Source organism: Pleurodeles waltl, chromosome 4_2 (genome assembly GCF_031143425.1).
Source record: "Pleurodeles waltl isolate 20211129_DDA chromosome 4_2, aPleWal1.hap1.20221129, whole genome shotgun sequence".
Taxonomy (NCBI): Eukaryota; Metazoa; Chordata; class Amphibia; order Caudata; family Salamandridae; genus Pleurodeles; species Pleurodeles waltl.
In genome coordinates this window covers 32,954,738-33,026,826 of record NC_090443.1, presented here as the reverse complement: position 1 = coordinate 33,026,826, position 72,089 = coordinate 32,954,738, and the positions used below count along the sequence as shown (strand labels likewise).

The 72,089-nt window shown below is 46.1% G+C and overlaps 1 protein-coding gene across 1 annotated transcript; it reads right to left on the bottom strand.

Moving 5' to 3' along the window:
* Positions 1-16,839: 16,839 nt before the first annotated feature.
* Positions 16,840-55,094, bottom strand: RND1 (Rho family GTPase 1). Its single transcript, XM_069230499.1, has 5 exons — positions 54,509-55,094; positions 39,181-39,268; positions 29,167-29,276; positions 19,649-19,783; positions 16,840-17,822 (listed from the first exon to the last, which is right to left on the bottom strand). The coding sequence occupies exons 1-5, from the start codon at positions 54,629-54,631 to the stop codon at positions 17,577-17,579; spliced, it is 702 nt and encodes a 233-aa protein (XP_069086600.1). The 5' UTR covers positions 54,632-55,094; the 3' UTR covers positions 16,840-17,576.
* Positions 55,095-72,089: the final 16,995 nt, after the last annotated feature.

The window sequence follows — 72,089 nt, the reverse complement described above, 5'->3', positions numbered from 1 at the left end:
AGCTGGGGAACTCATATGGACCAGTGCCCAGCACATGCATTTAAAATGGCTTCCCTGGTCCCTTACTATGTCTGAGAATTGACAAAGACATAGCAGGAGCATATCTGCTCTGGCAGATATGCCCTCACATGTACTATGATGCACCCTGCCTTTAGGCTGTAAGGCCTGCTATTGGGGTGACTTACATATATTGCATGCAGAGATGAAGGACATGGCACAGAGCCAGTGTTCCATGTCGTGTTTTCACTTTTATCTTCACCAAGACACGCAGCCTGCAATGGGAGCCTGGCATGTGCTTACTGAGGGGTCCCTTGCGATGGCACAATTTCTGCTGCAGCCCTTAGGGACCCTCTTTAGCACCTCAGGCCCTAGGTACCAGGCGTACCATTTACCAGGGACTTAAAGTAGGGTGCTAAAGTGTTTGCCAATTGGGGAAACAATTTACAGTTTAGGGAGAAAGAGCACTGGTACTGGAGACCTGACTGGCAGGTACCCAGTGCACTTCAGTCAGGGTTGCATCAAATACCAGGCAAAAAGTGTGTGTGGGGGTGGTACTGCAACGAAACCCCAGCTCCCTACAGGATGTTAAAGTAGGCATAGTTGAGGTCAAGGGTTGTAAAATAATCATACCTTGCACAGTGGCTATCTTGAAATTATTGAATATAATATAGCTGTTGAACAGTCAGATGTTGAGGATCACTGCAATGTTGTGTCTTTTTTGTGGATGAATAAATACAATGAAATTGATTCGTTGATCCTTTTTTGGCTTTGGGACAAATTGTATTGCTCCATTGAAAAGGAAAGCTTCCATCTCCTCTATCAAAAGTTTGCAATGCTGCTTGATAATAAGATGAGGGATGTTGAGTGGAGAGGTGTGAAATCATAAGCAATAAATGTGGGCAATGGTGCGAATCACCCACTGATTTCAGGATACATCCTGCCAATAAGAAAGTATAACCTCAGATATCCCCAACAGGTGTCAGATGGTAGGGGAGAACGGTTACGGGTTGTTTCCCAACTGCAGAGGCACCTCTACCTTGTACATGTCTACCCTCGGCATGGCCATTGGCTCTAAAAGCACCTCTTGTACATTATTCTTGTTTGGTGTTTTGCTATCCCTCTTGAAAAGGCTGCTGCTGTGGTATTATTGCCAGGGAATAGTGGGTGCTGTTCTGGCTGCTGCCCACGTTTGTGGTCTACAAAAAAACTTTTTTTGCTGCTGATGTTGCATGCTACCCCTGACCTTAGCAGAGTCAATGTCCTTTATTTGATCCTTTCTAGCATTTCTGCAACCTGTGGGCCAAACAGGTATACTTATAAGATGATGTTGAACCATCAGATGAAAACTGGAGATCCTAACCCAAGTACGGTGAAGCAGCAGAAAGCTAGGGTTTACTTGCTTTGAAGCAGTATCTGCTGCATCAAGGGCACATCAGATAATGGCATTGAAGATAATTTCCTTTTCTTGTACAATATCCTTCTCTTTTTTTCAAGTGTCTCTCTGAAGTATTGTAGCAGCTTCTCTATTTCCTCCCATTATATCTGATCACAGAGCCGTTGAATTGACAATTCATCACAGTGTTGCTGCTCCTAAAGCCATGCATTTTCCAGCTCTGCCAGTTTTCTTTCCCTCTCCGTCTGATGATGAATAGTCAGCTTTCCTTTGCATAACAGTTCGCTTGCAAATTGTGCGCACCCCAATAGTCTGGGATACTTAGCCTGGTATGAAGAAGTGGGCCCTGTGATAAAAGTTTAAATTTCTTTTCAGTCCTTGTGTAACTTCCCTGGATTTTGCTAGATGTTTAAGGTTGAGAGCACTTAAACATTGTTTTGAGCATATGTAGTGTCATACCACATTTAAGAGGTCACAGGACAGACAGGGGCTATTTGACCCCAAACATGACGGTGGTTTATCACTGGCGCCTGTGGCACATCCTATTATGGCTCTGCAAACTAGGACAAGGACAAACCTTTCTGCACTCTCCGGGTATCAATGGCATGCAGTCACAGGCTTTTCAGGGAGGTAGCAGGGGTGGTGGACTAGAGATGAAAACTCAGCCGTCATCAACAGACACAATGACTTAATGTCCAGACCAGTGCTTAACTTTTATGGAAAAAGAGAGTACTTTAACAGCACTACTGTACCTAATACTACACACTCTAATGGGCAATAGATACAGGGTTGTCCCAAGTTGCATTCTAACATAGAGGTGCTTCGCCTTCTCCTGCCTTCAGTTAATCGATCTCTCCTTTTAATTTTGGTCAGGATCCCACTTGTACCATCCCCAAACACTCTTCAGGCCCAGGCAACACTAGGCTCAGGTGCAGATGGTTCAAAACTTCTAACTGGTTTGATGAGCAACTCAATGCAATGCTTTATTGTTTCTTTAGCAAATAGTTTCAGGTGGGCATGTCAGACTCACCCCCACATCTCAGTCTCTTGTCCCCTGGCCCAGGCTTAGCCCAGCGGTTTATGTGCTGACTGCTTGCTGTAGTCCCAGCTGTGAGGCAGATGTGGATTGTACTCTCACCCTCATGGTTTGACTCTTCTTTCATGCAGAAACTACACTGGTGGCCTCGCTCAGGAAAATATTTGGGGGATAGTCTCAGGGAGGGAGATCTGCAGCAGTCCTTGACTTCAGTAATGGCGACCCTTCTGGTTAGCTGGGGTCAGGCAATCAATGGTGGCATTTGCAGCCACTAGGCCAAGTTCCTCACAGTGATGTCTTCGGGGATAGTTGCAGCTTCCAGACCACCTAGGGTTCTCAGCCTTGGCAGCAATGCAGGTTTAATTTATCTTTTATGGGGCCCTCTCAGAATTTCTAAAGGGAAACTATCAAAACCCCTTTCAGAAGGCCATTGGGCAAGCTGGCGCTACTGGGCCCAACCGTGAGAGTTCAGGTCTTTAACTCCTGATTTCCAGAGGCCTGACTCACTATGGGCCCTGAGCAATTGGGCCAAGTACCCCTTCACACTGGCCCCTGCTGGCATATGGGGTTGCCAACTTCATTCCTCACACAGGCTATGGCCCGAACAGCAGTGATTTTCATGGCAGCCCCTCTGGCATACAGAGTTGTCGGCTTCCCCCTCCATGTGAGCAAAGACCAGATCAGATCGGTGCAGCAAGGGTTAGCTTCACGGCAATCCCTTCTGGCATATGGGCTCACTGGCTTCACCCCTGGGTAATGGCCCAATCGGTGAAGCAGCCACTTCCTCAGACCTCACGATGGGCATCCACTCACCATAATTCCCTGCTGAACCTTGCTTCCTCCAAGCGCTCTCCTCTTCCTCACAAGGCACACTGCTCTTAGCAGGCTGATGCTGGTACTCTAGGGGATTTGGTATTGAATGTCCCTGTGTGATGTCCTCTAACCCACCTGGGAGACTGGCAGGCCTTAGCCACCAGTCCTGGTCAGAGGCTAAAGTCTTGCAGAGCTTCTCCTCCTTGCACATCCGGACTGGCTGCTTGACAGCTGACAATTTTGGGGGCCTTGAACCCCCCATCTGATAGTCGGGCCACTGGCATTATGCAGCAGGGTAGGGGCAAATTATGCGGCAGGGCTGAACAAATTATGCGGCAAGAGAAGCAAATTATGCAGCATAGTGTGGCACATTTTGTAATAGAATGACTTCATTATTTTGTAATTTGTAAACTTGGCAACATTGTTACCTCATTAGTACCAGTTTAACACCCAAATATAGCACTAAGCAACAGAAAGGTGACCAGTCAAGCTTTGCAAGGGGCCTTCCACCGTGTGGGAACTGGGACCACTTCATTTTTTGTAACTTTTCAACTGTTTGACCTAGAAACATTTTTTGGGGGGTTGAAATCTGCCACAGATTGATTATGTGGCAAGTGCGACATTTCTATAATGATGCGAAAATCATTGTGGCAACACATTCACATAATTCCAGTGGCCTTGCCTATAGTCCATTTCAAGACACCAAATGTGATTTAGGCCCTCTGTAATGACCTTATTGCTATATTATACCTCTTCAGTCGTGGGAGATGTCTGGGGGGATGGGTCCTGACGGTCTTCTCTCTCCACCACCACCACGCCAGCAGGACACCACCGAGCCATATTATGCCTCGTAATACGGAGGGCGGAGACATGCTGCCAAGGGAACAGCCTTTGCACTGCCGACCGCCAGAATGAATGATGGCTGCTCTCCGCCTCAACAATGGCGGAGAGCAGCCTCCCCTCGTAATATGGCGGTCTGCTGACCGCCAGCACTGGCAGTCGAATGGAGGGTTCGGCTTTGGTGGTCAATGGAATTGACTGCCAAAGTCGTAATGAGGGCCTCAGAGTCTGAATTTTTGCCCTTCTTCCAGAAAGCAGTCTGTCAGAGCAGCAGTGACTTGAAATCAGATAGCTCCACAACACAGGACTGGGAGTGACTAGAGGTTCACAGATGTATGTCAGTCATAGTGATATGTGCAGCCAAAGGTTTACCGCAGGGTCTCAACCCTGCTCTTTATCTTTTGTACTATCAGCCTGAGACGCGCCCAGGCCCCTTTCCAGTGACTCTTTCTGAGTCAAAGAGCACTCTTTGAAGTATACCAAGGAGCCTGGCTCTTCTTCCTTCTGTCTGTGTCCCACCCAATTCACAGGAATGGACCAATCCAGAATCTGTCTTGGGGTATTCCTTTACCCATAAGCAAGACTCTCACGATTATGAACTATTTTGCTATGTACACTAGCTGCTTTTATTACTCACATTGAAAACCCATACATTTAGTCAGCGCAGATCAGGGCTTGCTTTTCTTCAGCTATTGCAAGACCCGGCAGTATGTGACACGGTGGGATCTATCTTAAAATGTGCTGGCCATTGTCAAACCCTTATGCAGTTTTAATGGCAAACACATTTTATTGTGTTTCAATTGTGCATTTTTGTGATTAATTATACTCAATCGAATAAAATACTTTTTGTTGTATGAACTGACTCAGTTCAAGGCTGTGTGGATTTATGCCCGGTCTTCAGTGTCTGCCCTTGTACCCAAAGTGTTGCCCTAGGTCGAAGTGCAGGTTTCTCTCGGCCCAGAGATTGTTCATCCCCCCACCAGAGTCGAACTCATACATGGTACTTCTTTCCAGTTTGTCTTCTGGGCTACCAGATGGATCTGCACTTTCGTCATCAAAATAGAGTATTTTGAGATCTTTGGTGACCATAGCAGATGGAGACTCAGGATAATCCTGGCACTGTACCGTGGAGTAATGTGCTCACAGTATATCCATTTGGTGTCAAATGGTCTTGTTAGCTCATAAGGGGTTACATGCTGAAGGGGCACTTTCCTAGATAAGCAGAGGTTATAGACCGAATGCTGGCCTAACCACAGAAATGTGCTGTTGCATGAGGGTCAAATTTTAAATGGTGAATTTCCCACACCCTCCGCCCCTGCCAACAAATCATTCTTTTGTGACCTGCATCCAGTTCTGAATCAGTCGAACAGCGATCAATGCTCAATGTCTTCTGTGGATTGGTCTCCTGATTGTCTGGATCCTAGATTTTTTTTGTGACACAGCAGTAGCAGACCTGTGGAAACGTGTCCAAACCAGATGATAGAAAAAAAACTGTCTAAAGTAAGGTGAGCGTCCTGGTGCATTTTGGATTTCGAGGGAAATATAAGCCACCTAAAATCAAACTCCTTGGAAGAAAAACAACTTGCCGTGTCCAAGCCCAATGTGATCTACAGCATCACATGCTGCAAACATGAATTACCCAGTTAGAGAGGGCTCAAAATTGCTTTCGACAAGAAGTTCTATCCTTACTAATATCGGTAGAAATAAATCTGGAAGATTAAAGATGATGTCCACTGTTCAGCGTTAGGATTGCCAGTGCAGATCATTAATGCTTAGGCTTGTAATATATTGCACACTATATAAAAGGGCCACTCACACTACAACATCCAGGGCACATTTTGTGCATCAAGGAAGTCAAAAGACAAAATATGAATAATAATAATAAGTTGTACAGAGAAATTGGAATATTTACTTACATGTAGGAGGGTTTTGCAGCTTAAAAATGTTATTGATTCACATGCTGTGCATTATTCCGTCATGTGGTGGCGGGTCCGGAATTGTGTCTCTTTTGGCTCTTTTTAATATATATAGTGGTCGACCACCGTTTGGTGGCATATTCATCTCCGTGCGACAGGTGTCCACAGAAGTTCTTGTGAGCAGTTGCACACCTTCAGGTTCTTCCTCCCTCTTACGACTTAAGAGATTTTTACATCTTCCTTCTCTATGTGTTGCCTGTTCCTCTTTTGCCATTTTTTTGTTTATTTGCGAACACATGTTTTAGCACTTTTTGTTCAACTAGAGCTTCCTTGTTTACTTGAATGCCTACACAATAATGTGGAGAGAAGGTTTGTTAGCAAGACCAGGTGGCCATTCTGCAGTTATTGTTGATGGAAACATTTGCCAGGGAGACAAGGGTTGCTCCCCTTTTCCTCATAAAGTGTGCCTTTTGTTTTTTTCTCTAGCGTCATGCCAGCCTTCTTGTAGCATGTTTGAAATGTTTGCACTATCCGTTGAGCAGTGGTCCCCTTGGATGCTGGTGTCCCAATGCCTGCTGGTGCTTTCATTTCTTGCATGCCTAGTTTGCTGGAGTAATACATGACCTCTTGCCATACATCTAGTGTGTGCAAGGCTTTCAGTGTGTATCCTTGGGTGTTGGAAGAGCGATGGTAGCTGTAAGGTTTGGTTGACATGGAACTGTGACACCACGTTAGGAAGAAAATGTGGGTGTGTGATTAGGACTATGTTGTCCCTTATGTACTTGCACCTATGATTCCTGAACAGCAAGCACTAGTGGCTAATTGACTGTGTGCAATGATGTGATGGTTACTAGAAAGGCAGTCGTTGGAGTTCGAAATTTTACCTCTACATATTGCATAGGTTTGAATGGTGCTTTCATTAGCTGAGTGAGTACTATATTTAGGTTCTGCATGGGTGCAACCTTGGGGGTTTTGGATGGAGCCGGGGGGGGGAGTGGGGGCCACCCTTTTTGTTCTTTCTAGGAATAGTTTTATGACTGGGGTGGTAAAGTAGCTTTTCACTGTGCTACGAAGGTGAGCAGTGCATGGGTTACGCTTTTATATAGAGAGTTAGGTTATGTAATCACTAGGATGTCCCCAGTTCTACTGATGACGAGACCTCTTTCTCACACAAATGGATATAGCTCTCGCTCTACATCAATTTTATGGAAGGTCGCTATCTGTCTCATTGCAATTTGGCGTCATTTTAGGCAAGGAAACGATTGTACAATGCACTTTGTTATTCCATATTTTTTGTATCTGTATGAATTTTTTAAGTTTTTTCTCCTTTATCTTTCTGCCTTTCATTTTTTTCTCATGTAAGAAAGTGCGTTGGCAGTACAGTGCTAAATTATAAAAGCATTGTATTTTTGTGTGTTGTTGGGGGGTAAATTTTGCTTAGAACATTTGCAGAAAAATAAAAAAATTATAACAGGGTATAGCTCTTGCACTTTGCAGATTAGCACATCCACATACTTCTCTCCTAGATTCCCGGAGGATCTCCATAGTTCTTTGTGGGAGGTCGAGGTGTCCAAATTCTAAGCCAAGTTGAGGCTGGTCAATTCTGGGCGTCAAATTTGTCCATCCTGTAGCCTGAATAGGAGATGAGCCACTGATAGTCTTGTAATTTCTCCTGGAGAGATCTCCACCGAGTTCTAAAACTACATCAGCCTCACCCAGTGCATAGCTATTAGGATTAGAGTCATGGTTGAGCGTGTGCTTTTACCGTTGGAATCAATAACTTTCTGGGGGACTTATTTTAGCCTAGGGCTGTCCCTAACAATGCAAGCTTCAGGACCTGTTCTGTGGCCTGAAGGTGCATGTAAAACAGGCCCTCATACCAGGCAGTGAACGCTGGGTGTATCACCTAAGCAGTGGTGGCTGCATGCCATTCTTTGAGTCACTGGTGTGAGCAGAGTGCAGTCTAGCGACTCCACTCATGTAACATTTCATTGCGATGTGTAACCCAGAACTTTGCACTGACATCCTGTGTTCTTGTTGATTGCATATGTGCACTACACATGTGTAACAGTAGGAGTCTGTATGTTGCCTGAGTACTGGGGCCAGTGGTATCCATTGTGGATGTCCCTGCTTTAGCACAGCACATGAGGGAGGATGAGTCCACCTGCACCTCCCAACCCACCCCCAGATGATGGAAGTGTTCTGCCTGCATTCCTGGGACTGGAGGGTGGAGATTTATACATTGAGAAGAGGAGGATGCAGATAGGGCTATTGGGATGGAAAAGTCCATCTCATAGTGAAAGACATGTACCCTTGCCATGAGTGCCCCAGATGTAATGATATCCAGAATCCCTGGTGATTTTGCTGTCAAGGTCAAACATGGATCATGTGTGTGCCATTACATAGGCCTGTCTCATGGACTACAGTCTTGATCGACAGGAGGGGTGCCCAAAACACTAACCTCATAGTGGTGAAAAGCTGCTGCATTTGCCAGGAGTTAAATATCACAAGCCCGGTTGTGGCAGCATGCCATGCAGTGATCAGTAAAAATGGACCACCCTTTATACCTTTGTCACTGGAATGAGGCCTACAGGCTTGCTCATGTAAAGTTCTGCTACTGTGTTCTCGACTCACCTTTGGCCTACATTAATTTAGTATGTAGTGCTGTCTTGAGGCGGTAGAGGAAAGGTGGAAGGGAAAACCCATACTTGGTGGTGTGGGTACTTGACACAAAGCCTTGCCATTTTGCATCTATTGGTGTTTTGAACAGGTCTGTGTGCCCCATTTGAAATAGACAAAATGGTTACTTATCAGTAGGAGTAGTTTTGCAGTCTGAAGGGTTTTCAGGATTCACATGCCATGCATCTTTTCCACCATCTACTTGTAGGGTCCCGAATCATGTTTTTTTTGTGTGTGGGAGTCATCGATTTGGTGGTAGGTCCACCATCCCGTTTGTGATGTCTGAAGGCATCCCAGACGTTCTTTCCAGTGGTCACAATCTTCAGATTCTTTTTTTTTTTCTCCTGGCATCTGTTCTCTTTGAATCTTACCTTGTTTTGAAGTGTTGGTCACCTTGCCCATTTGCTTATACCCCATTTCCAGGGCGGCAAGTGAACCCAGAAAACTCTCCAGGCTCCAAAACTACCGCTGCCAATTGGTAAAATTTTGTTTTGTAGCATGAATCATTTCTGGATTCACATGTTGTGCTTCTGATAACATAGCGGTGACTGGTTTGGTAGGAAGGATGGGTTGAAATTTGGACAAGTTGGCAAACAGGTGCTATAGCACTGTCCCACCTATGCTTCCTTGTTTATCTGGATGTCCAAACAGTGTTTCGTAAAGGTGTATGGAGATGACCAATTACAGCCACGTAGATGTCTGCAGTGGGCACATTTGCTAGGAACACTAGGGTTTGCGTCCTTTTTCCAGGTTGAATGTGCCCTGGGACATGTGGGTAAAGTTTTTCCTGCCTTTGTGAAGCATGTATGGATAGTTTTCACTCTCGATCATGCGATCTTTCCCTTAGTTACTGGCATACCTTTGCTTACCCTGGAAAAAGAAACGAGGAGTTGGTTCCCTTTCTGAATTTCTTTTGACTCTTGTAGGCAGTACTTAAGCCTCTCTGCGCATCCATAGTGTGTAGCACCCTTTCGATCTGCAATTTTAGATCCTAAAAGCAGGCCAGTAGTCAGATGCTTTGTTTGATGAGGGATTGTGATACTGCCTTTGGTAGGAACTGTGGGTTTGTTCATAGGAGAAGCTTGTTGTTGTTGTTATCTGATAGTATAGTTCCTGCATTGTGAGTATTTGTGGCTCACGGACTCAGCAGAGCGACGTGATCGCTATTAGGAAATGCTGTATTTAATGTTAAAAACTTAAACTCTATTTAGTGCAATGGTTCAAATGTTTCTGTCATCAGTTGTGCGAGTACTGTGTTCATGTTCCACATTGGCATTGGTGCTGCCATTGGTAGCACCACTTTATTCGATCCTTCCGGGAACCTTTTGACTAACAGAGTGTGGAGAGGCTATCCATTGTCGGCCCTTTAGTGATGCATAGGAGAAGTCACTGTCCAGTAGGTGGGTGAGGTATGTTAGCACGTTATCGTGCTCTGTACTGGTCTCGAATATATATTTTTTTATGGTTCCTGCACAAGTAGATGTAGCTAATCCATTTGGCTGTATACCATTTCCTAGTGCTCGGCTTTCTAGCTTCTTTCAGGATGTCCAGGGTCCTAGAGAGCAGCTGTAGTTGTCCAAATTGTAGGTATTCAGGAGCCACACTGCTAGATTAGTGTGGATTGTTCTGGCAGGCAGTCCTCCATTTTGCACAGTTAACAGGGCCTGTGTTGCTTTGAATGGTATGGTATGACTTGCCTTCTGGCACCTCTATTAGGTCCCAATACCATGTCTGTCGGGCCTGCTGCGGGGCGATGAGTATGAACGATGTCCGTGGCTGTCTGGCCTTGTCCAATACCCTTAGAATCAATGGAAAGGCAAATCTCCCTGACTAGTCTAGCGACAAATCAGTTCCCTTGGACTGGTAGTGTGGAAACCTGGTCGCAAAGTCTTAGCATTATTTGTTTTCTGGACGTGCAAATAGATCTATGCTTGGTATGCCATAGTGCCTGAACATGTTGCCCAGTAACTTCCTGCTTTATCTCCCATTTGTGGGAGGTGTTTTCTTGTCTGCCTCTGTTTCCCCAGGAGGTGTATTGTTACAAGGGTCATGCCCATTGGATCACCCATTTCCATATCTCCTGCGCTATTCTCAACAGTGGGCATGACTTTGTTCCGCCCTCGTCCTTGAGGTAAAACATAGCTGTGCTGTCCATTTAAATAAGCACAGTCTGTCCCCTCACATGTGCCTGGAAGGCTTTCAGCGCTAGGAAGGCAGTTTTTAGTTTCAGGTAGTTTATGTGTTTCATGGCATCCGTAGGACTCCAGAATCCTTTGACCTTCAGATTGTCCGTTTGTGCTCCCTAGCCCTTACAGGATATGTCAGTCATTAGGGTGACCATAGGATCTGGTAGCTTGAAAGTTTTCTCTATCTCAAGTTTGTTGGGTTCCATCATTCGGTCTTCTAAACCTTTGATGTGACAACCACTAGATCCTCTCAGTTCCCCATAGCATGTGACCATCAGTTGCTTTTCTGTATGGGTTGCATATGCAGTCTTGCATGTTGTATGAGGGGACTGGCATCATGCCCATCAATTTCATGAGTCTTACTGTTAGAGACTGCCCCTTCTGGTAGAGACTAGTTTGCTCTGCTATTGCTGTCACCCTCTTGGGGGCTGAATACACATGTGCTGTTCTAATGTCCAGTGTTGCCCAGAAACACCTTCAGCTGCTCCGGGAGTGGTAATTTCTCATGGTTTATGGCGAGACTGAGGTGCTGCAGCATGGTGATGACTCTTTAGATGGCCTTGTGGCATTGGTTTAGAGTTTACCTTTACCAACCATCCACCCATGTGTGGGTAGACCTGTATAACCTGACCTCTCAAGTGTGCTGCCATCACAGATAGGCATTTCATAAACGGCCTTGGTGCAGCTTTCATGCCAAAAGGTAGCACTGAACTGGTAGTGTACCTCATCCAGGGCAGATCTGAGGTACTTATGTCTCTGGTTCATTGGTATGCTTAGGTAGACAGTGTTTAAGTCTAGGGTGGCAATTGTAATCTCCCTTACTTAGAAGTGGGATTACTTCTTGTAGGGTCATCATTTTGATCTGTTGAGTTTGAATGAACTTGATTCGGCATCCGAAGTCCATAATCTGTCTCAGTGTCAAGTTTTTTTGTTTTGGCACTAGGAAGTACACTGTGTAGATGCCACTGCCTGCCTCCCTTGGAGGGACTTGCTCCACAACTTGTGTTTTGAAGAGTTCCTTGACTTACCTCCCAAAAACTGTGCAAGTCTGTGTTCCTTTAAAGTTCTTGTTTTGGGAGAAATAGGGGACAGTGGTTTGAGTTATATGCAATAACCTGGACTTAATATGTTTCATATCCAATTGTCTGAGGTGACTGACCTGCACTTGTGAAGGAATCTCCCTATCTCTCCAATACCCACCAATCTTCCACCTCCCTAACACAGTCCCCCCCCCTTCTCTATTTCTCCACCACCCACCCATAAACCCCCCCCCCTATCTTTTGCTGTCCTTCTCCAGTGGTGGGCAGGATGAGGTGGGAGAGGTATTCCTCTTCCAGCATATCCCTGCTATGATGGCATCTGCTGTTATGTTCCCTTGGATGTATTGGGGTCTTTGGTGGTACACATACATCTTTTCTCCACTCAAGGAGTAACTTTTCTGGCAGGGTCCTTCAAAGCTTCCTTACCCTGGTCCAGTATGCAGAGAAGCATGGATAGGTACAGGTTCACCTTCGGTGATGGCATTATGGTTTTGAGGAGGAAGCATGATTCCTCCCTCTCTTCTTTGAGCTGTACCCCACAGGTGTCTCCCAGTGTCTTGATTAGTTCATTGTGCATGGACAAGTCTGGGGCTTTGAAGGACAGCCATCAATACCCTTCTCAGTGGATGTGGCATAGAGATCAAGTCCATTCATCGTCAAACTGGCCCAATGTCTCTCCAACGTGGAGGTTTCATCCTCTTTTTAGACAAGAGGAAACAAAACAAATAGTCTTCCTGCTCCTCTTCGTGTGGCTCCATCAGAGAGCTCCTGAATGTCCAGGAGATCATCACCTAAATCTCACAACTACAAGGGATTTGTGGGCATGCAGAATGCCTTCAGAAAGTCAAGCTCCTTTTTACGTTGCAGGAGCACCACCATTTTGCCCTCGAGTCAGTATCTTTTCCTCTTGACCTCAAGAGAGCCTTCAGCTTTGATGGGATGCTCTCAGTTCGAGACCTAGTTGATGTGGGGGATTTTCCTCTTTTCCTAGCTGTGGTGCCCAAGATTGAGTCTGCAGCGGTTTTCACCTTGATTAAGATGTGACCCTGTGAGAAGGACCTGTATTTTTTTTTTTCAGCTCAAGGAGTCACCACTTTCAAATTGGCTAGTTCTCAAAAAGCCTCCCTGCTTTTATTGCAAATGCTTGGGAGCATCATCAGGTAGAGGGGGTTCTTCTTCTGAGATAGGTTGAGTGTTTTGAGGAGGAAACACAATTTAGCTTGTTCTTTCTTGAGGTGCATCCCAATGGTTTACAAGCTCTCTTCATGAATGCTTTGGACACCACCAACCCGGCAGCAAAAGCCTTGAAGGATATATGTCCACACCTTCCTCTGCCAAGTCATGTCAAAATCTTGCCAGTCTTCATCCTGTGGCTCCTGGCCCTCAAGGATGGTAGTGCCCCTCCTCATCAAAGAACCCCTTGATTCTTCTTGGGGGTCTGACATGGTGGGAGGATTTTGAACCCCAATGGCCTTCTGAGAGGGATGATCCTTCTTAATATTGCTTGTTTCCCCAGTCTTTTCTCTGTATCCTTTATACAAACATTCCCAGGATAACCATGTTTATCTAGTTTAGCAAAGTATAACCGAGATCAAGGAACGGTCTGTTGAATTACATGGATAAGGAAAGGCTTCAACTGCAGAATCTTTTTCTCTCTTAAGTCTTGTGAACTGTCACCAGTGCCCGAGAATTGGTAAAGAAGCAGATGCTACACAGATGTTCTCATAAGATTAGTTATAAATGCTACAAACTCCCCATTCTGTTGTCAATGTTAATGAATAATGGTTTATTTAAAGTGTAACCAGACGTTGTGAGATAGGAAGGAAACCAATCAAATACTGAATGATAAATGGCAAGCCGTGTGAAGTCTTTCTGCTAGAGCCCAACTTCAAGGACCGTGGTGCTTTATGATAATTTTCTGTTGAGATCACGGTTTTCACTATTTCCTGTGTGACTATAAATGTATATAAGTTGGGTAGTTTGTAAGCTGAAGCAGACTGACGAATGCTCAGAGACTCCCTACTGCAGCAGAATGCATTTTGGAGATGCCCTATGACTGACTCTTCAGTTATTTGAAGATCTTGTCATTTCAGCGTTAACCCTTTGCTCGGGTCTAAAACCCCTTCAGTGCTTCCTCAAAATCAGTCTTTTGAAGGAGTGCCACCATTTTGGCTTTGAGCTATGGCTTCTTCCATTCAACCTCCCACATTTGCTGTTAGGCTTTGGGTGACAGCTGAGTTTTTTAGGAGTAGGTGCCTCGTTGGTCATCCACCCTTTCCCCGGTTGCCTCTTGGTGGGTCTCAAAGGTTTACCTCCATCGATGACCACATCAAGTTTGAGCCCTTTGGTCAGGCAGTTAAATTATGTTGCTTAGTGTCTGCTTCTCTCACCGCCTTCCTCTCAGCCTTTTGACACTGATGACCCTGTCTTTGATGTCAGTTTCCCTTCTAGAGCCAGCTTGGTGTTTTCCTCTTAATTGCTGATCAGGTTGAGGTCTTCATGGAAGGGCTGCTTGTTTTCTGTCTCCACCGTGGTGTAATGCACCCAGGGTTTTTCCTCACACCTTCTGAGTTTTTGGTTTCAAGTCCATACAGGCCTCACAGCATTCCGTGCCGCGTTCCTTCAGAAAGCAGAGGTTGGAGACCCCCCCCCCCATCATGATCTTTCTGGGCGAATGTTTTGGTGGAACTTGGGGCAGAACTTAAAGGGGGTATTTTCCATTGCAATTTGCAACCCCACTTCTCCATTCACGTGTTCTCCTACTGGTCATGGTTTTTGGTGGAAACCAATTACGGTATCACCTCGCACAGGATGTTCCAAGACGCATGTTTAATATCACAGGTAGATGGACATACCAACAAATGGTATTGGATGGAGAGGGAGGGGGGGTGAGGGGAAGGAGAGTTTGGGGTGGGAGAAAGGTAGACAAGACAATTTTGGATCCTACCACTAGATGGTGGAGTAATGCACAGCATGGGAATACAGAAAAGATTCTGACTTCAAAACCTACCTTAGCTCCTTTGTTGTTCCACATTAATTTTCGAATGGCTTTCTTACTAGATTAACTAGATATTGATACCTACTCACCCATGGCTCAAAATGGTTTGAGCAAACCCTGATGAAAGCCTTTATGAATAAAGTTGGTGCCTGAAACAGTGTTGACAACTGTTCAGCTAAGAGTCTGACAATGACGTTACCAATGTATGTGCATGTTATGTAATACCACACTTTATACAAAGAGATCACCAAACAAGGCAACACCTGTGTAACTAAGCATTTCACTGATAAACATGCTAAGTAATTACCATGCACCATTTCACTACACTAATTTGCTAGCCAGTGACTACATTTGCTCTAGAAAGATTGATTTTTCCACAGCACGCAGGTATTAGGCTCTCAAAAATTTGAAACCAACACCCCTTCTAAATTGTTGGGCAGTATATGTTGCCTAGTTATCAAGGCCATTCAGGAGCGCCACTAGACTGCTTTAAAGGGCACATTTGGTGCCCTCCTTGCATAATCTGGTTTGCACCAGTTCAGGTTTCCACCAACTTGCAGAAACTTCACCTCCGGGAGGGTGGGCATTGCCACCTGGGCACCTCCAAGGGTACTGGACTTTGTCCCCTTGCTTTGCAGGTCCTCCGCGTCTGGAATCCATCCATCTGTTCCACCTGCCTCGGCCATGCGTCATGACAGCAGCTGGACAACCTGAGGCATCCACTGACTTCACAGAGTCCCTTCTCCGCTCTGCATTTGGGTCCCTGGTGTAGGTACTCCTGCCTTCTGGGTATCCTCAGGTGAAGGCACTCTCCAACCTTCCTCTTGTCTAATGGCTTCCTCAGGGTCCACTGGGAAGGATCCTGAATCCCACGATCACCAACCACAACTCTCTGTGTTAGCCTATGGGACGACTAGGTGGGTATTTACCTTGCACCTGCCTGCTGGGGACACTTACAGTATTTACCTCTGATGTTTCTATCTATCCCCAGTCCCTAGCTAACTGCTTCACTTACCTTGGTTGGGTTCATAATTTCACATTCCACATTTTTAGTATATGGTTTGGCCCTCTCACAGGGTCCTGTATATTTTTATACTAGATCTGTTGGTTATTGTGTGTGTGTGTGTGTGTGTGTGTGTGTGTGTGTGTATATATATATATATATGAGATATACCAATGCTAGTCTAGTAGTAGTGCTATAGTAAAGTATCCTTTATTTTTGCAACACTTGTGTGGTTCTGTAAGTGGTCTACATCCCTCATGGATAAGCTTCAGCTGCTTGCCTCAGCTACCCCTAGAGAGCTTTTGCTATCTGGACACCTACTCACTATCACTAAGTGTTGCCTGGACTCAGTATAGGGCGTTACACCATAGGTGCACATCAGAAACTGAGCCAGTCTCTTACGGGGGAGGGGGGTGTCAAACAAGGGAAAACGCACACACTAGACTGGCAAATAGCAGCAAAAAAGGGTTGCTTTCTCTATGGAGTGCATGTTAGAGATAAGGAATGTAATGTGTGATGACGCAGTGTATTTGTAGATGTAAAATAGCCCCTCCTGCATTTCAAGGCAGCACACCCTAAGAGAGAGAAAGATGCACCAAACATCATATAGCGCAAGGTGAAATAGGAATACTGTTATGGGAAGAACCACAGCCTGCTCCATGTACAAAATTTAAAGATTTGTGAACTGTAAATCATGCAGGCAGCTGCGCCATCAAAAAATACCTTAAAAGAGGCATGAAAATAAAGGCTTAACATATATAATGAGTCATCAGGCATTTAGGAAGAGGAAATACAAAGTGTTTCGATGATTATGGAAGCAAAATTCCACGACTGGGCAGTTCAGAGACAGTCATCATAATGGAGTACCTAAAGCAACCTTTCAAGCTGAAAAAAGTAACACACACGCTTGTGTTAGGACAGCATTCGGACATGAATTTATCCTTTCAATAAATACAATTTTATTAGTTCTGGGACATTGAGCAAACACTTAACAGATGTAACCTTAAAAAACAAATTATAACTTACACCAGTCCCCTCCCACTGGCCTTCCGCGAAAGAGAATTTTTTTCACAGCTTTGAGCTGAACTTACAACTGAGCTCCCAAAACCCCTGCTTAGCCCCAGATCCACCTTGGAGGAGAGATATTGGCTACGAATATATTTTTTTGTTTTACACTGCTCCCTTTTGTTTCTGGAAAGCTACTTTTGCAGCTGCCACTGGTGGTTTTAACTACTTGGCGCTGTCAGCAGATGCCCGTTTTTAGGATGCTGGGCCAGCACTGGAAGGAAAAGATAGAGGGCTCAGAGAGGGGGTAAAAGAATTTGATTCTTCATATTTTTACCCAGCTCTCAGACCTCCCCCTAAATGTGCATTGAAAGTCTTTGTGCAAATGTATTGCTGGCACGGAGAGGGGAACGGTTCACCATTCGTCGCTTCCCCCAGCCCACTCTCCTTAGTCTGTTGTTTTCTTTGGGTACCATCTGGGTGTCCCCCTGGGTAGCCCCTATGTATGAGGGTCTGGTCCAGCACAGCCCTCAACAGCAGGCCCAGCCTGTCCAATCCCCTCCCTCTGCCCCCTCCCACCAAGCGGTGACCTTGAAAAACGCAAAATAATGTCCAATGTCAATGAGTGAGTCCCCCGCCCGCCCAGCTGCGGGAGGAGCTGTAGGTCTTACATGATACAGCAGCTTCTGGTTTTCTCCTTTTTGAAAGTGGAGGAGATGATCTCAGAGCGGCTGGGGAGATGAAGCAGCCGCTTGGACAAGCTGCGCACAGGGGTCTTGCGCACTGGGGGTGGGGCCTTGTTCATGCAGAGTGTGGAAGCGCTCCGGAAGATACTATGCACGCTCTTCTCAGAGGTGAAGGCCGAGCTCTCCAGGTACAGTTCAGCACCTAACTGCTTGGATGCAGCACAACCCTGTGGGAGGAAGAAAAAGAAACGCACAATAAGTCAAGAAACTTCAGTGAAGTGGCAGCAGTGGTTATATTTGAGTGAAGGAAAATCAGGGACGACGGACGTTGATTATCCAAAACGTGAGTTTAACAGAAATCACATCAAACATTTGCCCAGAAATTACATTGTGGAGTGGACCCCCTCACCCTTCCATTAGCCCCTAACAGCCCCAAATGTGTTTGTTGTGGAGGGGCTTATGAAGGAGGAGCACAAACTACAGAAATAAACGTATGGTGATGGAGCCCAGGTTACCGTCTGTTCCCACAGCTTCTTTCATTACATCAGAGACCAGCGATAGGTAGCAAAGAGCAAGCCAGAGAAGAAGCTACCCATTTCACAACTAACTCACATATTGAGGTACCTGCCCAAATTTCAAGAGTATTATTCAACAACAGAACTCTCAGGAGCACTTTGTGCACTGTGTAGGGGAATAGAGATTTTTGCCCAATGCCAACATGGAAAGACTGACTCTTGGATACATACGCCTTTGGGCACTCAAATATGCAACTGACTCACCTTGAGTGCAGGCGTTGCATATCTCCAAGATCAACCACAAGTGCAGAACCAGGCACAAGAAAAAGATAGCATGCACCCAAAAGGATGTAGCTACAGAAGGTAATTTTGAACTTAAGCAGCAGTCAGCAAGCATCAACCAGCAATCACCTGCTGTCAGCAGGCCCTCATGTCCACACCATGGGTCTTATTGCCAGCTAGCCACCTCTGCCCCAGTCTTTAAATCGATAACAACCATAACTGTGGAGGAGAACTTTTGTCAGCAGGTGGAATGCCTTGACTCATCAATAGACAGCCCATTATCTGGTTTGCTGAGACACCTGCAATTGGCTTTTGTAGGAGTCCTTCTCCGGTCTGCTAGTGGGATTCCGTAGCTGTCTGTGGGATACAGGAGTCCCAGAGGTCAGCCCTGGTATTTGGCTAGGTTGTTCTGCACCTGGTTGTCATTAGAATCCCACTCCCTGACCTCATGCTGTCAACTAGACCACATTACCTCCCGGGTGGCCTGACCTTGTGATTCACTACTGCTGTCCGCTGGTAATCTATCCCTTTTTCACCTTCCTCGGCTGCCAGCAGAGGCTTCTGTCGCTTCCCAAGTGCTTCATAGAAACATCAACTTGTTCCTCTTAGTCAAACGGTCTCCTTATGGACACTTTTGTAATCTCCCCCAATGCCCTGTTCATAGTAGAAACCCCACCACTGACTCATGTGTACGCCCTACCATTGTCCCCGGGACAATCTCTACCAGATTCTCAGAGCGCAACCCCTCCTTTGCTACTTGTGAGACTCCCATGCATCCTGGTTTTACTTGCCAAAGGGACCCTATGCTCGTGGCTGTCGCTTAGAAATACTGGTCAAGAGCTCACAGTGAAGTGTCCCCGGGTCTTAATTGTTATATAAATTAAGAGCAGTAGCCCAGTATTTTTCTGTAGTGTCCAATGCTGCGGCATGCCTAATAGCAAGACTGCCTAGTTTTGACTCTACCACCACCATACACTTGACGCCTAGGTCTCACACTTGTGAGTTCGTTTTCATTCTTTCTCCATTTATCACCTTTTAAAAAAAAAATATATATATATATATATATCTTTGCCCTCCTTCTCTTTGCTGACTTGCTCTGGGTCATAGTTTAATAATGTCAAATCCCCAAAGATTAATGCCGGTGTGCTCCACCTGCAATCACCGGCACAAATTAAGCACTGGATCTCCCGCCTCAGCTCTTGCCTCCTTTGGGAATCCCCAGCTCCTGGCTTTGGCAAACACCACGGGACACCCACCTGCTCGTAGGACACTGGAACCAGCTTCTGGTGGGAAAGCTCCATGAGCGTGCTCAGGTCAGTGCGAAGATCAGACTTGCAGCCAATCAGCAGCATCCTGGTGCTGGGGCAGAAATCCAGCACCTCTGTTTTCCACTGCATAAGAGAAAAGACACCAAACGTTACAAATAAGAATTGGCGTGCTGTGAAATCAGAAAAACGCACATCACCCACCTTGACTGGTATGTTCATAGTCTCAATGCAAGATATTAAACTGACATCAACAAACGGGAGTGTTTGTCTGGTCTTACCGAATCCTAGGACAGATCTACAGCCACCTTTTCTAAATAAATCCTACATAAAAAGGAAATAATCCTCTTTGTATTAAAGAGAGTAAAAGGTACCTTTACTCTATATTTTGTGACAGAGGGAAAAGGTCCTCCCCCAGCGGTCACAATAAAAAAACAAGCATGTGCCAGGCAATCTAATTCAAACAGAAAGAAATGGAGAATAAAAAGAATGCAAGCATGACAGTAAGATAAACCTCATCTGAAAGGTACAGTAATTATTTGAGTTTAAAATAACCCCAGGTAGGTTGAAGGGAAGAAAAATGTAACATATGTTTAAAAAAAAAAAAAAAAAAAAAGCCATTCGCTTGTGAACCTCCCAACTACACATCAATCATAAAGGCCTAATATTTCAAAGGGGGCATTTGAAAAATTCTGCGGAGAGAAAGCCTCAGATCAAGCGACGGTGGTCCAGGAGAGCACTGGGCAAATTCATGGAGTGGGCGCTCTCAGTCAAGACATATACATTAGACTGAGGTCTTCATTAGCATGGGTGCTAATGGTGCACTGGACGGGGTTTCTGCTCGCACATCTATGCACCAGAATACTGTGTATTCAGAGTGCATCTTCCGCGTCACACATCTTTGAGTGGGTTAAAACGTGCAATTAGCACGTCATTCTTCACTTGGAGGTCTAAAACTCAGAATAAGGTATAATTTGCGCTCCTAAAATTTCAGTACGCACCAGGTGCCCATCTGTACCAGGAACTGCACATTGGTTAGAATGACTACTAAGTTTCTGAAGTAACTTGAACAAAAAGTGACAAGTGGAAATTTCCAAGCAACAAAGAACAGCCACCACACTCCAGTTTAGCTATTTGAACAACGTATTTCAAGTCATATCCGAGCAAAAAGCACATATATTTTCAAACAAGCAACTGATTATGTGCTGCCAAAGGTAACGGAAAACTCAATAAATATAAATAAAATATGCACGAATTCAGTATTTTTGTTACATCACCCTTCTCAAAAGACAATGTTCTTCAGAATAGGTCGAAGATTTACCCAGCTGTGCGTGAAGAACGCTTCAAAGACAATCACCACAACAAAGACTTCCACTCCAAGGTGGGCTGCTGGGGGGCGTAGACCGGGAGCGTTTATACACTTCGAGGACCTATTTCCGTCTTGACAGAAGTTCACCACTATCAAGCCACGAGTTTCTTGTATAGGAGGTCCTTAAAGGTTTTCTCTGCCAGGAAATTTATAATTCGCATTTGTAATTCTTGGATGTAACAAGAGCTTAAAAAAAATGTCGGCCCTCAAAAGTCGGGCTCGTGGTGCTTACCGAGCTACATGCACACTTAAATTTGGACAGGACATGCCACCAGGACTGGTCTGGGCACCAGGAAACACCGGCACAAATTAGGCCACCAGTTGTATACCCGACTGGGGTCCTAATTTGTGCCGGCGTTTCCTGGTGCCCAGAGCAGCCCTGGAACTCATTTTTTAGCACTGAGACTGTCGAGGCTTTACAGTTTGCGGACAGGAAATAAGATGAGTAATGATTGTCTTAACAAGAAAACAACTAGGAGGCCAGAGGCTCACAGGGAAGAGACTGATGCAGCCCGAAGTGGTGGCCCACCCACGCCCTCCTGCTACTGGACGACTTAGCTCGGGCAAGGCATGGGCAGGTAAGTGTCTCTGCCTCCCCTTGTGCCACGATTCTGCCTGGTTTCTCTGGGTGCCCCTACAGCCACGAACAGGTGAGTTTTTGTGCTCACTCCTTGAAAACTGAGGCAGGCACTAACTGGTTGAGGCATGCGGTCTCATGCCCCCACTATAGGCACCAAAAACTGGGGACCCGGGGCAGATGTATTGGATGCTGCGGGCACCTGTCGGCGGAACCAGCAGGCCCTATTTGCGTGGCATTGCTGCTCAGATCAAGCCCAGTGGAGAGACTGCCCGTGTTGTATCATGCACCCTGTGTCCCTTGAGGAACCAGCCACGGGTGCGTGGATTAGGGACGGGCATGTTCCACTCCTTTCTGGTTGTGGCCCATCTGCCGAACTCCCTGAAATTGCCAAACTTCTTACATACAACACTGCCTCATCGTCGTGCCGGCTTGCTGGTCAGTGGACCTTTCTGGACACCTCAACTGGCACCCAGCACAGTGACGCATTCTCAGATGGGGCCGGACCAGTGAGGCAGGCCAGCAGAAGATAATGAAGAAAAAAAATCCTCTTGAATGCTGTGTGCGCGCGTGGTAGGCCTGCTTGTAACTGCATATGTACAAGTGCATTTGTGAGTATATCTTCTGGTGCGTGGCTTGGCATATTGATGGCATTTCTTGGCTTGCTGGAGTGTCCATGGCATGATGTTACCCAGGAGCTCGCCCCTGGCAAAACACGTACTTGCCCCAAGTATGTTGGTGGTAACTCTTTGCATACTGGTTGAAGACACTGCCCAACTCTGCCAGAATACTTGCCCTAGTATAGTGGTGGAAATTTCTGGCACACTATGGGCAGCTATGGCATGATTGTGCCCCCACTTGGTTTTACCACTATTTTGTCAGGGCAGACAATACAGACATCAAGTAGGCATCCATGCCCACTTCCTTTCTTTGGTAGAATGGGGATGCTGGCATAGTGATATGCCTTTAGTGAGTATCCATGGCATGACGATGCCCACCACTGGTATAATATTTACTCAGGCACAATGGTGACGATTCCTAGCATACAATGGGCATTTATGACCCGATTCTCCTAACCATGCCCTGGCCATACCATGATGGTGGCAATCAGTTGCGTTGTAGTTAGTTATCCATGGCTTGAGTGAGAGAGATGCCAGCACGCAAGACACAGCCTAGCTTTGTGTCGCAGTAGTACATGTACATGTTAGTACTTGACATAAATGGTAAACCGATATTTGGGCAAGAGACATTTACCTATGAAAAAAGGTTATATTTCAAGATAAATACTCGTTTTTGTCATGAAAAATACCAGTTATTTGGGGAGATTTCGTGTTCTTTTTCCACAATATAAACTGTCTATTGTAATCCAAAGTGTTAATATTTTAATAAACTGACAAGCTGATGTTTGAGACAAAATTATTGGTTTTCCAAATATATATATATATTTAAAAAAATTGAGTGATCGCTACTGCTGTTTGAATATTAGGGTCACTAGTCTGCTGTCTGGACCTGCAAGGTCTCTGTAATTAGAATGACAGCCCTGCTGTATATGAATATTAAACCTCTGCAACTATGGTGTACCTCCTAATATTAGAGTATTTGGGTATTTTTCTGTTATTTTACCACCCTACCGCTTCCAAGGAGATGCTCACATGTATCAATGGGAATCTGCCTGAGCGGACAGAATGGAAAAATGAAAAGAAATAAAATGTCGAAGTGTATATGGATGCTATGGTAAACGCATGACCTTGAGTAACTGCATTTCTGTACTTTCTACATTACTTACAGCTTTACAGACATCTTTTAGGGAAACTGCTGTAAAATGCGACATTTTCCCCACAATTTTTGCAGAATGATACTAGGGTTGGCAAACTTGGGTTGCTCCTGAGAAGGACCAGGCTTGCCGGTACATGATTAAAAGTACTGGAATATTTAAGAGCCCCTGTGTTTCCGGGCATATTTTTATTACAATAATGCTGCAAAATAAACTATTTGATACCATTTAAATGTTTTGCGGAATGCGTGCTCACTTGCTTGAACACTGTGTGCAATTCAGTGTTATTACTAAGGACCACTGCTTTGAAAGATCACTAGCCACACTGGTCTAGTGTGCCATATATTGCTCCCTTTACAGGACTAGTGATTTATGCTGCAATAATGTTCATTTTATTTACATATTTAGGTGGAACGTGAATTAACAACAGTATATTCAAGAATCCTAAAATACAAAGGAAAGAACCCATTTACACACCCTGGATTGCTACCCAACCAGATGGCAAGAGAACACTGAAGGCTTTGGGTGGTGCCAAGGTGGAAGCTTGCAGTGGCCTTTAAGAAACATGTTGTGCTCTGTAACATGTTTAAGCCGCCAACCCTACAACCACGGACTACAGTCCAACACACAAGCTTGACTTGACTGCGATGCCTTCTCTTGGTCGTCTTCCTCCTCCCGCTCACCACCATAGACTGGCGGGAAGATTTGTGATTGTTGAGGAATTCAGTGCAAACCCGGATTTTTCGCTATATTAGCCGCACCCTGTGGTTGCATGTCCGCCCCCCCGCCTCCACCTCGTTAGGGTGACCACCTGGCATTGAGGCAAATTCTGGACAGGACTGTAAAAAATTCAGGACAAAGGGTCAAAATTCAGGACAAAATTTCAGGAAAAGGGTCAAAATTCAGGACAAAAACTCAAGAACAAACGTCAGTTTTTACAGACACAGGCAAGAGAGGCCATGTTCACTATGTTGTCCGTGCATTTATTTACTCTTTTTTAACATAGCACTTTTTATTCACTGTGGACCTTTTGTGATTGCCTCCTGGCATGCTACATTCATGTGTCACATTACGTCCTTGTTCAGTAGTAAATTAATGCCCTTCAGTACTGCGGCAAGGCCATCACCCCTACCCAAATCTACCCGTTCTTTCATGAAGAGAAAGTAACAGCAACATTTTGATTATGTTTCTGAACATTTTAAAACCCCTGGCAAACAGTTTGGGACACATTAAGGTAATTAACCTTATGCTAGTTTAAACAAATTGAACAAAAACATCTGGCTTACCCCAACCGCCCATGGACTTTCAATTTTTTTTTTTTTTTTTTTTTTTAAAGAGGCAGGGCAGATGGTGTGGGCGACAGTCTCACACCTAATGTCAGGATGTGATGTACCCATAACTTGTCTGTAGTCTCACTGCACTAGAGTGTATGAATGGGACTCTACATTTATCTCAGAAATGGGAGCCCCGAATACCAATCAAAGATAATAAAAGAGGAGAATGAAATCAAGATCAAATGGGAGATCCACGGTAAGTAATTCAAAGGGTTGTTGCTAAAAACTGGATAAATAAAGGAGAAGAACAAGATGGAACAATTCCTAAAATCAGACAAGATGGGTCCACCAAGACTATTCGAAGGTATTGGGTACCTGGGGAGTTGTCTCTGGACACAGGAGTGAAACAGAAGGGGCACTGTCAAGTGGTTGAACAAGCATCACCCATCCACCTTGGCAAACTCTTCTGGTGCAATGGTCCGCTGTTAGTGCTTTTGAAGGGTGAGCAGGGGCCAGACCCCTTACAAGATTGTGCAAGGCAATTGCCCCCTTTGTCCAGGTCTTTATATGGTTTTGAAATTGAGCAAAAGCCAAAACTAGAGATCTGGGTTATCCCTAAGTGTCAATTACACATAGAATCTTCAAAATACTTGGGATGTAAATTGCACAAACAAAATTTACACATTTTAAAATGTTATTAGTGTTTCTTTAACATATGGCACTGTTTTCGCCTTCATATACAATTAGATCTCAGATTGAACTGGGAACCAGTTACCTTTTGATACTTAGTGATTAATATCTACCATTCTTACACTGATTTCCAGGATGAAAATCTCGGCAGAGCGAACGGTCCCTCCAAGCCCAGTTGGCTTTTTGATCTTCTCTTCTGCTTTCTGTAAAGGCCATGTGGCACTAGTGAAGATGGTGTGCTACCCCAATGATAGTATTATTTTGCAAACCTTCCCCTGCTCGTCCTTCATTCCTTCTTCAGACAGGCCACACATCTGATTTGGTCACTGCAGCACCATCTGGAGCTCTTTCCACTCTAAAGCTGTGACTGCGGGTGGATTAGGTCTTCTGGACTTCGAATGCTATTATTCAGCTGCACAGGTCCAATGAGTGTCTCGCTGGCTTTCTGCCCACCTCACTGCATGAGATGGGATTTACCAGTAAAGACTTAAGGAAAGCTTATTGTTTCCTACTGACCATTCTACGGATCACCGTCCAGGGTTATCATACACGGCTTTCTCTTGCCTTGCCAGAACCTGTAAACTCACTGACACGAAGAAACCCTATGCTCCTGCACTACCTTTACTAAGCCTTCCCACTCACACAGGATGGTTGTGCTTAGAGCAACTCCATCAGTGGCATGTTGCAGGTGTCTTAAAATTGGGGACTTTGTTTCTGAACAGTGAGCTACTAAATTTCCAAACCCTTGTGGCAGACTACCATCTTCACCCCGGTCAACTCCTTACTTACAACCACCTTAAATAATCATTAAATGCCCTATTTTATGCCTGCCACCTAGCACTAACCCTACAAGAGGTGTGCCAGAAGCTCTACACCATAGGAACTGGTGGCAAACTGATAGAATGGGTGTACAGACCTTTCCTGCAACATGGAAACCACTCCAGGTCTTCTCGTCATACTACCTGGGTGATTGATGTAGCCAAACCTCTGCAAGATATGGAATAAAATACTGGACTTTCCCCACAAAGTATCCCACAGCTGTCACTTTAAGTACATTCATAGTGCTTCCTTGTGAATGCATTCTGCCCGTTGCTTGCCATTGACCTTGTGGTTTGTAACTCAGAATTTGTTGCTTTCAATTTGCTGGCTTTATTTGTTTTAGGCTATGCAGCTTGAATTTGTCCCTTCCCTTGCCAAAGCCTTATTTACAGTATCCTGCTGAGTGCTCTCTTTCTGTAAACAGGCCTGTAAATCTTGTTCTTATCTTATCATATTTGCTGTGCATTCAAAGAACAAAGTCAAATGTCAGACTCTGTCTTCGGTGGGAACTTAGTGTTTACTTTCCTTTCTCTGACTTCAAAGTGAGAGGATTTATGCGACAATCTTGCTGGATACTGGGGTTAGGAAAGAGTTTTTTCTATCACATGACAACATTTAAATAAACTTCAGAATATATCAGAATTAGAAGTACAAATCAAGCACATTTTTGTTAATTCTGAACTGTGCTGGAAACAAATACCATTACATGATTAAAACAAATCATTGCATTAGGTGATGCAATTTCCACACATCGTCATCTGTGCACGGTATAGTTTGATTTAATAAACTGTATCTCTGTGCAAATGTAATGGTCATTTCAATCAAAAATGTGTTCTCTGTAATGGCAGTGTGTTAGCATATCATCCATACTGCACTCCACTCTGCTCCACTACACGCCACTGCACCCTACTCTGTATCACTCTACTTTACTCCACTCCATGCCACTGCACTCTTCTCCATTCTGACCCACTCCACATTATGCCACTGCACTCTATGCTACTTCACACTATGCCTCTCTACTCTCCTCTGTACGACTCTACGCCACTGCACTTTACGCCTCTCTACACCACTGCGCTCTGCTCGTCTGCACGCCATACTACTCCAGTCTATGCAACACCAATCTAATCCGCACAACTCCACTCTCTGCAACACTGCACTGTATCCCACTGCACTCTAAGCTAATACACTCTATGCTAATGCACTTTACTCTGTAACACTTAACTCTATGCCCCTGCACTCTACATCAATACACTGTACATCACTCTAATCTACTCTGCACTCTATAATACTTTACTCTATGCCATCACACTCTATGCCACTTTATGCAACTCCACCATAACCTGCACCTCTCCATTCTAAGCCACCTCACTCTACTGTGAAATAATCTACTTTATGCCACTGCATTCTATTCCACTGCACTCTACCCTGCACCTCTCCACTCTATGCAACTGTACTCTACTCTGAAACAATCTATTCTAAGCCACTGTACTCTATACCACTCTGGCCACTACACTCTAGTTCAATGCACTCTACACCACTGCAAGCTGACACTCTGCAACACTGCACTGGCCGCCACTAGACTCTACACCACTCTGCTCTGTACTACTGCATTCTGCACGAATATACTCTATTCCACTGCATTCTATGCCACTCTACTCTGCCCAATGCCACTCTATGCAACTGCACTCTACACCAGTGCACTCTAAACAACTGCACTGTATGCCACTGCCCTTTACTCTGCACCACTGTACTCTATGCCACTGATTTCTGTGCCACTTTACACCACTGCACTGACACTCTACTCTGCAACTCTGCACTCTACACCACTCTACTCTATGCCACTGCACTCTAGGCACTATACTCTACAGCACTATACAATACTCCACTCTGCACCACTCTGCACCACTGCACTCTATGCCACTGCACTCTATGCCACTGCACTCTATGCCACTGCACTCTTCTCTACTCTGCACCACTCTACACTACGCCACTGCACTCCCTGCAACGTGAGTCTACTCTGCAACCTATGCCACCGCACCACTCTACACTACTGCTCTCTGCCACGCTAATGTATGCCACTCTACTCCACTGCACTCTATGCCACTCTACTCTGTCCCACGCCACTCCATGCCACTGCACTCTAAACAACTGCACTGTACCCCACTGCATTGTACTTTGCACCACTAGGCTCTACGCCACTGCTCCTTTGCTACTCTACTCCACACCACTATGCCACTAACTTTAAGCCATGCTGAACACCAGCTACTCTGGTGTATAACATGCTTAATGGCTAAAACACATTAGCAAAGCCAATAACTCTTTCGTAGATGAGACCTATTGCTTTGCCAATGTTTGTTAGTACTATGAGGTACCGAAGTACCTGAAAGAACTGTGAAAAATACAATTACATCATAATAAAGGCTGCTACAAAATGCGCAAATACATTTCGGTTAAATAAAAAAAAAAAGTGCTTCTCAAATACAGATTTGAATAATATACAGTTTATACCTAGTACTAAAAAATGTTATAACACTCCATTAAAACCACACACTCCACAGCTCACCTTGGAACACCATTACAATACCTCTCTAAAAGAAATATCTTTGCCACCAGAAAACTTCAAGTGACTCATTTTAGTAAAGTCAATGCAGGTTTTCAAGCCCCTTTGCATTTGCAGATTTACCAGTTGGGCACATTTGCATGTCTTTAGGGAAGGAGACTCCCTGGCAAGAAAGTCTGATTCTTATCTGTCTGCCCCTCCCTCAGAGCACAGGACACCCCCTGCCTTCCAATCCAGCTGGGGAAACCGATCTGCCCGTAATTTCACCCTGCCTCCTTGTCCTTTAGGTGAAAGGCTAAAATTACGGACAAATGCCATCCGTTAAAGCTTTCATCACGGACAACGGACAGCAGGGCGAAATTACGGACAGTCCGTGACATTTACAGACGGGTGGTCACCCTACACCGCGTCCCCACACCCTCCATCGATTTGTAGCACCCGCTCACCTTCTTCAGTGCACTGTCCAGGGTGTCCGGCCGGCTGATGTCGAAGCACAAGAGGACGGCGTCAGAGTCGCTGTAACAGAGGGGCCGCACGTTGTCGTAGTACGGAGAGCCTGAAAGAAACAAGGGCATTACTTGAGGTAGCTGGTACACACCACTGGCGCTACCCTACCGCTTGACAGTATCATGTCTGTGACACTGGTGTTGACCAAAGTATAGCTCTGCTGTCCAGTAACGTACCAAGGACACTATCGACCCTGGCGCAGGTTTGGAAAATGCCCCCCTTGACTGCTGTTAGGGTACAACGAAAGCAGTTATTAGGGGTCAACTGCCCCCGCCCGCCCTCAGGGCCCCGGTGCCACTGCACCTGCTGCACCAATGATTTCTACGCCCCTAATGCTGTACAAGCCCTGCCCGGTCAAATCTGTGCAACTGAGGCATAGGTTTGCTTTGCAGTCCCATGAGGTATAGGCTCGGGTGACAAGAGAACTAACTGCTCTGAACCTAGGCCGAAAAAGACACTCTAGGACAGTGGTTCCCAACCTTTTAACTTCTGTGGACCCCCACTTTATCATTACAGGAACCCGGGGACCCCCACTGAGACATTACTGAAAGCTGGGAACCTAATCTGTTAATATTATTTAATTTTCTAAGCAGCTGCGGACCCCCAGGGGATCCCGGACCACAGGTTGGGAACCACTGCTCTATGAGACAGCTATGTCTTGACCTGCAGCCAGTAAGATCGGTGTAGCCAGAAGTATCCCTTCCGCCTGAGACAAGGGCCATCAGAACTATGTTGCCTGACCAACAGCCCTGCTGTCGGACTCTTTAGCCTGTAAAATCTGTAACCCCGGGGCATCACTGCTGCCTAGGCACACAGCAGCGAAATATGAGGGGCAGGACTGCTGCCGGAAGTCTGTGTAATCCGTTTTCTGTCCACGTCTTACAATCCACAAACAGAGATGGCTCTGCTAAGCATGTACATTAATTTGGCTGTCCTTAGGCAAAAAGGTGCCCCTGTGGCAGTACATCCAGACCATCTGCAGTGCTGCGAGTGAGGCGATTAAGAAAAGGCGCCAAAAACATCAGGCAATATTTTTCTCAGGCCTTCTGTTTGTACCAAGTGGGGTGTGAACACGATGAATAGACACATGTGAGAAGATGCAGTGGCGTCCCCCTTTCTTCTCGCACCTGACAGAGTCTCTAGGGCATACCTTCTCAATAAATAGGCCGATAGTCATTTTTAGTCTAAAACATGACGTTTCAAGAGGAAGGTGTAAAACGCAATTGTAGCGCAAGGTTTCAGATGGAAAAAAATAAGGCAAACAAAGATAAATATAGATTACTGGGAGTACAACGAACCAACACCCACCCTATAACAGACAGAGCAGGGGGCAGCCCTCTTCTGTGGCAACTACATCTCCGCATGCCAAATCTCTCCAGCCCCCGTTTCCCTAATTTGGTGGCACCCCCTTCATCTCGATCTTTCATATCCGTAGCAATGTAACAGAACCTTAAGAGTTATATTTTTTGGCATGGGGTGCAGCTGTGGAAGGTTTGGTCCTGGCACTGCCTGGGCCAAGCGAGCGACCCCACCTCGCGTTCATCTTCTTCACTACAGCGCCCCCCTCCCCCCCCCCATCCAGGCTCTCATCCCAGACAGTCTGTGCTCTGAATGACAAACATCCCTAGAGCGTTACCATGGAAACTGGAAGGAGGAAAGAGGGTACCACTGAGATGGAGAGGAGCGCAGAAGATACCAACACACACACACCCCCGTCGCAACAGGCGTGTTTAGACCAGTCATGCATGACCCACCACCCAGCATTAACCCCAGGATGTGACCCCACTACAAATCCCCCACCCGACCCTTTACAGCAAGGCCTCAGTTTTACATTCTCAGTGAGAGGAATGTCATAAAGAGGCGCGAGGGTGGTGGTGGTACCAGGAGCACTGTGACAAGCTCGTTCTTTTGTAGAGGGTTTTAGCTCCTAGTTATCTCATTCTGGCATCAAACCCACAAATACTTCCTAAAGGCCAAAAGACGAGTCAGACACCGTTGCTGGGGTACTGACTCAATCAATCAATGCCTTACCGAGGCACTCGCTTACCTATCCATTCCCTTATCTATTTGCCAGCCCCCAGTGCAGTCACTCACTCACCCACTGCCCCACCTAGACAGTTGCCCCCAAATTCACTCCCTCACTCAAAACATTAAAACACAAACCAACTCAAAACACTCCCTCGCCCACTCACTTCCTCAAGCATTAAACCACTCACTCACAAACTCTCTCAAACAAACCTTACAAACATCTATGTACACTATCGACCCCCTGACTCAATCGCTAACTGAAGTATTCACTGATCAGTCAAAACCTGACCCCTCCAACTTTGACTAAAAGGCTCAGCCACATAACCATTCTCTCAGCCACTGGCTAGCACTCTCAACTATGACTAGTCAGTCCCTCAAACCAGTTACTCATTAAACCATTCTCTCCATCTCTCATTTTGTCACTCGCCTCCCTACTTGTTCGGTCACTCACCTTCTCGCCCATCTATCGCCCACTCACTCCCTCACCCACATGCCGGGTCATTAAATCCCTCAACAAATTACATATCACAATCCCATACACCCCCATCACCCACTAACTGCAAGGAACATGTTTGCCACCCTCTTCAAGACACACACACACACACACACGTCACTGTCGTCCAATTGCTGCCACTAGGGTAGACCTCCCCCCAACTGTACAGGACTGTTATCCTAACACCTAGGATCTGGTCCCTACTATCGGACCCCTTCCCACAATCCCACAGCGCAAAGCTCTCCAAGGCAGTGAAATTCTGCCTGTTAGGTTGGGCTTTCAATGGTGTGCCCTGCCCATACGAGTACAGACTAGAGGATGTGTGCTTTAGTCAAGGAACGACATTCAGTAATTCTGTCTCCTACCCGAGGTGAGGGGCGTCTAGTGAAGAAACGTCCCTAGATGCCAGGAGTCTGCCTCAGTCCATAGCATCTCAAGCCACTAGTTCCCCAGACACCACCATGGAAGCCATGTGAACAATGAGGTTTTGGTTTAGTAAATGTACTAAGCAAATCACTCACCAAAAAGTTTTCTTAGTGCCATTGGTAAGGTTGAATAAGGGGCTGCGTAACCAGTATTACTTTAAAAAAAAAAAAAAAAAAAAAAATAGGAGAGGATTGTTTTTGTTACTGAACGGGTAGGGCGCTTCACAGTTTGGCTTGACTGCCGAACGTAGAAGACGAACTGTAGGACTTTTCAGAAGAAACTTCCCTTTAGAGTGAAGAGATCCGGAAGTGTCAACAGGAACACTTCTGGGCCATAAAAGCAGAGTTAGTAGTTCAAACATCTTTATCTATGTAAAGAAATGGCTCCCTGTTGCAGTTACCCCCCACTTTTTGCCTGATACTGATGCTGACTTGACTGAGAAGTGTGCTGGGACCCTGCTAACCAGGCCCCAGCACCAGTGTTCCTTCACCTAAAATGTACCATTGTATCCACAATTGGCACACCCTGGCATTCAGATAAGTCCCTTGTAACTGGTACTTCTAGTACCAAGGGCCCTGATGCCAAGGAAGGTCTCTAAGGGCTGCAGCATGTCTATGCCACCCTGGAGACCTCTCACTCAGCACAGACACCCTGCTTGCCAGCTTGTGTGTGCTAGTGAGGACAAAAACGAGTAAGTCGACATGGCACTCCCCTCAGGGTGCCATGCCAGCCTCTCACTGCCTATGCAGTATAGGTAAGACACCCCTCTAGCAGGCCTTACAGCCCTAAGGCAGGGTGCACTATACCATAGGTGAGGGTACCAGTGCATGAGCCTGGTACCCCTACAGTGTCTAAACAAAACCTTAGACATTGTAAGTGCAGGGTAGCCATAAGAGTATATGGTCTGGGAGTTTGTCAAACACGAACTCCACAGCACCATAATGGCTACACTGAAAACTGGGAAGTTTGGTATCAAACTTCTCAGCACAATAAATGCACACTGATGCCAGTGTACATTTTATTGTAAAATACACCCCAGAGGGCACCTTAGAGGTGCCCCCTGAAACTTAACCGACTATCTGTGTAGGCTGACTAGTTTTAGCAGCCTGCCACAAACCGAGACATGTTGCTGGCCCCATGGGGAGAGTGCCTTTGTCACTCTGAGGCCAGTAACAAAGCCTGCACTGGGTGGAGATGCTAACACCTCCCCCAGGCAGGAATTGTCACACCTGGCGGTGAGCCTCAAAGGCTCACCTCCTTTGTGCCAACCCAGCAGGACACTCCAGCTAGTGGAGTTGCCCGCCCCCTCCGGCCAGGCCCCACTTTTGGCGGCAAGGCCGGAGAAAATAATGAGAAAAACAAGGAGGAGTCACTGGCCAGTCAGGACAGCCCCTAAGGTGTCCTGAGCTGAAGTGACTCTAACTTTTAGAAATCCTCCATCTTGCAGATGGAGGATTCCCCAATAGGATTAGGGATGTGACCCCCTCCCTCTGGGAGGAGGCACAAAGAGGGTGTACCCACCCTCAGGGCTAGTAGCCATTGGCTACTAACCCCCCAGACCTAAACACGCCCTTACATTTAGTATTTAAGGGCTACCCTGAACCCTAGAAAATTAGATTCCTGCAACTACAAGAAGAAGGACTGCCTAGCTGAAAACCCCTGCAGAGGAAGACCAGAAGACGACAACTGCCTTGGCTCCAGAAACTCACCGGCCTGTCTCCTGCCTTCCAAAGATCCTGCTCCAGCGACGCCTTCCAAAGGGACCAGCGACCTCGACATCCTCTGAGGACTGCCCCTGCTTCGAAAAGACAAGAAACTCCCGAGGACAGCGGACCTGCTCCAAGAAAAGCTGCAACTTTGTTTCCAGCAGCTTTAAAGAACCCTGCAAGCTCCCCGCAAGAAGCGTGAAACTTGCAACACTGCACCCGGCGACCCCGACTCGGCTGGTGGCGATCCAACACCTCAGGAGGGACCCCAGGACTACTCTAAGACTGTGAGTACAAAAACCTGTCCCCCCTGAGCCCCCACAGCGCCGCCTGCAGAGGGAATCCCGAGGCTTCCCCTGACCGCGACTCTTTGAATCCTAAGTCCCGACACCTGGGAGAGACCCTGCACCCGCAGCCCCCGGGACCTGAAGGACCGGACTTTCACTGGAGGAGTGACCCCCAGGAGTCCCTCTCCCTTGACCAAGTGGAGGTTTCCCCGAGGAACCCCCCCCTTGCCTGCCTGCAGCGCTGAAGAGATCCCTAGATCTCCCATTGACTTCCATTACAAACCCGACGCTTGTTTCTACACTGCACCCGGCCGCCCCCGCGCTGCTGAGGGTGAAATTTCTGTGTGGACTTGTGTCCCCCCCGGTGCCCTACAAAACCCCCCTGGTCTGCCCTCCGAAGACGCGGGTACTTACCTGCAAGCAGACCGGAACCGGGGCACCCCCTTCTCTCCATTCTAGCCTATGTGTTTTGGGCACCACTTTGAACTCTGCACCTGACCGGCCCTGAGCTGCTGGTGTGGTAACTTTGGGGTTGCTCTGAACCCCCAACGGTGGGCTACCTTGGACCAAGAACTAAGCCCTGTAAGTGTCTTACTTACCTGGTTAACCTAACAAATACTTACCTCCCCTAGGAACTGTGAAAATTGCACTAAGTGTCCACTTTTAAAACAGCTATTTGTGAATAACTTGAAAAGTATACATGCAATTTTGATGATTTGAAGTTCCTAAAGTACTTACCTGCAATACCTTTCGAATGAGATATTACATGTAGAATTTGAACCTGTGGTTCTTAAAATAAACTAAGAAAAGATATTTTTCTATATAAAAACCTATTGGCTGGATTTGTCTCTGAGTGTGTGTACCTCATTTATTGTCTATGTGTATGTGCAACAAATGCTTAACACTACTCCTTGGATAAGCCTACTGCTCGACCACACTACCACAAAATAGAGCATTAGTATTATCTATTTTTACCACTATTTTACCTCTAAGGGGAACCCTTGGACTCTGTGCATGCTATTCCTTACTTTGAAATAGCACATACAGAGCCAACTTCCTACAATCTACAATAGTTAAAGCTTTAAAAATAAGATTCTGTCTTGCACAGTTAGTTGATGTAGTTCGTTTCTGGCTGAGGCAACTTGATAAAGATTTTTCAAATCACAAAGTAACCGAATTGCTAAATTTTGAAACAACTGAAGTCGCACATGAGTTTTTTTATGCCACTCAACAAGACCAGGTTACAATAGTTTTTTCTTGATTGGTTTACAGCATTAATCGTGGGTATTCTTAATTTCTTATTTAAAAGCCACAAGATAAATTGAAGCAATTTACGATGGATAAAAACAGTACTTTTTCGAATTAGTTTGCAGATTAGAAAGGATAAGAGCATAGTCAAGATGGATCCCTAAATTAATACTGAAGAGGGTGGTGCCACATTGTAACTGGGTAGTTCAAGTCCCTGGTGCTGATTTTAGGTGATATAGTAAGTATTTTGGTTTTGTCGTGGATTAATTTTAGGTAGTTTGTAGACATCCACTATACGATTGAATCCAAGCTCATAGTTAAAAGGTAAAGGTGTATTTGTGTCCAGAGATAGTTCAGATACCAACCATGTCGCCTGCGCACACAAAAACACACCTTTGTACCGGATGATGCAGTAACAATGCGACTGGGTGAATATTAGCAATGAGAAGCACCAGGAATAAGATTTATCCCAGTGTCATGCCATAACAAATTTTGTTAACTAAAGATTAAAAAAACAAGCAGAGACAGACAGTTCTATTCAGTAGGAATTATGTAAACCAGGACAAGACAAGACCTTGGAGCCTATAGATTTCAGTCCATGGCCCAGTAAGAAACCTGCTTGTTGAGTACCCAATGGTCTGTTTTGAACAACAAATTCATAGTGTTGTAAAAACAACAGTTTCTCCAACAACTTAAAAGAGGGAATCTGGCCAGTAATTGCAGGGCTCTGTGTGGGTTAGAGAAGTTTTTCACAGCAATGGTTAAATAACAATTGTTTTCTAAATTCTGGGTAATATGCCAGGTTTAAGTGATCAGAGAAAATAAGACTGATTTCCTCTACCATACCTATGGCTAGTTCATTCATAAATGTTCCACAGCAAATGACAAGAGGGGAACACGAAGCAGGACTGTGCTGGTACCCATTTGGATGGATTCTGAAATTGGGGAATGTAAATACAAAATTTAAAAAAATTAAATAAACACGTCAGAAATCACGTATGTTTATCCTGCGGCATCAGTAAGGGAATATTACAAGGTCAGGCTATTGAGTGTCTAAATTTCATGTTTATTTCTGATATGTTTTTAAGGAAAAATGATGCAGATGGTCACAGGGTGAATGTGGAAGTAATTTGTACTTAGCTGCATTCTGGAGATTGTAGTTTTTTCACTAGTTGAAAACGCAGTTAGCGAGATTAGGGGAATTGTATAAACACTGATAATTAGACTTGTTAAAAATGTTTAATCTGCTTGTAATACTTCATAAAATTGTTTTTAAAGAAAAAAACACGTTTTAAATCGGAGTTAAATGCTTAATGCCACTTGCACTCAATATGCTGTTCTAATTTCCGAGACAAGTTCTTGCAAAAACTAAGGCTTTTATTTCCTCTTGGTTAGTTTTACTTTGATCTGGACAGTTAAAAGTTAATTTATGACCCGAGTAGTAGAAATAATAAGGTCTGATAGCTAATTTGGATCACTAGGTACTTCGTTGCCAGTAAAAGTTTTCTGTAATTCTTTGACTTGCTTTTTGATCTTCAAGGCAGGAAATCATTTTCATGGTCGTTTCTTACTGTGATTTTTAAAGAGATACTATAGATAACCCATGGGGTTCCGGAAGGCCTACACTCAAGGGGCTCATGACTTGATTTACATTAATCAATTCAAATTACTAAAGTATATGCAAACACAAAGACTCAAAATTGAAAAGTCTCTTTGGTTGTGTAATACACAAAATATTTCAGCATTTGTTTAGCATATACTTGTTTGTATTTGTGCATTGATTTAATTCGTAGAAATTGCTTAGGCCAGGGGTGCCCTGCTTGAATAAAGGCTCAGTGGGGGTGTTAGGCTTTTGACTTCTGTGGGCCCTCACTGAATCAGTACTGAAATCCAAAGAACCCCTGCTCTAGGCAGTTTAAACATAAAAGGGATCGTTGTATGGTCTGACTGTATTAAAGGTGTAGGTGGATTGACTGTAATGCCTTTGATATTGGAAAATACTGGGTCAAGGAGATGACTTGCTGAGTGAGTTGGCTCATCCGAAATCAATTTAAATTTGAATGATCAGGTTGCAGTGCCTTCAAAAGGCGACATTCGCCACACAGATCAAAAGTTATTGGTGACATGCAAACCCAGGGGACAGTGAAGCTCCACCAGATCATGTCAAGGCCAACAACACTGAGGCACTCATTCATGCAAAAGGAACAGCTATGACCCAACATATGAAGTCACCAACAGGAGAAGAATAGGAGTGGAGGATCTCACCATAAATATACATGACTGTAGGCCAGCAGCAGTTTAACAGAGTAAAACGATGCTTAAAGAACAAGACTCCGAGGAGCATGTAACAGTTGTGCCATTAGCATACTGACCAAGAAAAACTGACAACCCGCCAACAAACTAAGAAGATGCAACTCAGCCAAAACAAAGAGGTGTGTGACAATCACACTTCAACAGATAGTGCCAATTGACATGGCACCCTAAGCTGGTAACAGCTCAACAGCAAGACCTGAGGAATACTTAGAAATGGTACCATAAGCACATGCACAGAGGGAAGCAAATACCTTCAGGGGAAATGCCAAGGCAAAAGATGCTGGGCATCGTATCTCTATGGAGGCACTAACAGTGAGCAACATTAAATGTCATAGGAAAAAAGAGGTAAACAAAAGGGATATCTGTCCCACAGCTACTGCTTCCCAAAAGTAAACAAGCAGCTAGGCTACAGGAGCCTAACTAGGTGTGACAGCGTACCAAGAGGACTGCTGACATTGATAAATGTTCAATAGGGGCACCATAGCTACCCTAAACCACCAGTCCACAGGTATTCGCAGGATAAGCACATGGGTCAAGATGACAAGCACCTGAAAAAGGTTAGGGAGACGTGAGGGAATCTGAAGAACTAATTGCACATGGCAATAAAAACAAATGCTACTAAATAAAGGGAAAATTGATAAGGTGATCTTACGTAGGTATCTACAAAAAAAAAAAAAAAAAAAAAAAACACACACACACACACACACACACACACACAAGGCATTTGGGTCTGCACCAAGCGCCGGCATATTCTATGAGAATTTGGACAGCAGTGCATCATTCAGAAGAGGCAAAGGAGCTCATGTACTGCTCATCAACCCGTTATTTCCCCATCCATCTATTATTCTGACCAATTCACACATCTTTTGTATTTTTAGCTAATTATTTGCAGCCATTTGTCTGTCTTTGCACCATCCACCCATTTTCTTTCACCACCTACATATTAACAACATCAACTCATCATTTGTCCCATCCACTCATTGGCTGCACCCTTGATCTCTTATTTGCCCCATCAATAGATTGTATGCACCATTCAGAAATCCTTTTCCATTCATTTTTGGTCCCCTCCTCCCCTCACCAATCAGTTGCTTCCATACAACTTATTTCCGAAAGTGTGCACACTTGTACAAGGGACAACAAGTGAGTTCTTGGTAAAACATTTCACAAGACGAGACCCACATGGACCACAAACATCCAAGTTACAGCCCCTGTACACAGACGCCATCATTAGCCACGCTGAGTAGAACTGAAAACCACTGTACAAAATGAACAAAGGGCATAGGAGGGCCATTTGCAGTGGTACTTCTTTAGAAACGCACACAAGGAGAGGGCACTGGCAGCAGCTCACCATGGAGGAATGCAGATGAGGAGCATGACCAGTAGACTTTAATGACTGTTGAATGGAGGGGCACAGACAGCAGCCCCCATCTGAAAGGGCTAAGCTGGACTTACCGGAGGTGTCCCAGAGGCTGAGCTCTACGCGTTGCTCTTCTGTCTCCAGGCAGGCTGTGTAGTTCTCAAACACTGTAGGGACATAGGTCTGGAAACAGAGAGACACACAGAAAGCAATGACTGACACCACTGCAGCAACACACGGGCAACAAGAAGAGAACACACACCCACACATAATATTAGTGCTGACACCAACCAGCCACCCCCAAAGGCAAGCAGTGGAGAATAAATATAGAGAAAGCAGTAGAGGTCCTGAAAGGAAGCGGCATATCTGTCAGGAAGAGACAGATTTCAGCTACAAAGAGACAGTGATTCACCAAGGTTAGGCAGAGATGTACCAACAGAAGCTTTAGGATACAGACCCAGAGGTTGGGCCATTGCACATCAATATGCCATCTCCAAAGGCAGGCAGTGAAGTTTAACTAAGAGAGAAGCAGCAAAGCCCAGGAGACAGTGACTGCCACAAAGACAAAATTCCCACCATAAGCTGGTACAGAGCCACCACAGAGATACAGAGACAGTAATCTAGCACAAAGAACAGGGATGATCCACCACACACACAAAAATCTCGGGGGCATCTCTACTTCACTCACATACCTCAACTGGAGAACACTCCACTGTTGACAAAGCTACCATATGAATACACTGCCACCAGACAATCACCACGACTCTTCCTCATACCATCACCAGATGAAAGACACCACCATTGGAGGCATAAGTTGAAAAACGAATCTGTTCTGCCTTTTTTTGTGTGGCTGGAACCTGTCACTACCTGTCTGGACCCTTGCAAGTCCCAGACAACTGGGCAAGGATGCAAAAAACCCTTGCAAGAGCACTGTAGACTGATCCCTGGGCAAAGACTCCAGTATCAGACTGAAGCGTGCATCTTAGCTATAAGCAAATTGGGCCAAATCAAGAAAGTAATATAGGGCCAGAGAACAAATCAACATCGACAACATACACAAAAACCTATGGGTCGTGTATGAATCCTGAAATTGTGATCTTTTTTTAAATGGTCTAGTTATTAGCCAATGTAATATTTTTTCAAATTGCTGTCCGATATGCAATAGATATCAGCTTTTGTGTCTCAGTATCAGTTTGTATTCCTCATTGATTACTCTATCCTTAAAATATTTATTTAGTGCTCCAGTGTCTAGGAGTCTCCAAACTACTTCACAAAAATCTGGTATGAGGGCCTTTCTTCAACCTTTGTCAAACTATAGGTATTACATTCTTAGGCCCAGCATTATCAATTTTTGCAGATGTTAGTTTGCATTATTCTTGTTCTCAATTTGGAAATCTGTTTTCTAATGTACCCTTTTTAATTAAGATTACATTTTAAAAGGGGTCATCCAGTGTAAAGAAAAATAGTTCTCTTACCTCAGCATTGCATCGCTAAACACCAATAGGTGTTCCCAAATATTCTTTTGTGGGAGAAGGTCTACTTGGGGTTTGAAACATATTGTAACGTCTTTCATGGGACTGCCTATTTAAGGGAAGAAAGCAGCAGCCTCTGGTGAAGAAGAGCCCTCCCCAAAAATAATTGGGCCCGTGTGCGTGCATTAACTATGTAAAGTTTAGAGAAGGACAGGTTGGAGGCCTGCACCAAAGGATAAAGGTGCCTTAAACTTTACCAGCGCTGGAGGGATGTTCCTTAACCACTTCCGGGTTTACCCCTCGGATCCACTTACTCTGGATTTCCTTGGTTTCCTTCTTCACCTACTTCTGGGTAGATCCTACTGGTCCATATTGGGAGTACCACACCCACCAGGAGGCTATTCTTTAGTGAGGAGTGTACTGGAAATGCTGCATGAAGTGCACACTTCATCTCATGTACTTCTATAAACATTGGCAAGCGTAGCAGCATCATGTAGGCTACAGCTTGTCCAGGTGAAGTGTCTGTTCCCACTTATTTTAGTATAGGTCGTACTACACCTTACAGTCTAAAACTAAACATAAGGTTCTCCTGGAATCGGTCTGGGGGGACACTTAAGAGTGGTACAACGCCACATTAGTGTAGTTCAGCACTAGACACTTGCTTTATAACAAAGAGCCCAGTGAGTTGATTTGCTGGCTTGAAAGTAAGGGCAGAAGAGGCACATCTTCCAATGGAAACAGCCAAGAGATGCATCCAATCTAAGGTCATCAGACCCCCCTCTGCACATAGGCAGACAAGTCCTCCATCTGTTTGAATGCATCCGGAGTTCCAAGGCAGAAACCTTCATCAGTCAAACCCACTTTTTACTCTGGTCTCTGATCCACAGCTTTAATCACCACAGTGCACGTGAAGCAGAAGTTGGTCCATGGCTTCCTGCCTGCATCTTTCCTTGTTGCTTTACAGATTGTCCAGCTTACAAGGTAGGACAAAAGCGAAGAGGATTGTGGGAGCATGCAGACTGAATCCCTCACTTACCGATGGAGCAAGGAGAAAAAGCATATAGTAAATATTCCTACGGAGAGTTATGACACTTCTGATTCGATGTACATTTCTCGTCATTTACTTTTTATTGCGTAGGAATACAAGGTTTTACATTTTTTGCCTTTTCACTTTATTTAATCTATTTTTTCACTACTTTCTCGACCCTTTTCTTCTATTTCGTTCGTGCTTCTGAAAAATAAATATGTACATTATTCTGGTATTTTTAATAAATAGTTTACTTATAAATAGTATACATAATTATTATATAGTACACAATGTTATGCTAACTTCATGTTTTAAAACAATTTGATTTTGTAACTTCTCCCTTTAATTTTTGTGCAATTTGTTTCTTTCTGTTATTCAATAAAATGTTTTCAAACTGAAAAGCAAGGCATATCGACGCAGAGCCTGTTGAAAGATAACAGTGAAGTCTGCTGCAAGATCTTTCAACCCCAATGCAGGGAATCCAGCTCTTTTGGGATATCCTCAGAAACACTGCACTCATATCAGCGCTTGAGCTCAGCAGAGGGTCTGGAGTCTGGGAACCTTTTATTTTCAGGGGTAGAAGAAATAAAACATGTTGCGGTGGCCAGTTAGCCTGTTTCTGGCCACTGTCGCTGCATGGCCAATGGACACTTGAGGACTGTATTCCAACTTGATGACTGTTCCCCTTTCCCGTCATTGCCGCAGCCATGAACTAGAAGTGCATGCAGCAGATTGTCCCATGATACAATTACCATTAATACATGGTTTAAAATATTACATCCACTTTTTTTTTTTTCCTCTCAAGAAAAAACATTTTTTACAGCCACTTTGATCATTTTCACTGGAACTGAAAAAATACACTGAGCAGGTTTTTTTTTTGCTCTAACCCTGGAATTTGATGAATGGCAACTGTGTGTCAGAGGTGTAGAGCTACGTTGTAGCCAAATTATCTATTTCAGTCGCAACATCTATTTGTAAAATGCTGCAGGAGTTTGTAAACTAACTTCGTTTTCTGCCTGCGTGGTCTTAGTTAAGTTTCACACTCGCCACACGTCTTACATATGCTTCTATGGCAGTTTTCTTTTTAGGTCTGCCTTAGAGACCGGTTTACACGCCTCGCTAGATAATTATTTTAACCAAAAAATAAATAAAAATTATACATACACAACCAGAAGCTTTTGGACAATAGACTTCATTCACTTGTTTGAATAACTGTCATTCAGATGTTGCTTACGCCCACTATAATATAGTGTATGGAGCAGTGGATCAGCCCTGTTTACCCATTGGCTCCACTCACTTTCCGTGAACGCATAAAGCCTGTGCAGGTTGTTTGCTACCACATAAACTTTTAGATAAGTGACAAAGGTGGTTTTTCCATTTTATTTTGTATAGGTAGTGTAAGTGCCACCAATTCATCTTATCTGCACTTACGGTGCCCTGTGATTTATTTTCTGTCTCCTTTTTAAAGTTAATGATGAAGTGACGTTCTACCTGTGATTCGGTTAGGTGGCGATTTATTACTCTCTCCTTCACAAATAATTATAACAAATGCAAGGAGAGACTGAGAGGCGTGTTATTCAAAACCATCACTAGTAAACCAACTATATCAGTGAATGATTGCAGCCGTGGCGGTGCATATTCCTTCTGTGGCATATGCTTGCGATAAAAATAAATAATTAAATGTAGCTACTGCAACAGCCTGACAAGACTAGACCTATTGGGTTTGCCAATGCTTTCTTACTTTCTACTAACGTCACATTGTGCAAGGCTTGCAACGCATATTGACATCTGCTTTCTTTAAATTACCATCAAGGAAACACTGTTAATTCCTTGAAAGTCACACAAGATTGCCTACCAATGTTTGATATTTAAAGAAGAGTAATATTAAAGTATTCCATTTTACTAAAACCTATTCACGTTAAAAGATGAGCATAATTAAACTTTTTTCACCTTTGGGAGGTTTAAACAGAAGAGGAAAGTGTTTGTTCTCTACACTCTTACAATGGCTCTTCAGACTTTTTTTTTTTCAACTGGACACCTAAGCAGCCACTAACTTGAGTCCCTCACTGACACAATCCTAATTAGTGTGTGATTTGCAATATCGGGTTGACGTCAGTAAGATGACAACCCCTTTGCGAGCGAGCAAGAGGCATTCCCTTTCACAAGCAGTAATGCAGATCATCTGACCAAACAGGAGTATCTAACTGCTTTCCGGAAGATATTTTGGGGAAGAAGAATGTGCAGAACATAAAATCAACAACACAAAAATATGGGGAACTTGGTGGACAGGCCGGTCTGGCCTATTCGACTGATGATCAATTCACTGCTGTAGTGATCTGATTTAGGTGTGAAGTATGGTATGTGTACTGTGGGACGGGGATTCCCCCTTACGGAATAGGTGGTCTCACACACATTATAGTGTCATGCTTCATCATTTGACCACCTATTCCCACCCAGGTAGGATGGTACCACCTGTGCAGACTCAACCTAGTCGTTAAAGGAAGTCTGAGGGAGTGATGAAATTATATCTTTCTGGATGAAGTGGGGGTCCAGTTGAATGAAAATATAAGCTCAAATTACCTAACAAACACCAGGGTATCTTACACCTTTAATAGTGACATTTTTTGGTAAGGTTAAAACACAATTGGGACGCTATGGAGTACAATGATTCATAGTGTCACCATAGTCCCAATGGCCAACATGTTTCTGCCCGCTTGTCTAGCCGAACTGGTCTGAGGCATTTGTCAGGGCCTGGGATCCCTCCTACATACAGGGTAAGTGCCTATCCTCCGCTAAGAGTGCAAAGCACCTCTCTAATGCAAACTAGGCCTACTTGAGGGATAGCTCATTATGGGGTAGCCTATGAGGGAAAGTAGCTTGAATTAAAATTACAGACACAACTGACACAGTGCACAAACGTAGTCACTGCAAGCCACAGCATTATGTGTGAAGAAAAATCACACTAAAGGTAAACACACGCATGTGCAAATGTCAAACAATATTAATGTTTGACACCTCAACTAAAAAAACATATTGGCTCATTCACTTACCCTATAGGCAAACAGTAAAAAGGTGCGACCAGAGCAGGGTCTGCAGAGGGTCTACAATACACCCGCAAGTGGATGCAAATGTTCTACCATAGAACGGGCACTGAGAAGAGTCCTACTGTACCTCCTTGAGATGCAATAAGCCAATGGATCACAATCCTCGCAGCTTGTTGATGTAGAGTAACAGGGAAAATGTCAAACTACAAGGAGGCTTGCTATGCAGGATCAGAACAACCCTGCAAGACAGACTTAAATGCATCCCTACCGACAGATGAATTCCCAGAACTTTTGGGGATGGGGAAAAATGAGCAGGAAATGCAAGCACGCTGCTCTCCTTTCACTTTTATGGTCAGTCACAGGAAGTACTGTATTAGGTTCTCAGGGCTGAAACCCTGTGAGTAATTGTTTTCTTCCATTACCTCTACCTTGTGGCACTACCAGGGAACCTATCTGTGTGCCATCCAAGTCCCACAACTAGCCTGTGATGTGGCAACAGTTGGGTAGATTCCTGTGCAAGTAGGTACTGAGTTCCCCTAGTACGTTCACCCCTCTTTGCTGCTCTGCTTTAACACAAAGCAGATGAGGTGGGTGCCATGGTCCCCTGTATATACTCTCTTATGCCAACTTTGCATGACAAGTACACCTGGTAGCTGTGAAGTAATTCCTTTTTTTCCATGATCCTTGTTAGAGGCTTCACCTGCTACAAACAGAAGGGGGGGGGGGTGTATCTGCTTAGTGGGCATGTTAAAAGGCCAAAGTAGAAAGACAACAAATTATCTTGGAGTACTGCCATGGAGCACAAGGCTGCATATGAGCTCTTAGTCACAGTATTAGCCAACATCCAGCAGAACACATTAGACAGAAAAATCGAGGCAACGTCCAACACTGCTCAAACATTCCACATAGCTGGGTACCACCGAGAACACAACGTTCCCATTATATTAGTAGACACAGCCTCATAACACAGCCGTCACAACAATGTGCACACATGCAGCACAACTCAAAGGCACCTGTAGAGCAGGAGCTCACTGAACCCAACACCCCATAAAGTGATTTAAAGGGATACTGTGGACTCTAAGAAGGTACCAGAGCGTGTCACCTCGTATACATACCTCAAGCCAGAAAATAGGCATGCCAGTATTTCATATGGCACCTACCCAGATTAGTAAAGATCTCGTTTACACACACCAAACAGCTCTACAACCAAACCTACGTGATTTATCAACCACACCTACTGTTTGTTAATAACCTACTCAAACAGGAAACAGATGTGGCATCCTCTGGGCCACGGCTTTAAGATACCCAAGCCCTACAGTGGTTTGAGCCCACAGTATAAACAATAAACATTTAATTTACACAGCTCTGTTAACATATAATATAATGTAAGATTGCTGAAGGGCTGTTTCTATCTGGTGTATTTAGCCTCCCTTCTGGCTTGGATCCTGCTTCAGCTTCCCTCAAGTGGGGCTTCCCAGAAGGAAAGGATAAGATAAGCCACCATTCCCATGATAACTAGTGGTCATGGCATATTTGGCAGCACATATTCTATTAGTATAGCCTGCTTTGTATGTCCCCCAGATGGCCCTCAGGTAGTTGATAACACCCTCGACCATCAAGCTATTCCATTGTCTCTACTATCAAGTGCCTGAGCCTTTGAGGAATTTGACATCAGGATGAGCTACTCAGCAAAGACGTATTCTAGAAAGAGACGCCTGGCTTTTTTTTTTTTTTACAAATAGCTAGAATCTTGCTTAGGTCTGATAACTATTAGACATTTCTATGTCCTCACACTTAAGATATTGGCGTGGAAGCACAGACTTCCACCCTTTCGCGCTTCAAAAGCTGAAGAGCGAACAACTGACATTAGCAGTTATATCAGAGATAAATTGTCAAGAAGTTGGACAATACATATTAGTTCCGTAAGATGGGTAAAAAGGAACACTATTTCTTAGCATATAGGCACCATTATTGGTAGTGGACAAAGTACTTCCTTACAGAGTAATGGTACTCCCATTCCTGCATATACAGATTGTTACATCAATACAACCCTAACCCCACACACAGCACTATTGCAAGAACAGGGCATCCGATACCACATTATTAAAGGAATAGCATCCCCAAGTTCAGACATTATTATTGTTGGTATAGCCAGCCCTCCTACGCAGACAGCATCATTAGCAGGAAGCTTACCTTGAGAACTTACATCGATAGGTTTCCTTTTGTGCATCTCTTCAATTATTATTTGTACAGTACGTGTAATCTTTTTATAAAGTAGATGTACTACAAGACTGGTCGCAAATTGCGACCGTTCTTTAATTTTGTAATGCGACATATGAACCAATAGGTTGCATCACAAAATCTCTAGCCACAGGAGGACGCAGTGCAACCGGCTAATAAATAATTGTTAGGCGGGTCGCTATTTGCGACCCTCTATGATTGGCTACTAACACAGAGATGCTAACCTACAAGGAGCAGCAGACCACCACATCTCTTTGCTTTTCAAATGGGAAACTTTAAAAAAAAAAAAAAAAAAATCCTGTGTTCCTTAAACAAACTGGTGCTGCATCAAAGTTTACCATTTGAGCTGAAAATGGGCCTCTGGACCATTGCCTGGCCCATCCCCAGGCTACTTACAAGGTTCACAAACGGAACACCCGCTGCTATCAACTTCTTTGAGGTGTTAACTGATTTTTTTTGCAACCGCAAACCATTGACACGTATCATACGAAATCGCAATTAAGATGGAACCCCGTCTTAACTGTGATTCGGAATGGGCAGGTAAAACCATTTTGCGAGTCATAAGTCTTTCCAAGTCACAAAATGGGTCTAATATACTGCACGAAACTACTATATTGCACAGCGAGTATAGTTAAGTAGATGTGGAGTTAGGAACAGTAAATATATACATACCCTGTGGTACAGTGGTTAGGTCAATGTAGTGGATGTGATATCAATCGTTGGTCAATATTATCAACCTTGACATAGTGACATAAAACCACTCCCAAACCACCAGGAGATCTTTCCCTCTCATGCCACCATGAGACCTGTTCTTGGTTACTATACCTGAAGACGCTCCCCTACCACCATCAGAACCTACTCCAGACCATCACCTTAACCTACCCAGACCTGGTGAACCTTCCCCAGACCACCACCACCTGAGCCTCAGAACCACTATGAGACTAAAACCTGAATGTAACCTTTAAAGACCATAAGTGACATGCAGAACCTAGATGAAAGGTACCTGGCCCTTCAGTAGAACCAGCTAAACGTGCACTGCCCACAGACCAACAGGTAAACCTCACCTCACAGAAGCCATTGCCTAATCATGCCCCCAGCCGGCCATCTGATTCAGTCCCGGCAACTTCTTCTAGAGAAACCACCAGAGATACACCCACCTGTACCTTTCACCACGCCCACTGATTATAACTCAAAAATATAAAAGAAATAGCTCCCCAAGGTCATTGGCAAGACACGCAAGGTTCACCATGGATGAGAACTTCACTTAGGCACATGCAAAAACAAATTGGGCGGTATGAAATCCTGTCCATCCCAACTGAGGAGATGCCCTCCATTAAAGCTGCTGTTCCACCATGAAAACATTTGAAAAAGCACCATATGTATTCTAGTCAATATTATGCGCATAGCCATCTATATCTGACTCCTAAATCAACTGTATACCTGGAAATCCTGACCTATACTATAAAGTTTACAGTCAAGTTTAAGGTTGGGATATTCAACTTAGCAATACTAAGAACAATATGTTAATTCCCAGTACCAGTGTACATCAACTGAGGGTATTTTGTCACGCCTCCACTAGGTCACCTCTTTAAGTCTTTCAGTTCTCTAGCATTTCCACCACTTTAAAATGTACCTCACACAAACAAATCAACCCTGGGAATTTTTGCTATAGAAAATACTTTTAGAAAATGGAGTATCTCACTTAAAAGTTATGTATCCTTGGGAATGCGCTTCACGTTCACAGAATGACTGGCCCACGCCTAAGGCTGTTACTATATGGAAGATTGATAATATTTATCCACACGTTCAATCTGAAGAAATTGACTAATCAATCAAGTCAGTGCTCAGCAACAATTCATGGTGATCTGCAATACATTAAAACAGACTGCAGACTATGCATTAGGTATAAATATTTGTACACACAAAGAAGTGCCAATAACGTGCAACTGTTGGCCACTGTACATACTGAATGCACAGCTCTTGGCATGGTCCTGCTGTGGCCTACTATGCAGAGACACCAAGTCAAAATGGCAATTATTGCCCCTATTCCTAACACCTTTCCTGAAAGGCTGTTTCTCTTTCACAAGCTAACGCACAATTCTGGGTCTGGCTACGGGCAGTGGAGTTCATTACAGCTGACACAGGCTTTGCGAAACAACCACCTGCCTTTCCTCAAGTTGTAAAAAATCCACCAATTCCTTCATCTATTCAAGTAGCGTAGTCACTAACTGGCACCCAATCAAAGACATACAGACGTGATCCAAGTTGCAGGGCTACACCATACAAATATCAAAATCAATAACAAATGGACACCAGTATGCATACTCCTATTGATCAGACACTGAACATGTAACTCATAACAATCCGGTCTTAGCCTGGCCTACCAGCAAACCACAGGGGCTCCAAGGAACCAGGAGTTACAGATGAGGGAGGGCCCAATGAAGGTGGTTTGGTATTAGACAATGAAAGGCATAATGGGGTCTTGATGCAGACCACAGGGGCTCTCTTGTGGCATGGCACAAATAGACCATGAGGGCATAAGGACGCTCAAAACCAGACAATGTGTTAAGGAGCTAGTCTAGGGTAGCTTGATGATGAGCTGAGCCCAACCATGGGGTTAAGGGGGGGGGGGGGGGGGGGGGGGGACAGGGGGAAAGGTGTCTAGGGCAGATAACACTAGGGTCCTGTGGGTTTTCAGTAGCTTTGATCCACACCATGCGGGTGGCAAAGAGTTTTGACTATGGGAAGCTGGCCTGGTGTGTGGTGGACACCTATGGTGTCATCACCTTATACCAGGTATCCCCTATTAGTGAAGTGTAGGCAGTGTCTAGGAAGCCAGGGCTCTCTAGGAGGTAGCTGTGGCTGAGCAGCCAAGAGTTATCTAGGGGACATGTAAAGCTTATGCAATACCTCTATAGTCCCAAAGCACCATCACACATGAAAGAACCACACATTGTGTTACCACAATAAAGTAACTTTATTTTTGTAACAAACACTAGAATACTATTAGGCATTCCCTTCCCCCCCCCCCCCAGCTGGAGGTAAGTAAACACACTATTATATACACATTAGCAATAAGTGAAGAGCATAAAAAGCAATAGGCATTGGCAAAAGCAATCGAAAATAGGGCAGGCCCTAGGGGAGGACCAAACCATATACGAATAAAGTGGAATGCGAGCAACAGTCCCCCACCAAAGGATGTGGAAGGGGAGTTGGAGGAACTAGGAACCCCAAGAGGTGAGTACCAGAGTGACCCCGAGCGACCAGGAGTACCTGGCTTTCCACAAAACTAATAAGAAGACTTTGGTGAAGGATTGTGCAAGACCCAGACAAGACTGGAAGAACCCAAAGGTGGATTCTGGCAAAAGGGCCTGTAAAGGAAGGGGACCAAGTCCAGGTTGTGATGCAGTGTCTGGTGGTGCCACCCTTCTGTGCATGCAGGACCAGGTCGACAGTCGACGAAGAAGACCAGCTGTGCAGCACAGGAGCCAAAGGGGAGTCCCTGAAGTGATGCAGATGGTGTCCCACGTCAGCTGTCGGGTTGCAGTGGGTCAGTGGTGCTGAAGAACCACCAACAGGCCTTGGCAAATGCAAAAGGAAGACGACAAGTTGCAAGGCTGAAAAGGACCAGCAAGGCCCAGAGTACTCGTCCCATGGAGGGGAGTCCGGGGTGACCCTCAGCAGTCAGGAGAGTCACAAGAAGAGGAGGCAGCCCCCACAGGCAACCCATTTGCAGCAGGCACAGCAGTCGCAGTGAGGCCCACTCAGCACGATGGACGCCAATTCACCAAAATGCCAGGGGTAGCAGAAGTGTCATCACATGCCATGTCATCTTTACTTTCACACACACACACGTTTACACGTTCAGCCATACACACTCTCTTTCACATAAGCATACTCACCCACAAGCATGCACACAAGATACAATTAAAAGTGATTTTTTTACTTACTTCATTTACCAAGGAGGGTCACATTCCAACTAACTGTACTCCATTTTATATTACCCGAATAGTGACTAATATATTATTCATCGTTAGTGTAATTACAACAACAACAACAACAACAAAAAAAAAAAAAGAGAAGAAGAAGGAGCGTAAACAAGGAAGTGGAGGTCCAAGCCATGTCAATAAGGACAAGCTGCTCCTGTGCTCCTTGCACTGACTTTGCTATTTCTGAGGCCAGGGGTCACAAGGGGCAAGCTGGGGGGGTACGATTCCGACATGTTTGATAACAAACATGCCCAGGTTCAGATTTACCATTATGTAGCTGGACACAGGTAGTGTGACCTGTGTCCAGTACATGGTAAAATGGCTTCCCCGCATTTACAAAGTCCAGTGTAATTGAGCTGAAGTTCTTAGGGGCACCTCTGCTCATGCAGGGGTGCCCTCACACACAGGTACCTGCACCCTGCTGCCCTCTGGGCAAGGAGGGCCTACTGTAGAGGTGACTTACAGTGACCGGTAGTGAAAGGGCACATGCACCTTTTCACACAGGCTGCAATGGCAGGCCTGCAGACATTTTGCATGGGCTCCCGTGGGTGGCATAATACATGCTGCAGCCCATGGGGAACCCCTGGTGCCCCAATGCATTGGGTACCTAATTACCATATATACTAGGGAATTATATGGGGGCATCAGTGTGGAGGGAGAGAGAGAAAATGCCAAAAAGAGGTTACTTTTCTACAATGACCTTGAGCGTGTGAGTCTTACTGTGGCTGGGAACAATGCAATGGGGGTCTAAATGTAGTTTAAAAGCTAGCCCCAGAGAATGAAGTAGGACTAAACTCAGACCAAGGGGCAACAAGGCAGCCTAGAAGGGGAACATTAAGATGGTCTCAATCCAGAGTACAGGTCCCCGACATAGCACACAACCGTGTTTTAACTAGCAATAATGGCAGTAAGTTGTCCTACATCAGACTACATGGACCATACGGCTGACTTGCACACAAATCAAGGGAATCTTAAACTAGCCTGGAAGGAGACCATGGGACAACAAGGGAGCCTGGACCCAATCTATGAGGACCTAAAGGCAGTCTTGAAACCGAGATTATGGTTTTACTGTGACCTTAGCACAGACTATGGGGGTCGTAAGACTGCCTTGAGCAGTTCATGGCTTCTTATGTTGGAGCCATATTACTGGAAAATTAACTGAGGCATGATTCAGATCACAGAAGAAATAAAGCAGCCTGGACTTTACAAATGGGGGCGATTAAGGTAGTCCAGGCTTAGACAAAGAACGTCAAAGTTGTCTGGTCCTAGGCCATAGATGCCCTAAGAATTACAGTCTCAAATTAATGGGACCTTAAGGCAACCTGGACTCTAACTGTGGGGATCTTAAAGTGTCCTACTGTAGACCACCTGTATCTTAGGCTATTATGGATCCAAATAGTTGGGGTATTTTGGGACTCTTTAGAAAGGTGATCGTGACTACAGACTGTGGGAGTATTTAGGCACCACGGAGTCAGTTAACGGAAATCATAAAAAGGGAAGGATCCAGACCATAGGGGTACTTTGGCTGCTTGCAAAAAGTCGATGAGGGACTAACAGTGGCATAGATCCAGACCACTAGAGTCAGCTTAGTCTCATGCTATTGTGTTTGAAAGCAGCCTAGATCCAGACCACAAAGAAGCTGGCCTGGATCAAATCATAGGGGCCCATTTGGTTCGACTAGAAAAGCCCTCAGGACTTTATGTGGCAGACACCCAGACCTGTGGACACGCAAGGTGACCTAGATTACTGATATTTTAATATGTTTAGTTGCGTAGGAAGCACATATCCATTCGCATTAGGGTTTCTTGGTGCTACCTACCAGGAAAATTCAGCTAAGCAATCTACTATACAGAGGAAAGGCCAGAGAAAAACTGCATGGTGACAGACAGTTGGAGGTTTAAGGTGGCCAGGGTCTACAAATAGAGGGTGTTAAAAGTGGCCTAGATTTGGACCATAGAGATTTTACGCCAACCTGGGTTCAGACAGCACCCTGAACCCTGCCCGTGGTGGTGTTAAGATATCATAAACTAAGTTGATTGGATGTTTTAAAGAAAACGGGGCATAGATCATTGGGGCCCATAATGGTGCTGGGACACAAAATGTGGACTTTAGGGTGTCCAAGACCCAGACCACGAAGTCCTTACAGCACCAGGGATGCTAGACCATTTGGCCTAAAGGCCGCTCAGACTGAACATGGAGTTCTTGAGGTATTAAATGACAACACCACATTTACCATTGGAAGCAGGTAAGTTACAGCACACTACATTTACAATCCATTTGTGAGTTTAATGGTGGGCGGATTGTGGTTGGTGGTATTCAGGGGCAGTAAGGAAGGATGTTAGGAATAGCTTTAGTTTTGTGGTTGTAAGGGGGTTTTAGGTTTCAGGGATGGTTAGTGGTAAGGGATAGTACTTTTTTTTTTAGGTTTCAGGAATGGGTGGTAAGTTGTGTATAATATGCAGGGATGGGTAGTGTTTAGGGAACTACGGAATTTGTAAGGATTTGTAGGGTTCAGGGCTGGGTAGTGCTAAGTGATAGTAATGCATTGTAGAGGTGTTGCTATGCATGACTGCAGTATGTGATTTAATGGTAATGTTGTTGAATCTACGTAAAAAAAAGTGTAATCGTTGTTGTGAATGTGCTATAATGTTTTGCGTTGTGTAAGTTTGCATCGTAGTGTCCTATAATCAGTATTAAGGCAGCTTGGACTCAAATCAACAACGCATTACCGGCTTACATCTAAACCAGGGACATGCTCATGATGAAGACTAGACTTAGGCCATGAGACATAAATCAGCCTTGGACTAGTTGAAGGAGACTTTACAACAGGCATGTGTAATAAGGTCTGGGTGGTGTAGTATGGCTATATAAGGCAGAGGCTGTGTGGATACCGAGGTCTGTAGTGTTCTAGTTATGATGTTAAGATGGCCTGTTTAGGGTAGTTTGGATACATAGAATTTTAAAGGTTGTCTGGACACAGAGATGAAGCAGTCTGGCTCCAGAACTCTATAACAGTCGGGTTAAATAAGTCTGGACCAGTTCCAGGGGTGGTAAATGTGGTCTGGTTTGAAGAGATTTAAGGATTCTCGTTAGATGAGAGGGAGTTAAAGAGATCTGGACGCAGGAGATGTCTGAAATAAAGAGGGGGTTAGTGGTTTGATCATGAGGCGGCAGGAGGCCTCGGTAAAGCAGTTTTGCTACAGACGGATTAAATATGGGATGATAAAGTGGTACAAGAAGAAGGTAAAGTGGCCTGGTTCAAGGACCGTGGTTACACCCGGTTTAACTGTTGTCTGATTAAGGTAGTCACATAGGCGGTCCGGATAAAGTGGTCTGGTTGCAAAATGTTTAAATGTGGGTCTGCGAAAGGTGGCCTGCTCAACTGGAGGAAAGGGGATCCGGGGGGGGGGGGGGATGGATAAATGGGGTCTAGGTATAGCGGTCTGGTTACAGACGAGTTAAAGCGGGGAATGTATAAGGAGGTGTTTTCCTTGGGGTTATGGAGACCTGGCTCAAATGATGTCGTTACAGAAGGGTTAACACGGTCTGATTAAGGTGATGAGGTCATAGGGGTGGAGGGTAGATGTCCGGGAAATTTGTTCTGCATGCTGGTGGTCTGAGTAAGGTGGTAAGCGTCTCTGCACACCTACCTCTGGATAGCAGTCCTTGGCTAGCACCTGTAGCATTGCCGTCTTCCCACAATGCACATCTCCCACGAGGACCAGCTTACATCTAACAACGGCGGGTGCCTGGGGGCTGCGCCTTTCCTTCATGCTCGGCCTTTGCTGAGGGCAGGGCCCTTTGTGTTCTGATGGCGGTACCCCAGACTCCGCTGAGTCCTCTGCGGGTCCCCAGGCCCTCCCTCTGCTGCGGTGACCTGTGGCTGAGCTTGGATGTCTGTTGGTCCCCAAGCAGTCCCAGGGCAGTGGGCACGGTCTTGGGCTGCGCCGCTGGAGCAGTGCACCGAGGGCGCCTGGTTGCAGATGCTGGGCTCTGCTACCTCTCAGGCCTGCCCTCGTGTCCTGGAGCTGCTGCGGCTGGCGGAGCTCGGGCTCTTTGGGGTCGTGGGGAGCTGTGCAGCAGTCAGCGGGCCCTGGCTGTCGATGCTCGGACGCTGTGCACGCTGGGGTACCGGCTCAGGCACTGGTGATGCTCACGCTGCGGTGATGCCTCAGCTGCGTGCTCTGCTGCTGTTTCGCGGGCTCTCCTGGGGGTGGGGGCTCTGCTGACCTGCGCGGAGGAATGTGGCGGCTGCGGCTGCAGGAGGACTCCCAAAAGGGCTCTAGCCAATCCTGAGGCAGTGACAGGCGGGGGTGCCGGCCAATGAGAGAGGCGGACCGCTCCCCCGCCTCACACCGGTCTGTCATTAATGCCTCGATAGCATACCGTAAAACCAGAGGTGCCGCCATTCTTTTGTGCAGAAGTGTCTCGTGGCGCGAGGTATGTGTACCTACAGAAATGCCAAAAGGAGGGCAACTCACCAGCCTGCGTGGAATCATAAATCCCTCAAATTACACGTCCTACAAACCGAATAACCCCAAAAGTAATTTGCCACCAAAGAGCTCAGTGGCGTTACCGTTGCTAAAGCAGTGTACCTCCCACGGCTTCAATGGTAACACCATCGCCCCCACCAAAAAAAGAGGCCACTCATATAGACGTTTTAGTGGTATCACCCTTCCGTGAGTCGTTTACACCATGGACGTCATAGACTTCGTTGGCAACATCATCCTAAAATTGCTTCGACTCCCATGGACTTCTAATGCAGAAAACATCGATCCTCCCAAAAGTGGTTCATTCCCGTAGGCTTCAGATGAGAAACACACTCCCAGAAGTTCACCCCATAGACGTTAAAGGCAACACCCTCGCAAATCCAGTTCCCCAATAGACTTTAATGGCCGCAGCTTCTCAAAGGTGTTTCCATCCGTGAACTGTAACGGAATGTCCCCCTCCCCCAACCTTCAAAAGTGGTACATCCATTCTCAGTACGTTCCTGGAATCACCGCTCCAAATACTGGAGCGGGAACAGGTTGACGATGTGTGTGGGGGGTGGGGGGAGGGGGGGTGTGGGGGCAGGGGGGCAGTGTGGGTGTGTGTGTTTATGTGTGGGGGTGGATAACAGAAAGCTTCAGTTGAGGTGTGTGCATACAATCGTTAATGAGCCCTTGCGTGTGGTGCGAGTGAGGGTGTGTGACTGAGTCTGCATGTGTGACTGGACTGGTTTACTGTGAGTGTGGTTGAGAGTGCAGATGTGGATGGTAAATGAGAGTGCGAGTGTGGATGGGTTGCTTGGCTGCCTCTTTATTTCATTTTGAGTGATAGCCAAAACCTTAAGACCTACTTGTTTTAGAATAAGAAAGTCCCAGATAAAGTCTTTAGGATTACTTGTGTTTATATTTATACGCACATTCGCCAAGTGAAACCGAGTTGTTTATGTTTTAGTGGCCATGCATAAGTGGCTGCATGTGACAGTACAAGTCGCTATTAGATGTGGCTGTTGATTGAATAGCCGGCAGCAGCTCAGCAGGAGGCGCCCTGAAGTAAATGACCGGCAGTCGGTGACATTGTAAGGAGAGTAAAGATTGGGAGGTAAAGCTGCAGAAGGGCAGTATTAAACACCCCAAAGTACTCGTTGGCAATAACTAATTGTTTAGTTTTTACAAAACGCACGAGTGTTTCCATCCCTCTGTCGATATTCCTAACTGTCCGAGGCAGGGCACATGTTGAGGGGAGACGGGAGTTAGACCGCGTCTACCCACTTTTTTCACTGTCAAGAGGTTGGGCCACACAAAAATATGCTAAACTTGTCCCGGGGTAATATTTAAACACTGGAACACATTCAGCAGTGACTGCAGGTTGCCTGCTTTCCTTAGGAGCAGCAAAGTTCAGAAAGGAAGGAGGCTTATCAGATTCTAGCTCGTCAAGGGCCATCAGACCTCCTTTTGTTGGAGTATATTGACTAAGAGCTATCAGGAGCCTCATACCTAAATGCAATGGAGGGGAAACAAAGGAACACAGCTTATCACTTCACGGGTACTTAAGAGAGGCATGCTTTTGACTTTGTGCAATCCCTGTATCTAAGGCATATGCACCCACTGTAAGAATGTCAGATGTGTTGGTCAGCCCCACTATTTACACAAATAATTTAAATACCACTATTTTGTTTTATTAAGGAGTAGGACTAGGAGTAATGCCATTAACGGTAAGTAATGGACGCATTATAGGAAAGTCATTCTTTTTGGCGTGGTCACCCCCCACTTTTTGCCTGTTATCAGTGTGCTTAGACTGTTCTTACTGGGATCCTGCTCCACTCCATACAACACCACTCCACTGTACGCAACACCACTCTACCTTACACAAAACACCACTCTACACCATGCCACTCCACTCCATGCACCGCCACTGCACACACTGCCACTCCTACCTATGCAACTGTATTCTATGTAACTGCACTCCTCTCTACTCCACTCCACTGTATGCAACGCCACTCCACTGTACTCTACACAACACCACCCCACTCCACGCAATGCCGCTCCGCTCAATGCACCAACACTCTGCTCCATGCAACTCCACTCTATGCACACAACCACATGGAACTCCACTCTATCCAACGTCACTGCACGCAACACCATGCACTTTATGCAATGCCACTCCATGCAAATGCACTCCACTCTATGCAATACCACTCCACGCAACTGAACTCCACTCTACACCACTCCACGCCATTCCATGCAATGCCATTCCATGCAATACCACTCCATGCAATGCCACTATACTCTACGCCAATCCATGCCATTTTACACCACTCTATGCCACTCCACGCAATGCCACTCTACGCAACACCCCTACACAGAGCGCTATTCCATGCAATGTCACTGCACTGTACACAATTCGCTACTCCACTCTACGCAATGTCCACACATTCTGTGCAACGCCACTCTACTCTACGCAACTCCACTCTATGCAATGCCACTCCACTTTGCGACACCACTCCATACAACTTCACTCCATTCTATGCAACGCCACTCCACACTACGCAACGGCACTCTACTCTATGCAACTATACTCCACGCAAACTGAATGCCACTCTACACCACTCCACTTTTACTCTACTCCATGGAACGCAACGCTACTCCATGGAACACCACACTCCACGCAACGCTACTTCACTATACGCCACCCTATGCCACACCACTCCATGCAACACCACTCCACTTTATGCAATGGCACTCCACGCAACACCACTCCACTGCAATCAACGGCACGTAATGCCGCTCCAGTCTTTTCAAGGCCAATCCACTCCACACAACTTCACGCAATACCACCCCACTCAATGCCACTCTGCACCACACCACTTCACTCTACGCAACACCACTCTAGGCAATTCCACTTCAAACAATGCCACTCCACACTACTCCTTTCTACACCAAGCCACTCTATGTCATGCCACTCTACGTCACACCACTCCACGCAACTGAATTCCACTCTGCACCACTCCACGCCACTCTATGCAATGCCATTCCATGCAATACCCTCCATGCAATGCCACTATACTCTACGCCACTCCATGCCATGCCACTTTACACCACTCTATATACCACTCCACTCTATGCCACTCCATGCAATGCCACTCTACGCAACGCAACTCCACTCTATGCAATGCCACTCCACACTACGCAACGGCACTCTACTCTATGCAACTATACTCCACGCAAACTGAATGCCACTCTACACCACTCCACTCCTCGCTACTCCACTCCACTCTACGCTACTCCATGGAACACCACACTCCACGCAACGCTACTTCACTATACGCCACCCTATGCCACACCACTCCATGCAACACCACTCCACTTTATGCAATGGCACTCCACGCAACACCACTCCACTGCAAGCAATGGCACGTAATGCTGCTCCAATCTTTTGAAGGCCAATCCACTCCACACAACTTCACGCAATACAACTCCACTCAATGCAATGCCACTCTGCACCACACCACTTCACTCTACGCAACACCACTCTAGGCAATTCCACTTCAAACAATGCCACTCCACACTACTCCTTTCTACACCAAGCCACTCTATGCCATGCAACTCTACGTCACACCACTCCACGCAACTGAATTCCACTCTGCACCACTCCACGCCACTCTATGCAATGCCATTCCATGCAATACCCTCCATGCAATGCCACTCTACTCTACGCAACTCCACTCTATGCAATGCCACTCCACTTTGCGACACCACTCCATACAACTTCACTCCATTCTATGCAACGCCACTCCACACTACGCAACAGCACTCTACTCTATGCAACTATACTCCACGCAAACTGAATGCCACTCTACACCACTCCACTTTACGCTACTCCATGGAACGCAACGCTACTCCATGGAACACCACACTCCACGCAACGCTACTTCACTATACGCCACCCTATGCCACACCACTCCATGCAACACCACTCCACTTTATGCAATGGCACTCCACGCAACACCACTCCACTGCAATCAACGGCACGTAATGCCGCTCCAGTCTTTTCAAGGCCAATCCACTCCACACAACTTCACGCAATACCACCCCACTCAATGCAATGCCACTCTGCACCACACCACTTCACTCTACGCAACACCACTCTAGGCAATTCCACTTCAAACAATGCCACTCCACACTACTCCTTTCTACACCAAGCTACTCTATGTCATGCCACTCTACGTCACACCACTCCACGCAACTGAATTCCACTCTGCACCACTCCACGCCACTCTATGCAATGCAATTCCATGCAATACCCTCCATGCAATGCCACTATACTCTACGCCACTCCATGCCATGCCACTTTACACCACTCTATATACCACTCCACTCTATGCCACTCCATGCAATGCCACTCTACGCAACTCCACTCTATGCAATGCCACTCCACTTTGTGACACCACTCCATACAACTTCACTCCATTCTATGCAACGGCACTCCACACTACGCAACGGCACTCTACTCTATGCAACTATACTCCACGCAAACTGAATGCCACTCTACACCACTCCACTCTACGCTACTCCACTCCACTCTACGCTACTCCATGGAACACCACACTCCACGCAACGCTACTTCACTATACGCCACCCTATGCCACACCACTCCATGCAACACCACTCCACTTTATGCAATGGCACTCCACGCAACACCACTCCACTGCAAGCAATGGCACGTAATGCTGCTCCAATCTTTTGAAGGCCAATCCACTCCACACAACTTCACGCAATACCACTCCACTCAATGCAATGCCACTCTGCACCACACCACTTCACTCTACGCAACACCACTCTAGGCAATTCCACTTCAAACAATGCCACTCCACACTACTCCTTTCTACACCAAGCCACTCTATGCCATGCCATTCTACGTCACACCACTCCACGCAACTGAATTCCACTCTGCACCACTCCACGCCACTCTATGCAATGCCATTCCATGCAATACCCTCCATGCAATGCCACTATACTCTACGCCATTCCATGCCATGCCACTTTACACCACTCTATATACCACTCCACTCTATGCCACTCCATGCACTGCCACTCTACGCAACACCCCTACACAGAGCGACATTCCATGCAATGCCACTGCACTGTACACAATTCGCTACTCCACTCTACACAATGTCAACGCATTCTGTGCAACGCCACTCTACTCTACACAACTCCACTCCACGCCACACCACTCCACTTCATGACACCACTCCATACAACTTCACTCCACTCTATGCAACGCCACTTCACTCTACGCAACAGCACTCTACTCTATGCAACTATACTCCACACGAACGGAACTCCACTCTACACCACTCCACTCTACGCTACTCCATGGAATGCAATGCTACTCCAGGGAATGCCACACCATGAAATCCCACTCCACACAATGCCACTTCACTCTATGCCACCCTACGCCACGCCACTCTATGCCACGCCACTCCATGCAACACCTCTCCATGCAACCCCACTCCACTTTATGCAATGGCACTCCATGCAACACCACTCCACTCCATGCAACCCCACTCTGCGCAAAGCCATTCCACTATACACAACACCACTCTATGCAACTGTACTCCACTCTATGCAGTGCCACTCTGCGCAACTGCACTTCGTTCCACACCACTCAACTTTATGCAACGCCACTCCTTGCAATATCACTCCACGCAACTGCATTCCACTATATGCCACTCTACGCCTCGCCACTTCACTCTACACATCACCACTCTATACAACGCCACACCACTCTACGCACTGTCACGCCATTCCACGCAACTGCACTCCACTCTGTGCCACACCACTCTATGCCACTCGACACAACACCGCCCACTCTATGCAACTCCACTCCAAGCAACGCCACTCCATGCAATGCCACTTTTCTCTACGCAACACCACTCCACTTTATGTAACGCCACTCCATGCAACGCCATGTAATGCCACTCCAATCTATTCAAGGCCAACCCATTCCACACAACTTCACGCAATACCAGTCCACTCAATGCAATGCCACTCTGCACCACACCACTTCACTCTTCGCAACACCACTCTAGGCAATTCCACTCCAAGCAATGCCACTCCACACTATGCCTTTCTACACCAAACCACTCTATGCTACGCCACTCTCTATGCAATGCCAATCTACGCCACTCTCTACACAACGCCACTACAAGCAGTGCTGCACCACTCCACGCAATGCCACTCCAGCAAATGCCACTCCACTCTATGCAGCGCCACTTCATTCTACCTAATGTCGATCCACTCTACGCAACACTACTCCATGCAACTGCACTCCACTCTACACTATGCCACTCCATGCAATGCCAATCCACTCCACACAACGCCAGTCCACTCTACTTCACACCATTCCACTTTATGAATCGCCACTCAAGGTAACGTGACACCACTCTATGCAATGCCACTCTAAGCAATGACACTCTACGCCACTCTGCTCTACACAACGCCACTCCAATCCACACAATGGCAATCCGCTGCAAGTATCTCAACTGCATACCACTCTATGCAATGCCATGCTACGCAATGCCACTCCACTCTACATAACGTCACTTTGTGCAACTGCACTCTATGCTATGCCAATCCACTCCACACAATGCCATTTCTCACAACACCACTCCACGCTAAGCCACACTAAGCCACTCCACTGCACAACCTCACAAACATGCAACTAAAAAACATTCCCATTGACAACGCCAAAAGCTTGGTGTTCGGCCATTGACGAGATCTATTGGCTTTGCTAATGCTTGTTTTAGGACTTGTGCACGTCCCAGGCATTGGTCGGCCCAGGCTATTTCTGAATATTTTCATTAGCCCCCAGGCCCCATTAAGGGGCTGCTCCTTTCATGCCATCACGGTGCAACTTCCCTAACTCCCCCATGACCTCGGCGCCCTCGAGCCTTCGGTGTGATCAGGAGCACCATCTGCTCCTCTCACCTCTCCCCGACTTCGTGTTTTTCGACAGAGTGTGAGGATTCACGACCAGCCAGTTGTCACTGGTGGCGGGTTCCTGGAGAGACCAACGGGGGTGTAGTTATGTGTGTGTGTGTGTAAGGGGGGGTCAGTGCCAGTTGCCACAGGGCAGCACTTTACAGGGGAACACAATCACCTGTCTCTGCATGTCACCAAAGACACAAAATGGAGAATCACGCAGAAAGAGCATTGCTTTTAAAGGGCCAAAGACCGCACTTTGTTTTTACCCTCGCGATATTTGTCTAAGGCTGACGTGTCCTCTCTGTTTCATTGCGTGTATCACCTAGCGCTCTGAAATAGCTTGAGAGACATATAGCGCCCTATTAAATCTCTAAGTAGATGAGGACATACTGTAGGCGCGGCACACAGATCTTGAGAGGGTTGATGTGAGGCCAGAGTCGCCACCTTTTTCAAAAGAAAAATACCGGCCATTTTTTGTTTAGAGAGTCCACAAAGGCCCGGACATGACACTAAAGGGGAGTTTACTGGTTACTTTAATTGTTAGTCAGTGATACTTGTCACGGCCCTATATTAGATTTAACTGTGTTTTATATTTATATTCGATGTTTTAAATATGCACAGCTAAAGGCTAAAAATATGGACTTAAGGAGATTTTGCTTATGTTTGTTCCGGCTGGGATATAAAACCGACCAGGGGGCAACCCTATGCGCGACATCTGAGGGCAGAACGCGAGCTTGTGAATGACGGAGACGGAGGGCCATATTGGTATAAATGTAGTACTAAACAGAGCTTTGCAGTAATAGAGATATTTGCACTTGTGCAGCGCTTCATAGCTCCTTGTGGGGAGGTGACTCGCGTTCTCGGGTGGTTGGCTCGCTGCACCACGAGTGGAGTGTTTGATTTACATTATATTCTACTTGCGATGCGCCCATAGGAAGGGGCTGAGTGAGGCTTACAGACCTGGGGATGGCTGCTGTATAGAGAATGAACACAGTGAAACTCTGGGACAGTGGACGTGTGGACGTTTTATGGTGTGTTTGCTGGTGAGTGGGTGTGTTGTGTGTAGTTTGAAGACCTTGACGTATGCCCACAGGCATTTAAGGATTGGATCTCAGTCACATCAGAACCGAGACTTCCGATTTCAGGTACAGGAAGGGATCTACCAGCAAAGTGCTGTAGTTGGAAGGTTAAATCAGCAGCCGGACAGCGGGAGCACCGGAGAAGGTGTCTGTGGAGGCTCACGAGACGCAGGTGAAGGGGGAGCACAGGGCGTATTCCAGGGCTATACAGGCAGAGTCAGCCAGGAACAACTTTCTCAGCAACTTTTGTATTTTGTGAGGTTTCCCTTGTCATACACACTCAGCTTTGCTCCATCACATTTGTTTTCTTTTCTCTTTGGTTTCCTCAAGGTGGTGGTTTGTGCCTGTTTTCCCTTTCCCTTTTTGTACTGCAGTGCTCCTTCCAGCTTCTCCTGTGCATGAGGGTTGAAACATGTTTCCCTTCCGCTCATCATCGCCTTCTAGTTTGGATGTAGCAGGTAATACCCGAAACAATTGGTCTTATAAACGCTGATGTGGGGAGATCGTTGAGTTCGGAATTAATCGCATGGTCTGGTATGTCTTGCAATATATTGTATTGTAATAGTATTTATATAGCGCTTACTACCCCTCACGAGGCATCGAAGCGCTTTTTGGCGAGTAGCGCGCTACTCCGGAACCCAACAAGAATTAGTGATGGATTAGTATCGGGAAATATGAGTACAGTTTTAGTATTATTATGAGTTAATTTGAGCCGCGGATATAAGAGTTTGTTATGGTCTGCATTTGTTATCCCACTCCGCTCTGTGAGACCATACCCCCACTACCCACCACACTTCTGTGGCTGTGACATACATTCGCTGGCTCCAGTCAGGTCCAATCTGGATTGTCTATTCTCCACCCTACCACCTCTCGTCCTCTTTGAGTGTATCCTTAAAGCAGGTTTCCATTTACCTTGCAGAGTTATATCAGGGGAGAAGTTTGGGGCTGGCATCAAACACCTGCTGTGCAAATCGCGAAATTTAACAATGCTTTATGTGTGTGTGTGTGTACACTGTACATGTATATCCGCATATACATACTGTGTTTGTGTGTCTCTGTGCGTGTACATTTAAAATTCACTATTTGGGTTCTCATTGCATGTGCTTCTCATAAATGTGAAGGTAGACATTGAAAGACTCATTCTTCGTATTAGTGGTTGTATTTGCATTCACGGGGAATCAGTTCAGTTTCTCAGTGGCAGATATGCAACCTCTATCTTTTCTACTGGGACAGCCTCCTTGAGCAAGTGCTGGGGAGAGAAAGTCAGGTCTCTTCTTAGAAAAAGAATAAATGCGTGGGGGAGGCTGGGCCAGCCCAGCATACTAGCTGCCAAAGTTTCCTTGTAGGTGACAACATATACAATAGAGATTGAGTTTAAGAAACGTTCATGGATGATGAAACTGAGAAGCATTTGTTTGGCTAGGTAGGAAATCAATGTAAATATCCTTTCTAGGTGAATCTCACTCTTTACTGTTCAGAGTTGTAATATTCTGAAAAGCTTAGAATTGACCATTCACTTTGTAAAGTTTTAACTACAAGTGAAAAAGATGTAATTGACTTGGCAGGGGTGGGTTTGTGTTCCCGAAGAGTTCATGTTCTGAAGACTGTTGACCTGTCAACTACAGTACAAGGACTGGGCACAGACCTTAACCAGAAAGACATGGTGAGAGATTGTGTGTGGCATGTGGCGGGAACCCAGACGTTTGTGTCCCTATAGGGCTAGACGTCTGAGCATGTGGGGGAACAACTGACCATCTGCACACGTGGTGCAGATCTTGGAAGTAGAGGAGTGATCGATGTAACTGTGGGAAAAGGGTGTGTCTGTTCCAGCCAAGATTCACGTTTCTAAAAGAGTATCAGGGAGAGCTGAACTCCTGGGAGCTTCTATGGACACAATAAGGCGCCAAAGAGGAGATTACTTGTAAAGGTGACCAGTTAACTAGATGCAAATGGTTGGCACAGCTTTTTGGGAAAATTCTTATTGGACTTTGAAAGTGAGTGACAAAGCCAACTTCCATTAACTGTGATTTAGTGTCCTGCAGGAACTTTGCGGGGTTTGGAAGCTGTCATTTTGCAAAGCTTCCCAGACTATGTTAGTGGAACCTCTAGATAGGCTGTTTAAGTTAATGGGACAATCTGAGAGCGTCATGGATACAATGTTAGGTGCAGTGATAGTGGTGTTTTTAAAACCAGGGAAAGACTCTTTGAGCTGTAGAACCTCTCATCCAATATCTCTTATCCACAATAATGTAGTGATCTTTACAAAGATCGTAATCACAAGGCTGAGCCGGGTCTGGTTGCAAATGATTTCCCCCATTTAGTCAGGATTTGTCAGAGAGCGCCATGTTAATGATAATACCGGATTGGCTGTGAATATCACTGACGCCACTTCAAAAAACAAAAGTGAGATGGTCCTTCGCTTCCTTGATGCGGGTAAACTGGCGATATATCTAGGTTGTTCTTTCTAAAACATCCCTAGGCCACGTCATGTCCTCCATTATGGCTAATTATGTCATTCCAACAGCTTGAATCAGAATTAATGGAGAGTTGTGGCATAGCACCTGACTTACAGATGTGACAAGACAGGGCTGTCCTTTGTCCCTTTCAATTGTCGTCCTAGACAGGAAGCCTTTTGGCTAGAGAATCACAGCTAACCAGTTTGCACGTTCTTACAGTCAATAGTAGCAACACATAAAAGTTAATGCTTTTTGCCGAGTATATTTTATGTTTTTTGACTAACCTGGCCGAATCTATCCATGCTCTCAAGGTGGAACTCGAGGCCTTCTCTGCCTTGTATTAATTGCACAAAATCTACATGGATGGGGTAGCAGTCCTGACTCAGAGTATATCATTGTGCCTTCAAACTGGAAGTTTCACATGTACGAAAGGATGCTTACTCTACCTGGGAATATGGTTACACACGCAATGCAATGATTTATATATTTACAATTTGCCCCTGCTGCTAGCTTCCCTTTTCAAAGATCTATAGTGCTGTGGCAGGCTTAAGCTGTCCTGGAATAGTAGGACCAAAAGCATAAAAATGAACACCTGCCTATGTTTGTTATGTTTAGTGCAAACATTCCCTTTGGTTGTTCCTGGATGGGCTTTGATAGAGATCCACTTCACTCTTTTGTTCTTCATATGGCAGAGCAAGCCCCCCAGGAGAGTGAGGGCCAGCCTTTATAAGGTTCAAGCACGTGGAGGGAACTCGGTCTCCTGAAGGTTTCCAGCTACATAAAAGTGCCAGAGATTCGCCCAGCTATAGAGTAGATGCAGATACAGAAGACAAAAGCTTGGGTATCAATGAAGGGGTGGGGCATGGCTAGCATCTGATGGAGTAGGACACGTCCTTACTGGCTCTCACCCAGCGCTCCCCTGCCCACAGTAATCCTGCGAGTCCTGCGCCCCCAGATCCCTTAGTACACCTGGATATGTGCACTCACCCCATAGCCACCAGAACTGGAGTGAGCTTGCCATTGATGCAGCCCTGGGAGGCTGTTTGATGACCGGGCGCGGCGTGACCAGTACAAAATGGTGGTGAGGTGGAGGACCCATGTGACTGATCCCGGCGGAGGCCGCGTGACACCTGACAGCTGAGGAGGCGGCGCAGGACCACTGCGGGAGGGCAGCCACAACTCCAAGTGCCCACGCGGCCTTGGAGCAGTGCGAAGAGTGGTGGCCCCAGGGTGAAGTACGAGGAGGCGCGGCAGCCCAAGATGGTGGCTTCCAGTCAGAGGCTAACACATTAGCCCAGCTGACCCCGGTGGCCCGAATATTACTGCCGGGGATAAGGGCAGTGGATCGGCAGCTTGGTGCACTGGCTCCTGGCCCCCGCTAATCCTAGTAAGAGAAGTGCACCAGTGGCATGGCGCTGAGTGGGCCTAGAACAGCCTATAGATCACCATAGCCTGATGTCTCAAGTGCCCAGCGCTTAGGAGAGATGTGATCGGTGCGGGGCCCTGGAATCTCTTGGCTGGCCCTGCTCATCCCCACAGGGCCTAAGGAGCCCCTTGACATAAGTGAAGCAGGACTGTGGTTTTTGCACTGCCAACATCACACGGGCTCACCCTGGTAATTGCCTGCACCAAGAGCAATGCAAGATCACTGGGAGGGAGCAGCTGTCCTGGGGGATCTAAAGCCTTAAGAAAGGACAAGCCACAGGGGGGAAGGAGGAGAAATTGGAATGGAGCACCAGGAATCTCCGGTCCCACTTAAAAACCCTGTAGGCACCAAGCACAGACAGCGCAACAGCGGACTGCCACCCTTAGGAACACGAAGTGTGGTGGGTGCAGGCAAGCGTGCACCTGTAAGATATGCCGGGAGGGATCCATTGGGCCCACCCTGCCTTGGATACTGACTCTGTGCAGATACTGAAGGCCTGCACCCGTTGGGACCTCAGAGAAGGGTGCAGAGGTCTGAGTGGAGGTCTCCTGGGCTGGGGCCTGCTGCCAGCTGAGACTTTACCATCCGGAACAAGGATTGAGGGAGGCGGCCAAGCACTGATCCACGCAGGGCCAGTTGGCAGTTCGGGGGAGGCCGTGCTCGCATCGCCTTGAACTACACAAGTCACAAGCATGCCCAGATGGGTGAGGTGGCCAGGAAATGAGAAATTGACACTGGCTTTCAGACCCAGAAATTGGTCGCCCAGGATATGTCGCCTCCAAGAGATTTGCCCTCAGGGCCTACCCTCCAAGATAGTTTTCAGGCTGTCACAGCTACCAGAGAAGTACTGGAAACAAAAATCAACACACTGGGAGCAGTCTTAACCTTCTGCAATATGACTATAGGCGACCAACGTAACAGTGACCGACCTCCACCCAGATGTGGCTGAGATGCGTGCCAAAATTACTGCACTAGAGGTCAAGGTGTGAACGCTGGAGACCCAAGCAGAGGACGGCAAGAACAGATCGCACCGGCACAACGTTCAAATAGTGAGTGTACCATAGCGGGCAGAGGGCAGAGACACCGTGGCCTTCCTAGAAAAATGGCTGCGTAAGGAGGTTGCCTCAGAGGGTCTCTCTCCCTTTTATGCCTTGGAGCGGGCCCACAGAGTTCCGGTCTGCTAGCCACCACCGTGAACACCACTGAGATCTATGGTAGCATGAATACAGCATTATAGGGCCCACAACCTCATACTAGCATGTGCCCGAATCAAAGGAGATATCCGCATAGACAATAAAAAAGTTATAATCTTCCTGGATTACACTAAAGTCATACAAAAGCAGACATTAAAAAAAGGCTCCGGCAACTGGGATTCAAATATGCCCTGCTGTTTCTGGCACGCTTGCAGGTGGTATTGCAGGAAGGTACGCAATTTTTCCATACACCCCAAGAAGTTTGGAATTGGCTAGACACACAGGCATACACTGGACCTAGTAGGGAGTATCCTGGCAGGGCATGACCACCAGCGATAAGGAAAAAACTGTGCAAACAAACTCCTGGAGGGCTTGTACCATCGGGAGAGGAAGCACAAAAACTCCTAAATGGCCCGCTAGTGGTACACTGCATGAAGTGGGCCACGGTACCTGTTGTGCTAAGATTCTCCATGGTTTACCTGCGTTATTCACAGGTGGGGGGACCCAGTGCAGTGACAGGGGCCGCACCTGACTATCCACTAGCACATAAGTACACGCACACATGCAATTAATCACAAGAGGGTGTGCAGATGGTTATTATTATCCTCGGTGTGTGGGGCTGGGGGGCCGGGCAGGACCAGTGCTGCAGACAGTGGACAGCTCAGGTTGGATGTGAAGCGGACGCTCCCGCAATTGGTTAATCAACGTACACTTGTTTGGATAAGGGGGGATGTCCTGCTTGTCCTGGGGAGGGGGAGTTCAATGGGTTCTTGTTACCTCTTGTTGAAGAGGGAATATTATGGTGCATCAAGAGGGTGCCAGGCTCTTATAATGAGGATGACAGGGGGGGAACCTAAGAGGGGCTTTCACCCTCCGCATATGAGCATAGTTCACTTTTACACCACGGTTCCAAGGCGACCCCCATAGCCTATAAAATTATCACTTGGAACATCCAAGAGACGCTATATGGCTAAGATATACAAGGTACACTCATACCTCCAGCGCAAGGGGGTACAGATCACACTCCTTCAGGAAATGCACTTGACCGCAGCAGAGGGGATGGCATTGCAGCACAGGTGGAGGGGACAGCTCTATTAAACAACCTAGTCGGCTTAGGCACGTGGTGTTCTAATATGGATTAGAATGGGAGTCCCATTGCAGCACACTGGCCAGATTATTGACCCTGTAGACTTTACGTGATAGTGACAGGAAGGCTAGATTGGCGTGAATTCACTCTGGGCAGCCTGTATGGCCTGAATGGTGGCTAATTGAAGTTTTTTGATGAGCTTTCCCGAAAATTCACCCCACACTTGATGGGATCGATTTTTCTGGGTGGTGAGTATAATTGTGTTGCAGACCTAGAGTTGGACTGATCCCACCCGCCTCTTTGGGAGGCACTGGCCACGCAAGTTTTCCAGGCATTTGCGAGCTGGCAGCAGGAGTGGGGTCTACTCGACTCCTTGAGTCAGCAACACCAGCAGGATCGAGATGATTCATTTTTCATCAGCCTTTACGATCTCTACATGCGACTGGATGCCCTTCTCCGCATACCAGACATACATGCGCTGGTGTCCAGTACTGACTATTTGTCTCCTGCTTTGGTTATAGCTATTATATGGTATGTGCACACGCCGAACACACGCCGAACGTGCTGGCCTCCTCCTGGTGTGTCTTGAGATACTAGCCAAACACGGGTCGGTAATTGTGGAATTAACAGCCGAAGATGGCCGCAGGTTGTACCATCAGCATGATATTAACAGTGTATTCCACAATTACCATGCTCAATTGTACAGCAGGGTTGTGGTCCAGCAGGCTGAGTTTTTTAACACTTTGCGGCTTCCGACTGTAACCCGAGTGGACACAGCTGACTTCAGGGAGGCGATCACCATCCAGGTGGTCAGAGCGGTTATAATGGCCATTGCCCAGAATAAAATGACCAGGATGGATGGGCTACCCGTGGAATTCTATGCTACATACTCAGAGATACTGGTACCTAAAATGGGACCCTTGCAGGGGGAACCTGACTTCTTCCAATACCTAGGAGTCCAAGTATACCATGATCCAGATGACCTGTTGGAGGGAAATATAGGTAGAGTGATCAGGTCCCTCAAAAACAACAACACTTTCTGGGTGACCCTGCCACTTTTGGTTGCAGGCAGGGTGGCCCTGCTGAAGATGGCGGCGCTGCACCACCTGCTATGCTACTTTATGACGCTCCCGATTTGGATACCGACCTCCGACTTGTGCGACATAAACAACATCATGACAGGCTTTATCTGGGAGTCGGGCCAACGCAGAGTGGCCTTGGCCACTCTGCAGTACCCTGTGACAGATGGAGGACTGCAGGTCCTAAATTTCAAGACCTATTATCTGGTGGCACGGGATGCAATGGCTCACGCAGTGGGTGCTAGCAGGCAGACACCAGGCAGAGAAATACCACCATTGACTCCAGAGACGGCTATGTTGACCCGGGCTCTGCTTGGCCTTCCGTTGCTGGTCGCCGGGGATGCAGCCGAGTTCCAAGTTGCACGGCGGTGTTGGAGACGCAGTCTCCATAAGACACAAATCCAGGTTCCTTACTCCCTGGATATACCGCAGAAATTCCTTGATGAATTGCCTCATGGGGGAACATGGAACAGGCTGGCAGCTTGGCGGGAGGCAGGAGTAACCACGGTGGGGGTCCTCTTCGAGGAGGGAGTGCTCCTTCCCTTCGAGGAGCTATGGCTGAGATTTGACCTGCCCCAGGGATACTTCCTGTTACAAAATGCGATAACCGCGGCTATTCACAAACATTGGAGATCTGGCATAGCAGAGCCGCTGGGAGCAGCGTACTACCAGTACATCCTGACAGCGTCAGGGACATATGAGGCGGTCACTTGTTTATACAGATGCTACCAGGGCGATATCATGGCGCTGCTGACCACGCTAAAGGGCAAATGGGAAGCAGATCTTGACTTGCCCATTGGCGACAGGGACTGGGAGAATATTCTACACAGCATAGCTACAGTGACCAGAAATGGCCACCAGTTTAAAGTTATCATCCTTTTTATACTACACAGGGAATACCTTAAACCTGGGAAACTCAATGAATAGTTTACACAGATAGAAATTGCATGCCACTGGTGCGGAGAGGTAGGAGTGGAATTCTACCATATGTTTTGGGGCTGTCCAGAGCTAGTCACTTATTGGGGGGGGGATCACAGAGACACTGTCCAGTAGCATAGACCTTGAGGTCACTTGTGTAGCCCAACACTGTCTCCTGGGGTGGTTCCCACATACAGCTAAGAATAAAGTCAACAGCCACTTCCAAGACCTGACGTTTGTCCTGCTAAAAGGGAGATCGCTAGGAATTAGAAGAGCCCGAGTGATCCTAACCTATATGCATGGAGAACAGAATTTAGAAAGTGGGTGGATTGTGAGGCAGAGGTGAGGTTCCAAGATGCGAGTAGGGGGAGGGGTTCCATGGAGGCGGCATGGCATGGGAGACCTTGGTAGACTCCCTGAGGGATCCTGAGGACTGACCGCCAGATGAAAGCTGATCCCCTGCATCAGGCACTTTACTGACTCTGATATGAGTGGTGGACCCAGAGATATCACGTATAA

Excerpts from the sequence above, each read along its gene's own strand:
- RND1 (XM_069230499.1), bottom strand. The coding sequence starts at position 54,631 with ATGAAGGAAAGGCGCAGCCCCCAGGCACCCGCCGTTGTTAGATGTAAG. Across the intron at positions 19,784-29,166 it reads TGGACAGTGCACTGAAGAAG|TGGAAAACAGAGGTGCTGGA; the intron begins GTGAGCGGGTGC and ends TCTCTTATGCAG. Across the intron at positions 17,823-19,648 it reads TTCCAGTGTCCTACGAGCAG|GGTTGTGCTGCATCCAAGCA; the intron begins GTGGGTGTCCCG and ends TTCCTCCCACAG.